Source organism: Heteronotia binoei, chromosome 6 (genome assembly GCF_032191835.1).
Source record: "Heteronotia binoei isolate CCM8104 ecotype False Entrance Well chromosome 6, APGP_CSIRO_Hbin_v1, whole genome shotgun sequence".
Taxonomy (NCBI): domain Eukaryota; kingdom Metazoa; phylum Chordata; class Lepidosauria; order Squamata; family Gekkonidae; genus Heteronotia; species Heteronotia binoei.
Window position 1 is genome coordinate 37,362,804 of NC_083228.1, and position 60,948 is coordinate 37,423,751.

The 60,948-nt window shown below is 42.8% G+C and overlaps 2 protein-coding genes across 2 annotated transcripts in view; both read left to right on the top strand.

The window, feature by feature from the left end:
* LOC132573657 (lysosomal acid lipase/cholesteryl ester hydrolase-like) overlaps positions 1–850 on the top strand; it is a 58,846-nt gene extending 57,996 nt beyond the window's left edge. The window contains exon 9 of the mRNA XM_060241281.1: positions 617–850. Within this exon, the coding sequence (XP_060097264.1) occupies positions 617–850 (234 nt within the window). The remainder of the gene's footprint in view (positions 1–616) is intronic.
* Positions 851–32,746: 31,896 nt separating this feature from the next.
* Positions 32,747–58,671, top strand: LOC132573655 (lipase member M-like). The gene is made up of 9 exons (XM_060241279.1): positions 32,747–32,842; positions 47,439–47,556; positions 48,221–48,419; positions 49,710–49,819; positions 50,648–50,784; positions 51,986–52,132; positions 53,195–53,266; positions 56,310–56,375; positions 58,438–58,671. Exons 1-9 carry the CDS (start codon positions 32,747–32,749, stop codon positions 58,669–58,671), a joined length of 1,179 nt encoding a protein of 392 aa, XP_060097262.1.
* Positions 58,672–60,948: the final 2,277 nt, after the last annotated feature.

Genomic DNA, 60,948 nt, shown 5'->3' on the forward strand with positions numbered 1-60,948 from the left:
GGGTTGGGAAGTTGCACTGGATTGTGCCAATGATCAAAGGAGGTCAGGGGAGGCAGCCACTGCCAGACATGACCAGCCTGATATAGCCATGCACCCCTGGAATGTGATACAGCATATGGCCACCTTCCTTCACTCTGACTGAGCCTACACTGCAAGAGCTAGGTAGAATATTACCCTCCTGCTCCCTGTCTATCAGCTAACCTCTGTAGCTCTTCTTGTCTGTTTGAAATTATCTGACTGGAAAGTAAATAGTTAAAATCATATTTCAATAATAAAATCCACTTATTTAATCAGGGGTTTCAGTGGTTTATCTCGGTATAAATTGACAGGCTTCCCACCTAACTCACCTCTGCAACGGCCTATCATTCTGAGCTATGACAATAATAATCCCCCAATAAAACTGTCTGAGGCCAGCCATCCCGTGATTGGCAAACTCTTCCTCACTGAGCCTGTATCCCTTCTCTCGTGATTCCATCTATAGGCCTTCCCCACCCTTGTGATTCCATCTGTTGCTTAATGGCCACCACCATTCTTTTGTTTTTTTCTCCAGGAAAAAAAATATAATGAATTGATCAGAAGTGCTCATTTAAATTTTTTAATTTTTTTTCATCAACAGACCACTCCTCCATTTTATAAAGTGGAAGATGTGACTGTGCCAACAGCTGTGTGGAGTGGCGAAAATGATGTTATTGCAAATTCAGAAGATGTTAAACTGCTGATCCCTCAAATCACGTCCTTAGTTTTCCATAAGAAAATTCCCGGTTGGCAACATGCAGATTTTGTTATAGGCCTTGATGCTACATACAAGCTATATCCAGATATGTTGGGGTTGATGGAGAAGTACAAATAAAGCCTTACTTAATATGAAGTATTAACTGCATATATGTGGAAATGCATAAAACATTTCCTTAAGTGTAGAGTAGCTATAGAGTTTTGATCCATTTTGATCCATTCTGTAAGTTATTTATATTTTTAGTCCTTATTGCTCAGTACAGTTGGTTGAAGCAGAACTATGGATAGAAGACCAAGGCCTATGAAGAAAGGCAGAAGGAGCTAGGTGGGTTTAGCCCGGAGAGGAGACGACTGAGAGGTGATATGATCACACTATCTTCAAGTACTTGAAGGGCAGTCATATAAAGGATAGTGTGGAGTTATTTTGCAAAAGGTATTTATTGATGGTGATTTCTATGTTCAGTGCTGTTCTGGGCCAACCATCCTCTTTATAGGTCTTGACAGCTATATTCTCTGTAGAGCTACAGTGCACTCTCTTTAGGTATTTGATTCTATGTTTGAAGCTTTCTGAATTAAGCTTTTCAAAACTCAATAAATAGTTTCGGAAGTGAAGCCACTGTCTTGTTTGTCTCTCTCTGGCCAGTCTCAATCCAGCCCATTGAACATCAGTGGGGGTCCCAGGCAATTTCCTGGACATTGGAATCACCCTATCATCTGATTTCCTGCAAAAGGGGCCGTATCTCCCAAGGCCATGGTTTGGTCATTTAACTGATCAATTTGTACTGAAGTGCAGATCAGTTGTGGTTTGTCCCTTCTTTGCATCTGCATTCATTAAATCTACATCAGGTAAATTGTATTGTCTGCTTTTTGTGAAGTGATCACAAAAACTGATTGCAAGATTTGCTGAATTCATGGACACTGGAGAGACACAGCAACTACCTTGAAACAAGCCTCAACTCAAAATCAAGATTTTTTTTTACTCTATGCCATCTGAAAATTGAAGGTGATGGTGGCAGACAGAGGGTGGAAGGTGCAGCTCTGAGGAAGCAGTCTAATCATGCAAACAAACCAAAAAAATCCAACAGTGTTGCAAATAGGCTGCATTCAAAGCCACACGGACACATCCAGACAGCTGGCTGAATGGGTGATTAGAGACTGGCACTTTGGGCCAACTCAGAGATGGTTCTGAAATCGACCCAAAAAATCCTTCCACACACAGTCCCAGTCCCTTACTCACCCTGTCCTCTGGCCTCCACAGACTGGCTCAAAAAACTACGACTTCTGAAGTGGTAGCACATCTCTGAGCCCACAGCCAGCTGCCCTGTCGGGGTCTGGAAGCAGCAGGGCAGATGCGAGGCGACTATACTGTGTGAAAGCGCCAAGCTGCCCTAAGCCACTTTCACCTTCCCCTCTCCCCACCTAAAAACTTAGGAGTGCTTGAGTGCATGAGCACTTGAGGGCTTAACTTGTTGGGGAAAGAAAGAGCGGTCCAGCTTCTGAGGTGCCTCTGTATCTGGAGGCGCCCAGCTGCCTGGCAGATGGGATACAGGCACTTTGCTGGAAGGCTTTGGGGCGGCTTTTTTTAAGCCAGCCCAATTCGGGAGGCCTCCCAACCACCCCAAACTGCCTGCCTGTTGTCACCCAATTACCACCACCATGACCATGAACCACACTGGCTAATTACTGATAGCAGATGGATCTGTAAGTCTTCATTCTAAAGTCTGCTTTTCTGCAGTGCCTTCATTTCAACAATGAGGCTAGGCCAAACAGGGAAGATGCACTGGCAGGAGATGCACTGCCCAAAGACACCAGCAGCTCCTAACATTCTTTGGAGAGGAGGACTATGCCATCAGTGATTCAATGTGGATGGAACATTCCTCCACTTCCACATCCCAACCCCCTGTTGCATCTTCCACCTTGAGTATCCCCCTTTAATATGCTGTCCTTATAAACATTTTTTCATTTTCCAAAGGACCATTAATTATTGTTGTGAAGAGAGATGGGCATGAACCAGGAAAATGCAGTTTGGTCTGTGGCATGCCCATTTTATGAACCACAAGTTGCCAAAAACTGTTTGACACTGAACAAATGGATTCAGTTTGTGAGGTTTGTGATGCGGTGGAACAACCCCCCAGTGTGCTAGAAACATCAATTTCATGAGGGATCTCCAGCTTATTGTCCTCTACATGGCCTCCATATTTGTTGGGAATTAGACTTAAGAAGTCTGAATTCTGGCCCCCAAAAAGAAGGTGGGCACAGGAAAATGCTTGGGAAATGACAAGCTCAGGTTCAGGAAGTTCACAAGGGTACAGAATGGACCCTGTGGAAAATAGAGGCATAAAACTGGGAGATCTCCCCATAATGCTTCTCTACACGACCTCTGAATTAGATGTAGATTGAACTTCAGGTGTCTGAGTTAGGGCCCCCACAAATAATATGCCCCCAGGAAAAATGTCTGGCACAGGTTCAAAAGTGTATAGAATGCAAGCTACACACACTAAATGCACAAGAGAACCAAACCCTCCTGCCCACTTCTCAACAATCTCTCCAAATTGGGGCTGGGTTACATTTCTGCAGTCCCAGTTATGCACCCCTCCCTAAAGGTCTCTCCAGTACACTCTCTGAAAAAGATGACAGCATTTACAGGGGTCTATGGAATGGCTCAGGAACAAGTCAGTGATAGCAAACTCAGGGAAATTTCACCTGGACAGCCCCCCACCCCAGTCAGACACTGGAAGCAAGTCAAGCATCTTCCCTACACTTGCAGCCCCTCCCCCCAAAGTCTCCAAAGGCAACTCTGAAGGACAGAAAGGCAGACATCCCCCAGAGTTCCAACAGAGACTCCCAAAGGTGACCCCACAACAATTTGGGAGGCACCTTAACTACACCAGATGAGTAAATAAGAAAATAAGAGAAGCCATGTTGGATCAGGCCAACGGCCCATCAAGTCCAACACTCTGTGTCACACAGTGGCAAAAAATTTTATATACACACATACACTGTGGCTAATAGCCACTGATGGACCTCTGCTCCATATTTTTATCTAAACCCCTCTTGAAGGTGGCTATACTTGTGGCCGCCACCACCTCCTGTGGCAGTGAATTCCACATGTTAATCACCCTTTGGGTGAAGAAGTACTTCCTTTTATCCGTTTTAACCTGTCTGCTCAGCAATTTCATCGAATGCCCACGAGTTCTTGTATTGTGAGAAAGGGAGAAAAGTACTTCTTTCTCTACTTTCTCCATCCCATGCATTATCTTGTAAACCTCTATCATGTCACGCCGCAGTCAACGTTTCTCCAAGCTAAAGAGTCCCAAGTGTTTCAGCCTTTCTTCATAGGGAAAGTGCTCCAGCCCTTTAATCATTCTAGTTGCCCTTCTCTGGACTTTCTTCAATGCTATAATATCCTTTTTGAGGTGCGGCGACCAGAACTGCACACAGTACTCCAAATGAGACCGCACCATCGATTTATACAGGGGCATTATGATACTGGCTGATTTGTTTTCAATTCTCTTCCTAATAATTCCCAGCATGGCGTTGGCCTTTTTTATTGCAAACGCACACTGTCTTGACATTTTCAGTGAGTTATCTACCATGACCCCAAGATCTCTCTCTTGGTCCGTCTCTGCCAGTTCACACCCCATCAACTTGTATTTGTAGCTGGGATTCTTGGCCCCAATGTGCATTACTTTGCACTTGGCCACACTGAACCGCATCTGCCACGTTGATGCCCACTCACCCAGCCTCAACAGATCCCTTTGGAGTTCCTCACAATCCTCTCTGGTTCTCACCACCCTGAACAATTTAGTGTCATCCGCAAACTTGGCCACTTCACTGCTCACTCCCAACTCTAAATCATTTATGAACAAGTTAAAGAGCATGGGACCCAGTACCGAGCCCTGCGGCACCCCACTGCTTACCGTCCTCCACTGCGAAGACTGTCCATTTATACTCACTCTCTGCTTCCTATTACTCAGCCAGTTTTTGATCCACAAGAGGACCTGTCGGAGGGATGGTGGCTCAGTGGTAGAGCATCTGCTTGGTAAGCAGAAGGTCCCAGGTTCAATCCCTGGCATCTCTAAAAAAAAAGGATCCAGGCAAATAGGCGTGAAGAGGACCTGTCCTTTTACTCCATGACTCTGAAGCTTTCTAAGGAGCCTTTGATGAGGAACTTTATCAAAAGCTTTCTGGAAGTCAAGGTAAACAACATCTATCGAGTCTCCTTTGTCCACATGTTTGTTCACCCCCTCAAAGAAATGTAACAGGTTAGTGAGGCAAGATCTTCCCTTGGAGAACCCATGCTGAGTCTTCCTCAATAACCTGTGTTCATCAATGTGCCTACTCATTCTGTCCTTGATAATGGTTTCTACCAACTTTCCCGGTATTGAAGTCAGACTGACTGGCCTGTAATTTCCCGGATCTCCTCTGGAACCCTTTTTAAAGATGGGGGTGACATTTGCTACCTTCCAGTCCTCAGGAACGGAGGCAGATTTCAATGAAAGATTACAGATTTTTGTTAGAAGATCCACAAGTTCATCTTTGAGTTCTTTCAGAACTCTCGGATGTATGCTATCCGGACCCAGTGACTTATTAGTTTTTAATTTGTCTATCAGTTGTAGGACCTCCTCTTTTGTCACCTCAATCTGACTCAGGTCTTTCAACACCCCTTCCAAAATTAGTGGTTCTGGGGCGGGCAAAAAGTTTTCGTCTTCCACAGTGAAGACAGAGGCAAAAAAATTCATTTAGCTTCTCAGCCATTTCCCTATCCTCCTTCAGTAATCCTTTTACCCCATGGTCATCCAAGGGCCCCACTGCCTCCCTGGCTGGTTTCCTACTTCTAATATATTTGAAGAAAGTTTTATTGTTGGTCTTTATGTTTTTTGCAATATGCTTCTCATATTCCTTTTTTGCCTGCCTGATCACAGTCTTGCATTTGATTTGCCACAGCCTGTCTTCCCTTTTACTAATCTCACTTGGACTGGTTTTCCACCGCTTAAAGGAGTCCTTCTTACCTTTTACAGCTTCCATTACTTTGTTTGTTAACCACGCAGGCCTTTTCTTATGCCTGTTTGTGCCTTTCCTAACTTGTGGTATGTATTTTATCTGAGCTTCTAGGATTATAGTTTTAAATAGCGTCCAAGCTTCCCCAAGGGTTTTGACCGTATGTACCTTTCCTTTCAGTTTCCTCCTCACATGCCTCCTCATCTCAGTGTATTTACCCCTTTTAAAGTTAAACGTGGTTGTGGCGGTCTTTTTGGACAGCTCCCTATTTATACAAACGGTGAAATCAATAACATTATGGTCACTGCTCCCAAGCGGCGCAATCACTTTTACATCTCTCACCAAGTCTTGGGCATTACTTAGGACCAAATCCAGGATCGCCCCACCCCTGGTAGGTTCTGAGACCATCTGCTCCATAGCACAGTCATTGAGAGCATCAAGAAACTCAATCTCTTTCTCTCGACCAGAACACATATTGACCCAATCAATCTGCGGGTAGTTAAAATCACCTATTACGACACAGTTTTTACGTTTAGCCGCTATCTTTAAGCCTTCCATAATATTATAATCGTCCTCTCTCTTTTGATTTGGTGGGCGATAACAAACTCCCATAGTTAAATTTCCTTTTGGGCCCTCTATTTCAACCCAAAGCATTTCTAAAAGTGAATCTAATTCTCTGACCTCAGTCTTACTGGACCGTATATCCTCTCTGACATACAGAGCCACCCCACCTCCAACCCTTCCCTCCCTATCCTTCCGATATAGCTTATATCCAGGAATCACCGTGTCCCACTGATTCTCCTCATTCCACCAAGTTTCTGAAATGCCCACAATGTCTATGTTTTCTCCCAACACTAAACATTCCAATTCACCAATTTTACTTTGAACACTTCTAGCATTTGCATACAAACATCTATAATTTCCCAGGCGAGCTAGGCCCGCCACCTTCCTCCTGCTGCCTCGAGACTCTGGCAGACAGTCCATATTGTTTGTCACCTTCACAGTGGACAACTAAGGTCCGTTACCCGGTAGAAAAATAGCAGCCAACCCTTCATCGCTTTGAGACGAGTCCTCCCGAACCAGAGACATTTCATCTCCTGTCGGCTTTCCCCCAAGATTTAGTTTAAAAACTGCTCTGCCACCTTTTTGATTTTAAGCGCCAGCAGCCTGGTTCCATCCGGGGACAAGTGGAGACCGTCTCTTTTGTACAGCTCCCGCTTGTTCCAGAAAGCATCCCAGTGCGTAACAAACTTAAACCCTTCCTCCTTACACCATCGTCTCATCCACACATTGAGACTTCTAATTTGTGCCTGTCTCTCCTGCCCTGCACGTGGAACAGGTAGCACTTCTGAGAAGGCTACCTTGGAGGTCCTGGCCTTAAGTCTCCCGCCTAGGAGCCTAAATTTTTCCTCCAGGACCTCACGACTGCATTTCCCCACATCGTTGGTGCCAACATGCACCACGACCACAGGCTCCTCCCCAGCACTGTCTATCAGTCTATCTACTACACGCGTAATGTCCGCTACCTTCGCACCAGGCAGGCAAGTCACCATACGGTCAGTAGGGGTTTCGCCACCCAGCTGTCTACTTGCCTAAGGATCGAATCACCAACTACCAACCCCCCCCCCTCTCCCCCTGTTCAGGGATGGTTCCTTGGCCCGGAGGATTCCCACTCACCAAGCGAAGAAGAGGTCCCTTCTGAGGGCGCATTCCCCTTATCCTCAGCACGGTGCCCTGTTCCCTCTCGACCCTCACGCTCTCTGGCAGCAACGGGGCTGCTACGTTCAGAGTGGGGCTCATCTAATACGCCCCTGAGAGTCTTCCCCAAGTGCCTAACTGACCATCTCTGCTTCTCCAGGGCAGTCACCTCGGCCTCAAGGGTACAAACTCATTCTCTGAGGACCAGGAGCTCCTTGCATCGAGCACACACCCAAGACTTCTGTCCTTTGGGCAGATAGTCATACATGTGACACAGTGCAAAACACTGGAAAGCCCCCAACCCCCTGCTGGCATTCTATCTTCATGTGTATATATATATATATATATATATATATATATATATATATATATATATATATATATATATACAGTCCTCTTTAAATGCTGTTTGTTTAAGTGGCTCCCCTTCTGGAGGGTCAACTTACCTTACCTTAACTTACCTTATTGGGAACTTATCTTATTTGGAGAACAAGGAAATCAGGGATCTGGGTTCCTGGTCCTTAGGGAGCCCACAGGCCAAGAGCCCTTTAGCTCTCGCCCTTCGGCTCGCGCCAAAGGCTCGCGCCTTTGGCAAGGCGCAGCTTAAAATGCAAAGAGGGTGGAGCAGAGGCACTCCTCAGTAATCAGCAGCAATCACTCTCAATCTCTTTCACCCTTAGCCCAGTCAACCAAACAAAGAGCAGTCAACCAAACAAAGAGCAGTTCCCCAGCTATCACACCTCAGAATTTTAGGCAGCCCCACAAACCTCAGAATGAAGTCCTTCAAAACTCAGAAATTCTCAGCAATTTCTCCAGCTGTCAGTCACTTCCGGGTTCCTGTCCTGCATCTCGACCTGTGTTATTAGTGACAGGCTGCTTCGGCGTGCCGCTGCGCCGGCCCCCTGGGTCCCACAATGATGGGACCAATGCCACAGGGACGGGCTCGAAACACTCTATAACCCTTCAAAAGAACAGCAGTCTAGCTCGCTTCCCCCGAGCCCTGCCGCCATAAGCCTCAAGGGGGCTCATTTTGCGGCATCTCCCGGTGGGAGGGTGGCACCCGCACGGGACACATATCAAATGAAAGAGGGGGTGCAGGGCTATCAGAAACAGCCGGCGGAGGGAGTCGGGAGACCACCCCACTGGGGGATCCACACCCCGAAAGTGATGAAGGTGGCGCAGATAGAGCCAACAGAGCAAACAGGACAAAATAAATAGGCTGCATTATGCAGCACAGTCTCACTGGAATCTCACTGGAATTTGACTGGCTTCTCAGCGTGGAACCCATTCTGTCTAGTCTTCTCACTTTGAAAAAAGTAAAAAAAGAGTTTTATTTAACTTTATTTCCCCCTTTCCCTCTCTATAAATAATCTTGGTGTTTCCGGCGGTGATATTTGGGGGATTTTTGGGGACGTCACAGGAAGTGCTGTGAAGTCACTTCCTGTTTCCGGCAGTGGCATTTGGGGGAAATGATGTCATTTGGGGGAAATGATGTCACAGGAAGTGATGTCACTTCCTGCTTCCGGCAGGTGGCGCGGGGGGAATGATGTCACAGGAAGTGGTGTCACTTCCTGTTTCCGGCAGTGGCATGACATCACCGGAAGTGACGTCACTTCCTGTTTCCGGCGGCGCACGCGCTTCGCGCGCGCACACCCCTACCTTCCCCCCCAAAAAGGTGTCCCTGGCTGGCCTTCAGACATTATGGCCACCCTAGTATAATCACCAATCTTTCTTTAAACATTGTGCAAATATTGAGGCAAAGATTTTATAATCTACATTTAACAAAGAAATTGGTTGAAAAATTTTTATATCTTTCAAATCTGTACCCTCTTTTGGGATTAGAGATATTGTAGCTTCTTGCCATGAATTTGGTATTTGAGCTTCCTTTTGAATCTTTTCCGTAAAAAGATTGAATGGTGCCAGTAAGCAGTCCTCAAAGGCTTTATAGGATTCTGCAGGAAGGCCATCTGGGCCTGGAGATTTGCCATTCTTCTGAGACGTCATTGCTTTTCCCACTTCTCTTATTGTTATTGGTTCATTTAGAATTTTCTTTTGTCCCTCTGTAAATTTACTGAAATTATTCTGTCTAATATATTCTTCTAGATCTTCCTTTTTAACTTGTTTGATTCCATATAATCTTTTATAAAATTGTTCCACGATTTGACATATCTCCTGTCTTTAAAATTTCTCTTTTTTATTTTTAGTTTTCAGGACCAATATTGCTCTTTTTGCACTCTCTTTTCTCAATCTGTATGCCAACCATCTTCCAGATTTATTAGCATGTTCAAAATAATTCTGTATGGCAAATCTTATTTTTTTCTCCGTTTCCTCTACAAGTAATAGGTTAAGTTGATGTTGTACTTTTTTATTTTGTTTTGAAACTCCAGTTTTGTAGGCTGCATTTTTAAGTTCTTTTAGCTTTTTCTGCCTGCAGCATTAGTTTTTGGAAGTTTTCAGTTCCATATACATGTGGCTGACTTTTTGACTATACATCAGAAGGATAGTTTCTTAAGGATGTTCTTAAATTTAAGACAGCGCTTTCTCAATGATGACATCTCATTTTTGATATGTAACCACCACCACCACCACCACCCCCCGAGGCTCTGCTGGTACTTGCTCTGTTGGCATTTAGGAGCCAGGTTAAAATATTTTTATTCACCAAAGTTCTTAACCAAATCTTCTCCTGTTTTTTGTAAGTAGGGATGGGCATGACTGTTGGCCAGTTTATGGTTTGCAAAGTAAAGCTTGTGGCAGGTCAACTGGCACAAATTTTTCATTAACTTTCTAGCGGTTCATGGCAGTTCATGAACTGATACATTTCCGGACACTGTCTGCACTCAGTCTAAACATTTACCAAACTTCTAAGTAGTGGGGGCAGAACTTGGAGGGCATGTAGAAGAGCATCTGAGGGAGGTCCTCTGTGACTTTGATATCTCTAGCTTGCCCAGGATCCAATCCATATGCTCCTGAACTTGTGCCTGTCAAAATGACCACCTGTCAATGACAGTCACATTGTATATAAAGCAGATGTGAATGTGTGGTTTCCTTCATGCGCAAAACACCTGAGGAATTATGAAAAACAAAACAAAACAATTTCTATAAAACCAGTGAAATTTTTGCCAAAACTATGCATGCACAAGCACACTGAAAAAACACCTGAGAAAAGGTGGTTGTTTTGTGTTTGTATATGGGGTTATATCAGTATTATTTTTGTAGTGTTTACAAGTGTGGTGTATATCAATATAAAACATTTTGTTACTGGAAATGCTTGAGGTCACCTCTTTTTATGGGGAAATTAGCAAGAGGGAGACTTAGGTAGAGCGAATTAAAGCAAGGATCTTATTCTCCAATGATACAGAGGTCTGGTTGCAGCAAGAAAAACTCCAGAAAATATATTTTGTAATGTTTACTGGAAAATATGTAAAAAGGTAAAGTCACACGCAGAAAATACAATACAGGCAGTCAAGAGGCTAGGAAAAATAGAGGTGATTTATAGGGATTTGTAGGGGTTGTTGCAGAGGGTGATGCTACCTGTTCTAGAAGTGCAGATGTCCGTTCAGCAGCAAAAAAATGGAGAGAAGGGCATACATGACCAGTGCGACATGCCCAATAGGCCTAATTACAAAATGTAATGGGGGTACAAAATGTATAACAGCACCCTACAGAATGCACACCGTAATGTGATTTTGATCCAGTTTTTATAGGGTTTTGAAGGGTAGAGACCCTTCTGTAACTATGGAGACTGTTGATGGGTTTTTCCTGAGCACCTGAATGGATTCCCAGGTTGAAACAATAAGTATGACTGACAAGTTAATGTCTATGATGAGGGGTCACAATAAGTTTAATGGTTTTTCATCTCTTTTAGTTTTGACACTATGGAATGGAGTCAGTGTAGAAGACAAAGAATTTGTGCAACATGGCAGACATTAGCATAGAGGTAAATAGAAAGAGCTGAGTTGGAATAATGGGCCCGGGAGATGAGCCATTAATCAGTACCTGAGAATTAAGTACTGAGTCATGTCTACCTGTAAACCCCATTGTTCTTATGCATTCCATGGGGGGGAGGGGAGGGGGGAAGAGGCCAGACCAGGAGGATGCCTATGTGATAATCAGAACAAGCTCACACCATGTCTCACTCCATTTTGCAAGGAGTATTTTCCCTTGGCCTGTTTCTGACCAGAATCCATTTTATTTTCTAGAGCTGGGAACCCCATTATTTCTGTGGGGTGCTCCCACAGAGGCAGGCAGTGCCTACTGGCCACCATTTCACCAAAAAAACCTTGATGGGATCATGTGTGTGTTTACATACATATACATATAAGTAGACATACAGGGCTTTTTAATAGCAGGAACTCCTTTGCATATTAGGCCACACACCCCTGATGTGGCCAGTCCTCCTGGAACTTACAGTAGGCCCTGTACTAAGAGTCCTGTAAGCTCTTGGAGGACTGGCTACATCAGAGGGGTGTGGCCTAATCAACTCTGTTTTGGAGGATGCTGCTAGATTGTGGGTGGGGAGGTGTACTTGAAATGAAAGAACCAAGAAATTCACCAAATTGTGCATGTTACAATTCCAAAAGGAACTGTAGGAATTTGAAGAAATTCTTCAAGTTAAACCTGAATTCTTTAATAGAACACAGGACAGAGCTAACACATGGAACAGTAAAGGAATGGAACTGCGTATTTCTTTGTAAACCAGCTGTTTTCTCTAATGATATCTGTTTCAAATGAATTCCAAATAAATACTGTCATTCCCCTTCAGGTTTACAAGTACTAGTCCATGAACTGACAGGTGATCAGGTTGTGTGTATTTGGGTTGGAGAAGTATGCCTTTTGGTTCCAAGGAATCCGACCTCCTCCATTCGTTTCTCATGTGTTGCAATGTATTGTATACATGACTGACATTGTTCTGAATGATTATCAACAACTTTTGATCATCCCTGAGGCCATTTTTGCATAGTGGTTTGTGTTCTATCTCTCTGGACAACATAGAGGGTTGTTTGTTTTTTTATATGCATTTATAATTGTACTTGCAAACGGTTCATATTGAGAACTAAAAACTGCAGAAATAAACCTCATATGAAGAAATGTTAATAGGTTCCAAATAGTGAGTAGATTTGGGATTTACTGAAATATATAGAGCAAGAAAGCAATGACATCACTGGAGTGCACACCCTGAAAGAATAATATGTTAGCAGTGTGGGAGGGAAGCAGATGCATGAGAGAGACACTGTAGGTATATAAAGGAGGCTTATCAGGGACACGATGGCAGTGAAGCTTTCAAAAGGTAGTTGTCTCTCTGTTTCTACTCCTGTTGACTGAGGATTGCCAAGTTTTCATTCCTTCCAGCACTTGGTCTCCTTCCAGAGCAGCCAGTGTACTCTGGTAGTTTCTTCTACTTCCCTGGTAGTTTCTTTGATTGATGCAACCTTTGGGCACACCATTTGCCACAGAAGACTAGTTCATTTTTTTGTCTCTGAACTACTATGTGTTCATCCCAAGGGGATCCTCTGATGGTTTCTCTGGGTGCCAATATTGTAAATGCCTGCTCCCCCCACCCCCCAAGCAGATTGAGTGATTGAGGGTTTGAGGAATAACACTTCATTTTACCAAAGATGAAAGCAATTGCATCTACCTTACAGGAGGAAGGATAATAAGATAATAACTTCATCCTACTCAGATAATTGCTTCATCCTATACAGAGTTATTTCTGATGAAGCCCGTTGATTTTAATTAGTTTAACCTGGGGTAACTCTGCAGTGGATCACACTGTGAAGTAGTTGAAAGCCTGGGATAATTCTGCACTGGATCATCCTGCAAAGCCATTGAAAGCCTTATGTCACCACAGCTGTCAAAGACAATGCATAGCTGCCAAGTCTATTCCTGACCCTGCCCAGGGTGACATGTATGCTGGAACTGAGGACTTTAGCAGCCAAGACAGTGGGTGTCCTTCCATCTCAGGGGTCAGTAAACACACACTGGGAGGCTTATGCCAATATTCTTTGTGTGTTCATCTATACAGCTCAGGTTGCATGCAGTGAAGTTCCTTCACTCCCTGCTTTTGGCTGCCTGGTTCCTTCACCTTTCTGCATGCTTGCAGAATCTCCTCTTCTGCTGCACTCCCCTGCAACCTTAATCCTGTTCCTCAAAGCATCTGGCCTTGAATATATCCCCAGGAGTTGCTTTCCATCTGGTAGTCAAGGGAGGAGTCCAGGTCAATACCTCTCCCTTTGTCTTCTCCAACGCACAGGAACACCCTCTCCATATAGGACTGCTCCTGTGCCTAATAACCATCCCTGGCCCAATCAATGGCTTTTGGGCAAGACCCACATAATGGGTTTCATTGGGTCTCCAGCATCCTCTGGCCACACCCCCTCCTGAGGCTAGGTTGTTTCACTCAGTCCCCTGTGTCACAGCCCTCCCCCCCTCAAGTTCACCAGTGCCACCTCCACCAATGCTGGTGCCTCCTTGTCTTCTGTTTTCCAAGAGAAGAAATCAGCAATCAGATGGGTTACTTCAGCTGTATGGCCTACAGTCAAGTGGCATGAATTAAACCTTTTTTGGATGTAGTGTGAGGCCAATGTTATAATGCCTCCACTTTTGTTTTCATGGGGCAGATGCAACCTTGCCTTAACTCAGACCCTAGATTCTTTACCTGTCCCTGACCAAAGCAGCATTTGTGGGAATTGTCTGTTAACACTGCAACCCATAGTTGAGACAAACCATAGATGTGACAAAACCTGGGCCAGGTGCCACAAATGCTCTTCCCATGACTGGCTATATAGTACCTACAGCTATATCTGTCCTTCTTGACCTGCCTCACCCACATTGAGCCCCAGATATTCCTCATCTTCTTCACTAAATATACTCCTCATCTTCTATTCTTGGTTAACTCTGTTTTACAAACTAGGAGCCTACTTTCATCTCATATTCCCTTGCATACCTGGAAAGAATGCTGAATAATGCTGTTTCAAGCCACTTCAGCAACCATTTGCAAGCAGTTTTTGCCACTTTACACAGTGAAATCCAGTTGTAAAGTGCATTGAAAGTGGATTGAAAGTGTGTTATTTAGTGTGTGTGTGAAAGCTGGTACTACAAGATTTTGTGCCTGCAGAAAAGCATATGGCGATACAGTAAGTTTGACTTAGCCCAAGTGATTTCCGGTGTCTTTTTCCCATGTTTCATCTGGTGCAAAATCTCTAGTACAAATGGAAATTTGTACTTGATCCAATCACATTTATTAGACATAACCATAACACATTTATTAAAGGTAAAAAGATAATTACACCTACTTAATTGAATTTTTGTAATGTAGGTATACCTTCTTTTTTATTTCTTTGAAGTTTCTGACATTAAGAGAGGTGGCAATCCTTGTGCTGGTAAACTCCCCTAATTAAATTGAAATAGCTAATTTTTGCCAATGTAGCTTCCACCCCCAAGCCATCACTTACAGGGCAGCTGCTTACTTTGCTCAAAAGTCTTCTTTCTAAACAGGCTATTCCATGGCTCTTCTGGATAACTGAAGATATTAGTATTTATAGAGTACTAGAGTTGGAAATGACTGGTGCTTGCACAAGGGACTACCTTTTTAGTTGACTTTTCAGATACAAAATATTGAAACACTTGTGCTATTTCTTTGGTCATGTTACAGTTAAATCATGTTACAGCTATTAGTCTGAAATCCCCAGTTCAGTGGGAATTCCACTACTTTCTCTGACATGATCTATTATATTCCTGGTCATAAGTAGATTTTATAACATAACAAACAAGTTTGGATCAAAAAAATCTATTACAGACCACCTCTCTGTTTCAAGCTTCTTGTTTCCAGGCCTGGATCCTTTTGTGCCCCTTCTCATAAAACAGTGAAGTGATTACAGTCTGTTTTCTTGCTGCCTCGCAGCACTGCAACGTTGCAGCAAAGCCACCAGGAAACACACTGAGAAGAAACACTATTAAACACTGTCACAAACCCTCCCTGGGTCTGTGTGTTCTCACTTGCGTGTTGTACTTTTGCCTGCATTTAAATGCATATTCCTCTTCAGGGCCACCACCCAAGACACAAAACCCAGCTTCTCAAGTAACCAGTGTCTTGGAAAACCCTGATAAGGCTGCCTCTGAGGAACTACAAAGGGCAGAGCTTCCAATTACTTTACTCTTCCCCCAGTGCCTGCACATCCTTAATGTGTATGAGCAGATTTCAGCATGTCAGTAGGATGTAAGTCATAGTGTGCTTTCTCAAATAGGAAAATATGAAACTAGAGCACACACATGGAAAAATTGCAATCTGGTCCAGTAGATAAAGATCTAAGGAAAAGAAGAATGAAATGCAAGTCTAGTTAAGTTATAACAGAAGACAGTTACCTTAGATAGATCAAACAAAGTACAAGCTCCCTACTGCCTCTTCGCAGAAGAGATCAGGTCCCAGCCAGTGTTCCCTCTAAGATGAGTTAGTGGGAGCTTACTCACAGACTTTTAGCCTCCAGTTTACACATTTTTGTCTTAGCTCAGGAAGGATGACCCCAGAGAACATTAATTTATGCAGTAGCTCACAATTTTAATGCCAGTAGCTCACAATTTTAATATCAGTAGCTCACAAAATAGAATTTTTGTTCGCAAGACTCTACAGCTTAGAGGGAACATTGGTCCCAGCATAGATCACTGCATCCAGGCAAAATATTTGATGAAAGACCAACAGACCCCACCTTTTAAACCCTCTGCTAACCCAGACTTAGAAATTCACACACCCACAACCATGGGATGCACTCCAAGACCTAAAAAACAAGTCATTTAGTATGTAGAACCTCATTTTAGGGTTTTAATGACCAACATCCAGGATTTGGCCTCAATTTTTGCTTCCTGTAGGCCAAATAAGCTTTGTCCAGCAGAAACCCAGTTCCTGTTTTCCGGACCCTTTCTTGTGGAAATAAACAGTTACCCTGGTTTCTGGGTCCCTAGTCATAAAAGACTTAAGTAGATTTTAAAAGAAAGTCTGTAATTAACCTCTGCAGAGATTCTGTCATTGTGCACATTGTATGCCTGAGTAATTAAAATATGAATTTAAACTTCTTTTTAAGGCTCAAGAAAGAGGTTCAAGTATTATTGTGGAAGAAAGAAAATAAACGGTCAAAGTAAAATTTCTAGAGCTGAGTGTCATACACAGCCAAGAATTTTTGCAGGTACTGAAAGTTAAACGGCTGTTTTGTATTCTGTGTTAAATTCCACTAATGGAAGGGAATGCCATCAGAAGAATTAGACTGTCTTGCTTCTGTGTCCTCCTGTAGTCCAAAAGAGGACCTCAAGAAACAGCATGAAAGGGGCTCAGCAATGGGAGAGGGGAATGGGCAAAATCACCACCTTTTCATTAGTGGAAATCTACCACTGAATGCAGCCTTACATGTTGGGAGAGAGGGGAAGGAATACATAGCACTGGTTAGTGAAACTTGTTTTCTTTCTTGCAGTCTTTTCATTAACAGACCATTCCTCTATTTTATAAATTAGAACACATCACAACACCAGCAGCTATGAGGAATGTTGGGATAAAGCTGAAACTAAAGAGGATATTGCCTGCCTCCCATCTCCAATCACTAGTCAGATTGGTTGAAGAGATTAACAGCAGCATCCTCTAATCTGGAGAACTGGGTTTGATTTCCCACTCCTTCTCCACATGAAGCCTGCTGGGTAACCTTGGGCCAGTCACAGTTTTGTCAGAACTCTCTTAGCCCCACCTACCTCACAAGGTATCTGTTGTGGAGAGAGAAGGAAAGGCAATTATAAGTCACTGTGATACTCCTTAAGGTAGAGAAAAGAGGGATATAAAGACCTACTCTTCTTTTTCTACTACTTTAATTTTCTATAAGAATAATCCTTCCTTCCTTCCTTCCTTCCTTCCTTCCTTCCTTCCTTCCTTCCTTCCTTCCTTCCTTCCTTCCTTCCTTCCTTCCTTCCTTCCTTTCTCTATCTATCTATCTATCTATCTATCTATCTATCTATCTATCTATCTATCTATCTATCTATCTATCTATCTATCTATCTATCTATCTATCTATCTATCTATCTATCTATCTATCTATCTATCTATCTATCTATCTATCTATCTATCTCTGTCTGTCTGCCTTTTTTCTATTTGCTTTGTTTCTCACTCCCACCCCCCTCTCTCTGAAGCTTCCTGGAATTGTGTCCTTACAAATCGAGCATTGATGCTCTGAGTCAGCTCTGTCTCTCTGCCCACACCCTCAGGATACATTACTTTTTACTGAATTTTTTTCATCACAAAGTCAAACATGCAGGCAATTGAAAAGATCTGCAGATAAGTCAGTATTTTGTCTTCTATGACCACTGTTTGTTTAGTGATGGTGGAAAAAGAGAGACTGACAACACACATTTTATTTTGCAAACTCAAGAATATATTCAAAGCCTGAGATCTGAGCTTCATAGACAGAGCAAATACTCTTGGCCTGTGGCTCTGTATGGTTTGTGGTCCCTGCAAGCAGCTAACAACTCTCCTTGGAAGGGTCTGCAACTCAGTGACAGTGCACATGTATAAAGCGCGCCTTTGGCGGGGGAGGGCGGGATATAAAAATAAAGTTGTTGTTGTTATTATTATGATTATTATTATTATAAAGCCCCAGTCTGGGTAACTAGCATCTCAGACTACAGGATATGGGGTACGAGGACTGGGAAAGGTTTCTGAGGCTCTGGAAAGGACATGAGGGCTAGTGCCTACTGAGTACTCTAACGTGGGAACCCACAAAGGGAGATATTACACTCGAGAGCCATTGGTAATCTTAGTAGATTGGGGTGGGGGAGGGAGAAGCTTGAAATGCCCTGCCATTTCATGTTTTTCCAGGTTGAGAGCATTTTATATTTTTAGTTTTCTGCTGTGTGATCCTTGTGCGTTTTCTTGTTGTTTTATTTTTAAAATTGCGTTGCAAAATCCCACTATTCTCCTACCTTTTCTAAACAAAATATTGCAAGAGCTATTTTAAACATGTTTGTATTTTAAGTTAAAAATAATATCTTTAATTGTGTTTACCTGTGTCCTTTATAAAGTCTATATCTTTTCTATCTGGCATTACATTTTAGGACACACATGGCTCAGTCCCACGAAGTCCCATTTATGTCAGATCTGGCCCTCCTAACATATACGTTTGACACCCCAGACCTAGAATGATGTATCATTTGTATGCTGATGAGACCCAGATCTGTTTCTCCTTTGCATCTAAATTAGGATGAGGCTTTGGATATTCTGAACAAGTATCTGATTCTGTAACTGGTTAGACAAGGGCCAATAAGGTGAAACTCAGTCCAAATAAGATGGAGGCTATATTAGTTGGTGAAAGAGCCACTTTGCCAAGGTCAAGTAGAAAGGGGTGGTGGTGAACTCTATTATACATTGTTTTTAAAAGTTTAAATAAAAAAAGAATGCAAAAAAAAGACTTATGTGGAAGTTAGCCTAATATGAATTCTGAGTCCAGTGGCATCTTTTAGACCAAACTGTGACTTGGGAGCTGCATGTGGCTATTTCACATGTATTAAGTGGCTCTCAAAGCCAAACACCCCTCCCCCCCCCCCCATTGACTGGCTTGGAGAAGGCATTTCTCTCTTTAAATCACTTCTCCAAGCAAAGCCAGCGGGCAGCTTGGAGAATGCATTTAAAGTTAGTTGCTTTCTTTCTACCTTTCCCTTCCTCCTCCCTTCCCCATCTATTTTCCTCCCTCCCTCCCTTTCTTGAGTGGTGGGCATTGTCTTCTGAAGGACTGCTGCTGGGGTATGTGGGCACCTTTAAAGGTCTGGTGGGAGCAGCTGCAGCTTCTGCATGGAGGGAGGGAGAGAGGGGTGGCAGGTGGGGGACAGGAGCTGGCTACCACCAGTTCCACACGCACTTGATTATCCCAGGTGGTGTGGCCTAATATGCTAATGAGCTAATATGCTGATATTAAGGCATTAAATACTGGGTTCGATACACGAGGAGGCTCTTGCACAGTGATTAAAGCTCTTTATTAGTGATTCGGCATGTCTACATAGTGCCTACATACTACTGCTAAACACTCAAAGCTGGTGGCAATATATACAGTTGGGACAGGGTGAACCCAGCCCCCAAGAAACAGAAAACACCTTGTGATTGTACCCTTTTTGGATCCTTTATTAGAATATACATCCTCATTGGCAGTTCCTAGGATTCTCTGATACTGCCTCCCAATTGCCCAGTTTGACTTATGTAGCCAATCGGGATGCAGATCTTTGGATCCTCTCAGTCTATTGTATTGTGCCTCAAGCTTAGGACACAATACCCAACATGTCCAGGCATGTCTTCACGGTACACAGATCTTATTGATGCTCACTGCAACTCATGGAGAGGATTTCTGTGGCTGCTACTTCTGTGGCTCCTACCACATATTTGGTCTCTACATTCCTTATTTCAGAGCTCCACCTCCTGGTTGCACAGAATCCACCCCAAACCTCACCAGGTACTGCCCTTAAAAATTCACAAGATTTTGCCTTCCAAGAACTAGATATCCTGGTTGGATGTTATTAATATCCTCATTGTCATTTCCAGGTAAAACAGTATTGCTAAAACCAACAAAATTATGAGAGTTGAATCATACTCTTTATCAATAAAATGTCATAACTAGAGAAGATTCGCTGTGTAAGAAGCAGAAGCTAAGGGCAGAATCCAACACCTGGAAGCACTGAGCACGATGTGTGAACTAAAACTTCAGGCAAACAGATGGATCTAGAAGACAAAATCAGGCCTCACTTTACAAGATGGAGCAAGTAAATACATATGCCCTTTGATCTTTAAAGAATTAAACTTTTATGCCTTTTAGGTGCTGGTCCCACTTTACAGCTGAGGAACAAAGCATTATTTCATTAGACCAATATAAACATTATTCTATTACAAAGAAAGAGTGATTACGTAGTCATAAAGAAGAGTGATGGCATATCACCTACACAGATTAAAAACCCAGAACTGAGCATATCCAGTTCCAATCTCGAAAATCAGCAACCTAATTACAGGAAAGCTACTGCTTTCCAGTTTAGTGAATTACAAGTTGCATAGTAGTGGTAAAAAACAGAAAAGAATGTTCCCTGACCAGGTGAGGGTTTCACATGGCAGCGAATAAGTAGTGTGGATGGCTTTGATTACAAAGCCCCTGGCTCTGGCAAACCCTCTGGTATGTGGCTAGGTCTCAAGATCCCATCCTTTCATCATATCCTTTAGTCTAGCATCATATTGTAGTGTTATTGGTGGGATCAGGATTTCCCAGGGGGACAGGTAAGAAGACTCATTCACTGTTGACTTAAAAGTCCATGCACGAACTGCACAGCTTAACTCCTCAGCCATAGTACCCTGATTTATGGTTTTTTGCTATAGTATCAAGGTATGCTATGGATTCATATTGGTCACCTGGGGGGTGTGTGTGTTGCATTTAAAAAAAACACTTCCCCCCAAAGATTCAGGTATATTGGAGCTGAGAAATACTGATATTCCTGATACAGTATTCAGATCAAGTTTTATTTAGGAATTCTATAATATTTTGCTCCATTATAGACTATGAAAAACTTATTTGGAGGGCTGAGAAGCTGTTTTAAAGCTAGATGCACCAAAATTGCTCCATCTGGGGACACAGAAGAACCTCTGTCTGAAAAAGATTGGGCCAAGGGGTCTAATTTTATTGACCCTCAAATAAAGTGCCCTCATCTATTCTTCATTGTTTCCAGTGGAAGGGGAGGTTTGCTTTCTCCAAGGCAAAAGCAAGAGGCATGTCTGCAGCAACCATTGTTTCAATGCCTCCCATGCAAGAACCAACAAGAAGCCCAACAGAAGCAATTAAGAACCCAAGAGTCTTCCCACAACCACAAGCCAATAAGACAAGCTAAATAGAACAAATGTCAAACCAGGGAATCCCAGCAGTTAAAATTCAAGCAAGGCAGGAACTTTGGAACCTCAGCAGAACCAGTTAAGCAGAGAAGCCCAGCAGAACTAAGGGCGAATTTGGCCGTGCAAGCCCAACAGAACCAATTTCAAACCAGATAATCCCAGCAGATCAAATTCAAGCAAAATGGCCACTTTAAAATCTCAAAATAACCAAATAAGGCCAATGTGATATTAATATTAGGTCATCAGAACTAATATAAAACCAAAGAATCCTGGGGAGGGGTGGCACATGAACACACACAGATAATCATAGAAACCCAGCAGAACAATCTTACGCAAAGAAGACCATGTTTGCAAGCAGTACCATTGTCAGCCTACAGAAGTCCAGCAGAACAAAGGGAAGCAAGGGAAGCCATTTTTGAAAATGCAACAGAACCTAAGGCAATCCACAGAAGTCCAGAAGAGCAATCTCAAAACAAGGAAGTAAAACAGGACCAGTAAAAATCCACAGGAGAACCATCTCTTAAAGGTAAAGGTAGTCCCCTGCGCAAGCACCAGTCATTTCTGACTCTGAGGTGACATCGCTTTCACAACGTTCTCATGGCAGACTTTTTATGGGGTGGTTTGCCATTGCCTTCTCCAGTCATCTACACTTCCCCTCCCCCCCCCCAGCAAGCTGGGTACTCATTTTACCTACCTTGGAAGGATGGAAGGCTGAGTCAACCTAAAGCTGGCTGCCTGAACCCAGCTTCTGCCAGGATCGAACTCAGGTCATGAGCAGAGCTTAGGACAACAGTACTGCAGATTTACCACTCTGTGCCATGGGTCTCTTTTAAAAGGTAGTCCCCTATGCAAGCACCGGTCGTTTCTGACGCTGGGGTAACGTTGCTTTCACAATGTTTTCACAGCAGACTTTTTACAGGCTGGTTTGCCATTGCCATCCCCAGTCCTCTACACTCCCCCCTCCCCCCCCCCGCTCCCAGCAAGCTGGGTACTCATTTTACCAACCTCGGGAGGATGGAAGCTTACGACTGCAGTACTGCAGCTTTACCACTCTACGTCATGGGGCTCTCACCAGCAGCTATTAAAAAATCCTGAATAAAACCTGATTTTCTTCAGATGTATTTGATTTCAGGATAACCGGCTTTGCTGCAAGATTCTCTAATGTGTATTTGGTTTTTTAAAAATACCTTAAAAATACTAGTAAGGTGTTCAGGGGATATTCCACTGGAATCTGACTACTGTCATTTTTTCTTACAGAACCAGCAATTAGCCTCAGCTGCTTTCCCAAGCTACATCAAAGCAGCTGGGCTTAGGATATTAACCCAAAGATCTTGCCTCACATTAATTAAAAAAAAAAAAACCAGGAAAGAATATTCAATAGAATTGTTACTGCTTATTCATCTAGTTGTGATAGCCAATGTAGTCCAGGATTTGATTGCGTACTGATGTTTCCAAAATTTTAAGTGAGCCTGATGGTAATGTCATCATCATCATCTATGAAAGCACTTAATGTATTCAGTGCATCACTACATACTGTACACCACTCCCTGAGCCTATTGCTGATGGAGAACAGCAGTAGGTAAGCAAAAAACCACTTGCCTATTGGTCTCCTTAATTTGATTTTAAAGATATAATAGCATTGCAATTGTAATAGTGGTTTGGAGGCTTTTAAGACATTTCAATTATAGTCTTAAATTGTTCATTTTATACAGTATAATACATATAATTGAGTTAGAAACAACTCAATTCACAAATGAGTGATTAAATTCTGTTGAAATGCTACAATTTAAGATCTTAAAAATGAAATATGGGCAGCCCAATCCAGAGAACCGCCATGTAGCTGCGCTCGAGTGCAGAACTAGCGTCAGCGGCCACAGTCAGCTCCCAAAGGGGAGACGGCACTTCTCGCTTGGAGGGGGAAGAGCAGCCCAACGAGTGAGAGAGAACCCGTTGTCGTGGTGATTCCGCCCAGGCGCACGCCATTCACCTGCTGCTGAGGCGGGGGTGGCACAGGCTCGCGCGGGACCATGGGATTGGCCAGCCCATTGCACATGACCAGGCAAGGGGGTGGAAAGCCCGCATCTGAGAGGCCATCAATCCCCCCACCCCCTCCTGCTGTCAGAGACTTTGCCTATGGCAGGCAGGCGAGCAGAGGCATGTGTGGACAAACAGGAAGTCCCAAGTGCAGGACTTTGCTGTCCTAGACAGTGGTTGAAATGTTTGCCAGACCAAGTACAAAAAACACCACCACCACCTGGAGCCCCCCCCCCCGGTGTTGCCCTGCTGCCACCCCCTGCTATATGCAAGGAATACCTCCTCTGGGGGCCGCAGAACTCAGAGGGGATGCAGCCGCCCCCTTAGTGCCCTGCGCACAACAGCCCTGTACTGACGGCACCCCCCTCTCCTGTCCAGCCAAGGGGGGGAGCGCGGTGGCTCATAGCCCATTCCCCCCCCCCCAAGAACCAAGTCTGCCCACCCTTTCAGGCATTCCCTTGGAGAGGTCATTGATGGGGGGGGGTGTTGCCCTGGGAACGTGCAGCAGATGCCAAGCAGGAGAGATAACAGAGGGCACAGATCAGACTTTATTTTTCTGGAACAGAGTGCATCAGTTTTCCTGGTGCACGCTGGGCAGTCTCGCCATGGGCGGGGCTCCATTCCAAGTGGCAGACAGAAACAGCTGAGGGAGTGGGGGGTGGGTGGAGCAACACACGCAGAAGCCTCTGTGTTGGAATCCCACCTGCAAAACAGAGACAGAGATCAAGACTACCTGCAGGGGCGGCAGCTGGAAAAGCAGGCTGCATTTCAGCCGGGCGCTCTCTTAAAGGGACAGTCTCTGACCCACCTCCCTGCATCGGGGCAGCTGCCACCCCCCTCCCCCCGTGCCCTTCCAGGGGTTGGGAATGTGGCAGACCAAGGGAAAGGGGCAGGCAGCAGCACAGGGGAGTGGGCTCAGCAAATGCCCCCTGCCGGAACCAACTGCCTGGTTCAAGTGCCAGGGACGCTCACACGCCAAGCAGCCAAGAGTGTGGGGAGGGGGAGGAAAGTGGGGGTGCAGAGTGAAACCCAGCCATGAGTGACACTCCTTGCTCACATGCAGAGCCTCCGTGAGCCCGGAACCTGTGGAGACCTGGAAACAAGAGCAGTTAGCCCCAGTGGAGAGACCTCGCTCTCCCCCACGCAAGTCAAAGATACTGTCAAAGCTATGGTGCAGTGCAAAACCCGTCACCAACGTGCCTGCCTGTCCCTCACTCTAAGTCTGTATGGCCGGGAGCTCACCGGCAGAACTTCCCACCATGCGCTCCTCTCCCTAACAACTGAGTTGAATGAGGCAGAGCGGAAGTATTTCTGGGGGGAGACCACGATTGGGCGCCGGGGAGAGGCCTCGCCAGGCTGAGGTATGAGGGGATTGGCGAGGCAATCACTCCACTCCCTAAGGGGTTTGTGAACTTCCACAGTGGTGAAGGCGACCTTTGTTTTTGGTTTCAACAAGTGCCTATGGGACATGCCGCTGTTTTTGCAGGCGTAACGTTGCGCCTCTCGGGGGGGGCGTGTCATGGCCCAAAGTGCTCAGGAAGCCACCTAAGCCTGGCCACGCCCCCAACTCCATCCCCCTCCTCCGTCTGAGCAGCCCGCTCTGCCTCATTTCCGCCCACTCTCGGGCATAGCCTTCAGGCGCCGCAGCTTTCAGGTGGAGCGGTGCTGGGGCGGCCCCCCGCCCACATAACTCTCCTCCACTGTGGTGGCACCGGTTGTACTTCAGCTCAAATGCTTCTGGCACCAGCAAGTCCGCTCCCAGAGCGCTTTCAGCCCCGCCCCCCACCTCTGGATTGTGCTGTAAGGCACTGTCTGTAGATTGCTCCCATCATAGCTACTTTTTCCAAGAGAAACTTTATGCAGAGAATTTCCTAATATTCATCCTACAGCATGAAAGAAGGCATTCCAGTAGTGCAAAATTCAGCAAAATTCAGGATACATTAACATGCTCCTCCCCTCCTCCGAATAAACCAATTAAACCATATTCCCAAAGGCATCTAACTTCCTTCCACTCCTCATCATATTATTTTTATTTGTAGCTGATTACTGACTCCATGGAAAAAATGTTGTGCTGACATGAATAAAATCATTGTTTGTCTAGGATGTGACATGAAAGTATTTTTCTGTGCTGTTTGATCCATAATGATTCATTCTAGTATGCAAACCACTATATTAAAGTGTAGTAATCAGGTGATAATATATGTCTGACTGCATTTACCATTGATGTTCTCATGATACTGAGGGGGCAAGGTTGGAATGGTGAGAAAATAGGTTGGAATTAGAATGCTGCTCATTCATGCACACATTTTCCCTTTTGATTCAATTTCAGAGACCATTATACTATCAGAAGCTGTTGCTTCTGATATTGACCACTACCTTAAAAACAGTTGCATACTGTAATCTAGACATCTGCTACATCTATTTTTCCTTAAAATAGGACCTCAGGTTGTTCCGTTCTCCATTTTATTCTCACAATCCTGTTGTCTGGGCTAGGCAGAGACACAATAACAGCCCAACATGATCCCATAACTGTCATGACTGAGTGGGATTTGTACTAGTCTGACATTTTTAACCACTATGCCATGCTGGTTAGCTCAGACAAATGATAAATATTCTTCCTCACTTAAAAAACAAAGATTCTGGCTAAAAAAGGCTATCACAATAATGCCAGTAATAATAAAAATTAAACAAACACTTATTGAGTCCCTACATGGTTCCCAGCAATATAATCTTGGAGTCCATAAGCTAATCAACATAATTCTACACTTAGTCTTTTATAAAAATGTTGCACACTTATATATGACAACGGACAGGTGTAACTTTCCCCTCAAAAACTCATAAAATTAGTGCTCTTTAATTCATTTGGGAATGACCTGAGGTTAGAATGAATTCTCCTGACCAAGCTTCTTCCCCCAGTTATCTCTGTTGTAATAAAAACCTTGCTGTCCCAGCCTCTCCCTTTTTGCATGTTGGTGAGGTCTCTCCATCCATGCACCTTGTGCTGAGATGTCATACAGCAAGAAATCAAGTGCAGTGCAATTGTTCCAGCACTTGGTTGGTTGGAGGCACTTTTACATTAAAGCCAAAAGGTTTGGAGTTCTTCTGGGATCAGAAATGCAAAAACTTTGCTTTGCATGATGAATTTGATATAAGCTGTTCTTTTCTCTTGCCCCACAAACACAGCTGGTAATCTGACTAGGCATGTGCTTTTAAATATTTCTGTTCTAATATATATGCCTTATTTATTTATAATATATATATAATACCTTATTTATATTTTTGGACATTTACAGGACGTTTTTGGACATTTATAGGTATCCAGATGGTTTTTGGGATTCCAATAAATGGAAAAGTTCTGGAAATATTCAGAAATATCTGGGGCCGGCATTTTAATGCTCTCAGGACTGTTTTGTTTTGTTTTTTTCATTTTTACAGTGTGTCTGTGTCAGTGTCTTTTTGCCAGGTCTTGGTATTGGCTCACCAGGTTCATTTGACTTGGATTCTCTGATTTGAAATCAGTTATGTTGGTCTTGCAATAGAGTTGCTGGCTTCAGTTGGCTTTCCCTGGCTCTATGATGGTTCTGGTGGTCTTACTACTGTGTACCATGCTTAAACTGGTTTGGCATGGATTCTCTTTTTTGACTCTGGTTCCATTGGTCTTGTTGGTTCTGTTTGATTTGGGAGGCTTTTGGCCAGTTGTTGCTTGTTCTTGTGTATTTGATTGTTGACCTTTTTTGCCATAGAAAAATCATGGAATTCCACCCACCCCCACCCCATAGGAAACAGTGGAGGATAGCTGGGGGGCAGCTTGTTCAGGGGGCTATAAAATTGGATCCATTGTTCCAATCTACTTGAAACTTGAGGGTCTTTACTGGGCAAATTGGGCTTGGTTTCTAGAAATTTTGGTGCCATTTGCTTGAAAACAGGCACTCCAGCCCTCTGGAAAGGTTTCCTGATAATGGAAAATATACCCAAATAATTTCAGAATTAAAACCCTCTGAATTTAAATAACTATGCCAGTATTGAGGATCCAAATAACTCATAATATTGGCTTTTATGTCCTTCCCAAAATCCAAATCTGAAAAGTTATGATTATTTTCAGGTGCACATCCATAATTCAGACATAACTGTACATGGAGCTTCATTATGCAGTATGACTAATAGGGACTAATTGTAGGATCCATTCTAGGATTTAGAATGGGTTTAAACATTCTGAGACCTTTAACATGAACATGATTGCAATGAATTTTCTTTGCAATTTCCCTTTTGATTACATGTGCAACAGGTTCCTGACCAGATCCCTTTGAAGTTCCCTGGATAACTTAGTTCTGAGACTAATACCAAGATGAATAAATCTATTCCTGCTCAGCACCTTCTTGTACTACAGGACCATATTGTTGTAGCTTGAGATATTTTTGCCAAGTCCAAAAAATAAGTAATCTTATTCAAGGCTGGCCGTAGACTGTCTCGAACTCTAGGTAAAGCTAATTTCTGCCCTCCCCCCCTCCCGCGCTCTGATAATGTCACTGAGTCACATGGGGTGCCCAGTTAATCACCCCAAGAAGGCTGGCACCCTAGGCAATCATCTAATTTGCCTAGTGGCAAGGCCAGCCATGATCTTATTTATTGGAAAGGAGGCAATATATTTTGAGATCATGCTTTGGTCATTAACTTGACTGTTTCATTATATTAAGTACTGATGTACTTGCAGTTCATTTCCTCATTGACCCTGCACAGTCAGAGTAATTCTTTAAATGTTAGATATCAGATAGATCGTATTGCCTATGGGTCCCCCCCCCTTTTGGGGGGGTAGGGTGGCACCTTCACAGTCAGCAGCATCTATTTATAAATGATCGGAAGAACTGATTGAAGTTAGGTTGGTTCATGGGTATTATTGTTGTTTTGATTTAATTAATCACCCCATCCTGGCCGAGGCTGAGCTCTAGGTGATGTACATCAGATAAAAATACATAAAATAAAACAATTTAATACAATAAAACAAAGGCAATAAGAATTCCAACCCCTGATGGTAGTTTGCTAATTATATTCATTCTCATCAGACTGCTGAAGAATATGGAGGGGGGGAGGAAACACTGTAATCTGTAATCTTTCATTGAAATCTGCCTCCGTTCCTGAGGACTGGAAGGTAGCAAATGTCACCCCCATCTTTAAAAAGGGTTCCAGAGGAGATCCGGAAAATTACAAGCCAGTCAGTCTGACTTCAATACCGGGAAAGTTGGTAGAAAGCATTATCACGGACAGAATGAGTAGGCACATTGATGAACACGGGTTATGGAAGAAGACTCAGCATGGGTTCTGTAAGGGAAGATCTTGCCTTACTAACCTGTTACATTTCTTTGAGGGGGTGAACAAACATGTGGACAAAGGAGACCCAATAGATGTTGTTTACCTTGACTTCCAGAAAGCTTTTGATAAAGTTCCTCATCAAAGGCTCCTTAGAAAGCTTGAGAGTCATGGAGTAAAAGGACAGGTCCTCTTGTGGATCAAAGACTGGCTGAGTAATAGGAAGCAGAGAGTGAGTATAAATGGTCAGTCTTCACAGTGGAGGACGGTAAGCAGTGGGGTGCCGCAGGGCTTGGTACCCCATGCTCTTTAACTTGTTCATAAATGATTTAGAGTTGGGAGTGAGCAGTGAAGTTGCCAAGTTTATGGATGACACTAAATTGTTCAGGGTGGTGAGAACCAGAGAGGATTGTGAGGCACTCCAAAGGGATCTGTTGAGGTTGGGTGAGTGGGCATCAACGTGGCAGATGCGGTTCAATGTGGCCAAGTGCAAAGTAATGCACATTGGGGCCAAGAATCCCAGCTACAAATACAAGTTGATGGGATGTGAACTGGCAGAGACTGACCAAGAGAGAGATCTTGGGGTCGTGGTAGATAACTCACTGAAAATGTCAAGACAGTGTGCATTTGCAATAAAAAAGGCCAACGCCATGCTGGGAATTATTAGGAAGGGAACTGAAAACAAATCAGCTAGTATCATAATGCCCCTGTATAAATCGATGGTGCGGTCTCATTTGGAGTACTGTGTGCAGTTCTGGTCGCCGCACCTCAAAAAGGATATTATAGCATTGGAGAAAGTCCAGAGAAGGGCAACTAGAATGATTAAAGGGCTGAAACACTTTCCCTATGAAGAAAGGTCGAAACGCTTGGGACTCTTTAGCTTGGAGAAACGTCGACTGCGGGGTGACATGATAGAGGTTTACAAGATAGTGCATGGGATGGAGAAAGTTGAGAAAGTACTTTTCTCTCTTTCTCACAATACAAGAATTCATGGGCATTCGATGAAATTGCTAAGCAAACAGGTTAAAACGGATAAAAGGAAGTACTTCTTAACCCAAAGGGTGATTAACATGTGGAATTCACTGCCACAGGTGGCTATGCTTGTGGTGGCAGCCACAAGCATAGCCACCTTCAAGAGGGGTTTAGATAAAAATATGGAGCAGTGGCTATCCATCAGTGGCTATTAGCCACAGTGTGTGTGTGTGTGTGTGTGTGTGTGTGTGTGTGTGTGTATATATATATATATATATATATATATATATATATATATATATATATATATATAATTTTTTTTGGCCACTGTGTGACACAGAGTCTTGGAATGGATGGGCCATTGGCCTGATCCAACATGGCTTCTCTTATGTTCTTACTGCTGGAGGGGGTCGACCAAAAATAGGTGTCAACTATCACTGCCTCAGTCAAGAGTCTCTATCAAAAGCCTGGTGGAATACAGGACCCAGACATCATCTGGCAGAGTTCCACCAGGTATAGGCCAGGACTGAAAAAGCTCTGACCTTAGTTGAGGACAGTTAAGCTTCTTTAGGGCCAGGGATTACCGACAAGTTGTTACTGGCAGATCACATTGCCCTACCAGGGACATAGCAGAGAAGATTGTCCCTTAGATACATTGGTCACAGACTGCTCAAAGCCTTAAAAGTCAACACCAAACCCTTGAAGTTGACTCAGTACTCAACCAGAAGCCAGTGTAGCTGGCACATCACAGGTTGTATATATGCTGTCCATGGCATTCCCGACAAGACTCCTGCCACTACATTCTGGACCTGTTGAAGTTTCTGGGTCAGTCTCAAGTGTAGGCTAGCATAGAGCAAAATACAGTACTCTAATCTGCAGGTGACCATTGCATGGAACACCATGGCTAGGTCTGAACAGGACAGGAGGGGAGCCAGTTGCTGGGCCTGACAAAGATGGAAAAAAGGCACTTTGGCAATCTGCATGACCTGGGCCTCTACTGAGAGGGCAGCATCCAGTGTCACACCCAGACTCTTGATGGATGATGCCAGTGACAATGGTGTCCCACCAAGTGTTGGTAATCTGCGCTCCAGCTCTAGTCCCAGTTTCCCCAGCCACAGGACCTCCATCTTTGATGGGTTCAGCTTCCCTGGCCCTAAAGCCGCCCTGAGTCCGCTTGCGGAGAGGGCGGGATACAAATGTAAAGTAATAAATAAATAATAATAAATAAATTCAACCTGCTCTTTCTTAGCCAGCCCTCCGCAACCTCTAATCTCTGAGCCACATTTTGTGAAGCTGCATATGACTGGCCACCCAATAACAGATATAGCTGTGTGTCATCCACATATTGGTGATACCCAGGTCTTTTTTTTTTTTTTTGCATATTAGGCTACACCCTCCTTGATGTAGCCAATTCTCCAAGAGCTTACAGTAGGCCCTGTACTAAGAGCCCTGTAAGCTCTTGGAGGATTGGCTAAGTCAGGGGTGTGTGGCCTAATATGCAAAGGAGTTCCTGCTACAAAAATAGCCAATCTCAAAAGTACACAGGCTGTTGTGGATTTTCCGGACTGTGTGGACATGGTCTTGGCATTGTGAGACCTGATGTTTCACCAGCAACTGTGACTGGCATCCTCAGAGACTCAGAGAGAACTCCAGTTTTCTGGGTTACACCTCTGAGAATGCCAGTCACAGTTGCTGGCAAAACGTCAGGACTCTGTAATGCCATGACCAAGGCCACACAGCCCGGAAAATTTTCAACAGCCAATGAATTCCAGCCATGAAAGTCTTCGACAACATATTGTTGACACCAAATCTGGAAACTCCATGCTAGCTGGGCAAGGAGGTACATGTAGATGTTAAACAACATTGGGGAGAGGAGTGCCCCCTGGGGAACTCCACACACTAGGGGGCACAGTGTGTACCCCAAATGCATAAGAAGACATCTAAATAGCAATTCTTACCTCAAAATATCAAACTGATCAGTTGGGGGGGGGGGGGTTTGCTTTAAAAACCAGAAGCAATGGTGGACAATTTATTGCAGCAGCAGTAAAAAAAAAAAAAAATCAGTGTAATTGTGCAACTGGATGCACCTGAATTCACTTGAAAGTGTCCAGACTGGTTACCCTGCTTGTGACTAGCTAGCAGAACATGAGCTGAAACAGCAGGGGATCAAGCCTGATCATATAACAGGGAACTAGATGGATACAGGGAAGTCAGAGAAGTCTAGGATGATACATCTGTAAAGGTAAATTGCTTTTTCTCTTATTGTACTTTTTAAAGTAAAAAATGTGTATGAGGATACACGTACATATATGCACGTGTGCACACACACACACACATATACTTACTTGAAGTTTTCTTGGCAATAGAAATAGATGATAAGCAAACTGCATCCATTTCAAAAATTAATCAAAATAAATTGTTTTGGAATTGATAGATCTTCACAGATGCATTTGCTTTTGCAATGTAAATATCCTTAAACGCTGCAGTTTCATTCAGTAGTTTGGTTTCCTGTTACTACATAGATCTTGAGCCACTTGTTGGGAAGGGTGGGATAGAAGTCATTAAATAAACAAACAAACAAACAAACAAACAAATAAATAAATAAATAAATAAATAAATAAAATCTTCCATCCTAAAGATGGAAATACTAATTTGATAACAGTTTTCAGATGCTAAGATGCATTGCTTTTTCATCCTAAAGATTAATATTTTCAGAATTTAGAATTTTTAAAGTCACAAATATAATAACAATAATGGTAGATCTATACATGTTTCTGTAAGAGGTTTCAAAATATCTAAAAATAGGTCCAAAAGGAATTGATATCTATATGCCATGTTTTCAAATATTCATAGAATTCTTAGGTCCTCAGTCTACTGATTTACCAGAGGGGGGCATTTATCTTTCCAGTGTTGTGATACAAGTCTTTACCTGTAGTAAGGGCATGGATGATGCATTTTCATTGACCATCAATTAGCCTCCAAGAGACAGGCAGATATTTTAAAGGTACACAAGTATCTTCTAAAATCAATCAACATTCAAATACAAATTTGATAACAGTTTTCAGATGCTAAGGGCATTGCATTGCATTTTCAAACTACCTATGTGTTTCACACAGGACTATAATGTGGCTGGTTGTGGCAGTAACATGTTTAATCCAACAGACTATACACTCAGAAGGACTGGGGAGACATTTGAATCCTCAAGCGTTAATGACAATAGTAAGTAATTCATTCATATGCACATTGAAACTGGACATTTGTATTGCTGTGAGAATAAATTGTATAACTTCCTTTTCAAATGGGTTTCAAGAACAAGTACCTCCCAGAATATCTGCAGTGAGGGCCCCCTAAAATGTACACTGTGGAGAGGGCATCGTAAACAAGCTTGAAACAACAGCACTGATTAGGGCATTGGAGTAGAAGCTGGGAGACCTGTATTCCAGTCCCTATTGTGACATACAATACACTGAGCAGCCATAGATCTTTCACCTTCTTTTAGACTGGTCTACTTTACAGGGTCATGTAAGGCTAAGATGGTGGGTAGAACCATGCATGTTACTCTACACTCCTCAGAGGAAGGATGGGATAAAATGTAATAGGTACGTCTGATATGCCATGACCTGGGTAGCCCAAGCTAGTCCAATCTCATCAGATCTCAGAAACTAAGTAGGGTCAGCTTGGTCAGTATTTGAATGGGAGACCACCAAGGAATACCAGGGTTGCTATGCAGAGGCAGGCAATGGCAAACCATTTCTGAATGTCTCTTGCCTTAAAGAACCTATGGATTAGCCATAAATCATCTGTGATTTAATGACAAAAAAAGAGCTTATGCTTAAAATTACTTAGGGCGTTTTCGCACTGACCTTAATCGGTAGCAACGTCCCTCTTCACCGCGCAGGATCTGTGCGGATTTCTCACGAATTGCTGCGGAGCACCCGGAAGAGCCGCAAAGTCCCGCGGCTTTTGCGGCGCAAATGTAAACCGCAAAAAACCAGTTTACATTTGTGCCGCAAAAGCTGCGGGACTTTGCGGCTTTTCCGGGTGCTCCGCAGCAATTGGTGCGAAATCCGCGCAGATCCTGCGCGGTGAAGAGGGACGTTGCTGCCAATTAAGGTCAGTGCGAAAACGCCCTTACTTTATTCATTTGAATTGAATTTAATGAAACTCTCTGTCTGGGGCAGTGATGCTCTGTATTCTTGGTGCTGGAGGGGGCAACAGTGGGAGGGTTTCTAGTGTCCTGGCCTTAGTAAACCTCCTGATGGCACCTGGGGTTTTTTTGCCATTGTGTGACAGAGTGTTGGACTGGATGGGCTATTGGCCTGATTCAATATGGCTTCTCTTATGTTCTTAATGTTCAGCACCAGATGATCCAGTACTCATCTAAAACCTAGATTCTAGAATAAGGAGGAATCTTGTGGCACCTTAAAAATCAGCAAACAATTTTTTTTCAAAATATTATAATTTTTCTTGAGAAGTAGGTTTAGTCAATGCAAATTTATACCAGAATAAAATGTTGTTCATCTTTAAGGTGCTCTAAGGTTCCTCTTAATTTTTGCTGCAACTGCTGTTCTTCTGGAACTAGATTATGTGGTGATAGCCCAGTTCAAAGAATATTTGTTTGTGAGACACAGAATTATCTGGTTTCAAATCTTATGGACTTTGCAAAAAATAGAACCTCATTCTCATTAATGGTATTAATAATGTTTCATTTGAGACTGTGGTATGTAACTGAGAGGCCTCTAAACAGCTGCTGTAAGAGAATAATGTGGACGTGGAAATGTACCTTTCTCAGGGCTTTTTTAAAACAGGAACACACAGGAACACCGTTCTGGCTGGCTTGCTGTCAGCAATATGCAAATGAGTCCCTATTGTGCTTTTTCTACAAAAAAGTCCTGTGTGAAACAATGGTGACATCAGGAGTGTGGCCTAATATTCAAATGAGATCATGCTGGGCTTTTTCTATAATCCCCCCCCCCCCTATCTTTATTAGTGTGTTCTCCAAAGTAGGACCTGAGAAGAGCTTTGGGAAAGAGAGAAGGAAGAAAATGGAGTCAGAGGGGTGTTGCCTGTTCAGATGACCACTAGGACACTCAGGTTCACTGTGAGGAAAAGCCCCCTACTTTTCATACACATGGACATCATGATCGCCAGTGTGGTTGCCAGGGTGCCTGGAGATTTGACTCTCACACATCTGCTCTAAGAAGTGGACTTTGCTTACAGTTTCTAAGGCTTATATGGCAGCTTTGCATTCTACATCTCTGAAGGGTGTTAGCCAGAACTACAGGCATGCTCCAGCTGCTCCTTGTGTGCCCAGTCTTGGCCACTGCAGTGGAAAAAGCCAGGCCACCATGTTTCCAGCCTGGCTCCATGGACCTAAAGCTAACAACAGCAGAATCCATCTTGCTTTCCTGACCCAAGCATACCCCACCAGGCTGAACTCATTCCTTCTTAGTGGGAAAGTCACACGTACACACCCTGAGCCTGCAAGCAACCCATCCGTTTTATGAATGGATTAATAGCTCCACTGTTGATCCTAATTGCTCAGCAATACCAGAACAATAAATCTTGCCCAGCAGAAGATGAGATAAGAGGAAGGACATCTCCTGTCTTCATCAAGTCTTTTGTCTTACCCGGGTGGTACCTAGGCCATGTATTTGATTCCCTATTGTCACCTTCCCAGCTAATCCCATTTAACCTTAAGTATCCAGCCATTCCCATTCTCACCCCAGTCTAATACCTTGGAGCCGCCCCAGGCAGCATTGCAGCTTGGAAATTTCCAGCTTCACCAGACTAAGGTGAAGTTCATTGGTCAAAACTGGCATCCAATTAGGTGTCAGCAAGGGATGTCCAGCCTCCTTGGTCATCACAGAGCCTCCCCCTGCTCCTCCCCAAGACCTCCCAGCCCCTAAGGGTCTAAGGGAGTCTATTTAACCTCTGACCCAACTCCACTCGTGTGTGCTCTCTATTCAGCAACCCCCTTATCCGCTGTCTAGATCCATCCCCAATTCTGGCCACAGTGTTGGGTCCATTTCCCCTGTCCTCTTAAGTCGCCATTGGAAACCTTCCCTGAAGTCTACGATGGTAAGTATGACCCTGTTTGTCTACCCATATATGTTCCCCTATCAATCTATCTGTGTTTCCTAGACCTGTGTGAGTGTTTTGTATTTTTACCTTGTATGAAAGAAACATTATTCTAAATAAATTACAATTGGTTTTCATTAAATTAGAGTCCATGTTTATTGAGCATTGACTATCTGAATGGTTGAGCCTGGTATACACAGATAACAAAGATTCCTATTGGGCCAGCTGTCTCTCAATCTAATTCCCCAATCTCATTTTGAGAGCAGTTACCCTAACAGAAATTGGTGGAGAAAGCGTTGGCATTATCCTGTTTGTGTGAATGCACGCGAGTCGACACGCATGTCTTCATACAGACAGACGTAAGGTTGCACCGTTCAGAAAGTCTTGCTAGCGAGGCTATTGCGTGAGTGATTGAGTGAATGAGTTCTGTGTGAAAGGCTCTAGCGAGCATCTCTATCATTGTGGGTTGGGCTGCCCCCATTTCTATCATTCAACTGGACTTCTCAGCCGCACCTAGGAGGCCAGACACCTCGAAAGAGGACTGAGCCCGATAGAACGCAAGGGGGAAGTCCCGTGAAGTCTGGCCGCCGTCCCGAGGCCTTCTAAACGCGTCTATCGTGGGAGGGAATGTAAGGACAGGCTAGGATTGTTTAAGACCTGGAAAGAGCGCCCTTCCCTTCTCCCTTTTCTTTAGAGCTTAGTGCACACACACTACATACACACTCAGACACTTGCACACACACACCCAAGTCCTTACACGAGTCTAGGCCAAGGCTAGTCTAAGGCACCCAACAGGCACGAAGGCAGGCGGATCAGTGGACCGCTGCAATCTGACTGCTGGGCAACATTTCCTTCTGTGGCCGAGACGCAACCGGTGGTTGGCTCGCTGCCACAAAACTTTGCCCGAGGCGCGGTCACTGGATCGGCTCGTGGCCCCCTAAACTTAGGCCGAGGCGCGGTCACTGGATCGGCTCGTGGCCCCCTAAACTTTGCCCGAGGCGCGGTCACTGGATCGGCTCGTGGCCCCCAAACCATTGGCCGAGACGCAATCCAGGGATTGGCTCGCTGCCTTAAACTTTTAGCCGAAGCGCAATCAGAGATTGGCAGTAGGCAAAACAAAAGAAGGGAACATAAGTAAAGTTGCCAGTAGCACATAGGAGCCAGAAAGCATCTGGAAATATGCTGCTAGTTCTTTCACTTGGCTGTGCCTTTAAGAGGATTTAGTGAGAGGAGCAAGAAGCTCTCCCTTAGGGTTAATAATTTGTCCCGGGTCTGAGGAGAGAGGCACTCTTCCCAGCCGAAAAATTTCCCTTTTGCTTAGGGCTAACTGAGGAAAAACTCAGGCTCTGAGACTTTTAAAACTTTGTGGTAAACTCAGAACTGCCCCACTAAGGAAAGGTGCAGGGCCAGTGACTTTTTGATTTGTTTGGAGGCAGAGGCTAGAGAAAAGCCCCTCCTGAGGAGCTCAACAATGTGTGCAAGGCCATAAGCCCATGCCACAAGCATTTGTTAGTATTGCAGAGAACTAAGGAAGGTCCTGCAACTCCCTCCTTTACTTGTGAGACACACGGAGGTGTCCTGCAAGTTCTTTGCTCCCCAATAAGCAGGAAAAGTGCCAGGGAAAGCTCCTGCATCAGTTAATTTTGGTGGCCTGTGGTTAGGCACCTAACAGTGCAGGAAAACCAGCCCTGCAAGTAAAGTTAGAACTTAAGAAAGAATCCAACCCTTGTAATACCATGGACCTCTTGGCCACGAAGGAAGAGCTCCCCAAGCTAGAGAAGTGTTTGGTGAAAAAAGGAGATAACCCTTGGAAGAGGGGAGCCTTTAGCCAAGGCCCTGACCCCCTCCAGATCTTCCGAGAGACCCTAGAAGAACTATGTAAAGACAAAAAGATAAGCTCAGGCAAAAGAGACCTTTTTGTAATGTGGGGCTTGTTTGAAGCCCTACGGGATAGCTCGGCCCTGAATACACAACTCAGGGAACAGCTAACCCAGAAAGATCAGCAGATAGAGGAAAAGGAACAAGAATTAGAGGAAGTTCTCAAAAAGCATACTGCGGAAAAGGAACTCTTACTCCAGACCCATGCAGCAGAGATAGATACAATTCGGCAAAACCATGAGGTAGAAAAAGCAGAATTGCATAGGAAACACGCCGCAGAGATAAATAGACTGGCGGCGGAAAACAATAGCTTGGACCTCGACTGGCAACATGCAAGTCGAACCATAGAGCAGATTAAGGCAGAGAAACACACCTTAAATTTAGCACACCAAGACATCATGTCCGCTCTAAAAAAGGCCCAATCGCAGGTAAAGGCGTTGGGAAAGGAGCTGGAACAAACAAAAGACCGAAATAATAAGTTGCAATATGCCGTTGAGATCGCCACAGAAACGGTGAGAAAAAACAAAGAAGCAGCCAATCATGAGGCATGCAAAAAGGAGATCGCTCTCCTGCAGAATAAGATAGACCGCAAAAATGCTCTCATAGCGGCTGTCTCTCCATCCAGCCTCTATGTTTTTTCATCAGATGAGGAAAGTGAGGATGAGGAGGTAACCAAAGTTAGTGGAACTGCCCCCGCCCCGGTATGTCCGGTAATCACTCGACAGACCACCACCAGACATGGGAACGGCAAAGAGACAGTACAGGTGGTAGAAGGAAATAAAAACAGCTCAGCCCCAGTCCGTCCTGTGGTCACTAAAAAGACCACAGCCAGAAAACAGAATGAAGCTGAATCTGTAAAAGTAGTGAAGGAAACCAGATCTTGGGGAGCAGAGGACATTAAAATGACTGCCAGCTTCCTTGGCCCCTATAACATAGACACCTCAGTGTTGTGGATGGCCAGCGCTAGAATTAACTACAAAGAAGCCTCCCTAACTGAATTAAACCATGTGCTGAGATTATGCGCCTCAGGCCCTGAACTAGACAAAGTAAGAAATGTAATGTATTGCCTGAACCCTTCTAATGCCACCATCTTAGAATGGATGGCTGAGGTACTATCTTACACGTGGGTGGAGATGATATAAAAGATCTCTACCATCAGACCGTACAAGGTCATGATGAGCATCCAGTGAACTATCTAATAAGGAAGAAATTCCTAGCAGAAGCAGCTAAAGTAGTATTACCCAAAGACAGTGGGGAACCAGATTATGAGAATCAAAATTTCATATCTGATGTGATCAGAGGTCTCAATATACCCACCGTGAAGTGCTATGGCATAACAGCCATGGTAAACACCACCTGGAAAGATCTAGAGGCTAATCTCTACAAAGTTGGCAAATTTATGGTAAGAGAGAGTAGAATGAAAGCTGACTATGCAAAAAGGGAAATAGTTCATGAAGACTACACAGCTAGATTAAGTGATTATGAGAAACGTGAGCTCCTGAAAGACAAACAAAATCTAACCCACGCTCTCCATGAGGTCAAATGCAGACTGGAGAATGCTTTAAAGCATGCCCAAGTCTCTGAACAAAAAGTTGCTGTTTTAGAAACACAGCTCACTCAGGCACAATTTAATAGCAGAAGCCAGTACCCTGCTTACTGGAATCAGGAACAAGATGGGCATGGAAAAGAAAGCCAGAACTGGAAGTTCCAAAACAGTGGCTTTGGTTCCAGCTCTTCCTGCCATCCCCAACTTGCCCCAAAGGTTCCCCTCAACAAGCAGGCTGGTGCTCTTAGGCAGACATAGTCAGCCTCTGGGCAACCCTGGCCTCAGCGGACCCTTCGAGACAAAGACAGAATGGCAGCTTGGTCCCAGCTTAGAGCCACTGGAGCAGACATGAGGCAGTTTGATAAGCAGCCCACACATGTGCTACTTGCTGCACTTTCAGAAGCCATGAAGCCACCAGGGCACATGGCTCCCAATGCCACAGGGTTTGCAGAAAATGGAGATAGCCTCCCCAAGGCTACTGCTGTGGAAGACTTCCCTAATAAGGAAAGGGTAGGGAAACTTACAAATCCTACTCATGAAAAGGATTTAGAAATCCAAAAGCTTGCTGAGAAAAATCAGGAACTTCAGCAAAAGTTAGAAGCTGGTAGGAAAGAAAAGGAAACTGCCAGTCTCCTGCAACATGTCCTGGAATCTTGCAGGGCCACAGAGAGGAGACTGGAAATTCTGGAAGTGCAGGATAAAAGGAAATATGGCGGGGCAAACCCAGCTGTGCAGCCCCAGACTTCTTTCCCCCATGAAAATGAGAGAACAGTCCCTATTTCAGTTCTCTTACCCCAGAATCATGAAGGAAATGTGGCTTCTGAGCCTATGCAGAGTTCCCCACTTATGGCACAAGGTATTCCTTTTTGCAAGGACTTGCTCCAGACACTCCTACATGAGCAAGCCTCAGCCCTTTACGCCAGAAATTTTCTGTCTTTAGCTCATCCCATTTGGGGAATTTGAAAGCCAGAATTCTGTGGAACTTCAGAGAATGGTAGTCCCACATGGGCAGGCAAGGTTCCTTTGTCTCTGAACCTCCCCCTACCCAAAGGAAAATCTAACATCTAGACTTGAGTGTCTCTTAAAACAGAGAGATCTGGCTTTATTAGGTTCAAAGGTAACAAGGGCACCTTTTCCCTTGACTAAATAAGAAAACATACAAGCAATGACTTGGACTACAATTAGACCAGGCCATTTCTCCAGGTGAGGCCTGGAGATCTCCTGGAATCCCAGCAAGGGTTCCAGCCTGCAGAGTTAGTTTTCTCTGCAGGGTAATGGGAGCTTGATGTAGTATGTATTTAGTTTAACCCTTTAAAGATGCCAGCATCAAGTACCTGGGAAAGAGAGACTGAACTAGTTTTTGTTAATTCAAAGCTTTCAGAGCAAGATGTAAGAAACTGTTTTAACTTTCAAATTGGCTGGAAGAAAATCTGTGAGACTCCCAAGTTCATCTTTCTCTCTCTTGCTTATAAGGTCAGAAAATATTTATTTCCTCAGTTCTGTGAATTTAAATGGTATAGCCTCTGAGCTTGTACAGAGTGCCTGCAGATTAGCCCAAATAGAACTGGCTAAAGTAGTGCAAATGCTTAGCACTCTTGCCATCAGGAAGAAATGCTAATTGTTCTCCCTCTTGCTCAATGGAAATCTGTAGCAGTAAAGATTTGATAAGCAACTAAGGCAAAGGAATAGAATTTTAAATGCATTGCCCTGAGAAATTAAATTTTTGTTTATCTCAGGTCTCCTTAAGGTACAAGCAACTCAGTGTCTTTGAGAGAAAGCCTCATTTTCTTATAGACCTATAACTAGCCAGTGGCAAGAGGAACCACAGTTTTTGTTTGCCACCATTCTTGTAAAGAACTTTTTGTCCCAATATCTTCCAGTGGATGGCTGGCTAGGAAAGTTTTCTTGCAGAGCCTCAGAAGAGATCAAATTCAGTGTTTGTAATATAAGAGGTGTTGCCTCTCCTTCTCAAAGGTCACAGCAACACAAGACAGCTAACCTCAAATGGGCAAGTCTGTCATTTAAATTTGAAAGTACAGAAAGTAGAACCTCCAGCTGCAGGAGCAGCAACAACTAATGTAGTACTGATTGGCAAATCTCATGCAGACCCTCTTGAAATAAACTCAGCCAAATCCAGCTTGAGTTAAAGAAACTGGAAAGAGTTACAATTTTGAGCCCCACCCAGGCAGAAAGCTCATCATTTTCCTCTTCTTCACCTTTCTTTGTAAAAACTTATCAGGATTAGATAAAGAGTACTGGCCAAATCCATTGTGTCTGTTTTAGCCTTTTGTTAAGGTAAGCATTCACTTAATCCAAGAGGGAAGGAATTTTGGTCTGTTAAAACCCTCCCCACCTTCTTCATCTAGGGTGGGGGGGGAGGGTGGAAATACAGTTGAGGTATTTTTGTGCTATTTTGAATTCTCATCTTCTGATTTTGGGTCTAAAAATATATAATTTCAAAAGTTTTTCATTACCAAACTTTTTTTATATTGCAGTCTCTCACAGAGACAGCCTCTTCCCAGCCAGAGAGATACCTGAGTGGAAGATGTGCATACTACTGTGTTTTTGTAAGGTTGCCAGTCTCCAGGTGGGACCTGGAGGTCTCTCCCAAAATCATAGCCTTTTCCCCAGTACATTGAGGCTAAGCCTCTGGAGGAAATAAGTGTCCAAAGAAATGGACTGCATGCCTTGTGATTTTCAAATTTAATTCAAAATTTCAGGAATCTCCAGCCTGGAGCTGGCATCCCAAAGCTCTACTTACAGCCAATCCTTCTCTGCTAGAGGAAATCCTCTGCCTGTAAACTGCCCTAATACTAAGAGTTCTCCTAGATTAGAAGCTTTCTTTCTGTTATTTATTTTTGCTGCACCTTTTAAGTCTTAAAATTTTTTTTTCTTCTAGTGACTGGTACCAATCTCTCCTATACTTAGATTTTGTAGCTTTGATTTTAAGGGAAACACTTTTAAGAAATTGCTCCTCAAAGTCTATTGGGCATTCCCAGTGCTTTGTAGTAAAAGGAAAATGCTTAGCAATCTATAGGCTCTTTGCTAACATTAGAGCTAAGAAAATTTTATCTCACAAATTTTGGTTCCTACAAGAAGTATAGGACATCTGTACACTTCCTTGGGGTAAAATTACCCTCTCCCTGTGCTTTTTCTCTCTTAAGCCTCAAGAACTAATACTCTTGTTTTGGCAGAATTCCTGAAAGCTCTTGGTTTCCATTAGAAATCTGGATTCCTCAAATGTACTTCAACTATTGATATCTTCATTTTCTCTCTGAATGCCATTTGCATCATCAATCTTCTCTTTTAGCTATTTGGTGAATCTTGAGTTTTAATTTTAGTTTAATCCAGTCTGCCTGTGGAAAGAGGTATCCACATGTTCTTAAGAGGCCCCAACTTGTGGGCTCAGTATCTTTGTTTGGTCTTAAGCCATATAATGACCACTGAATGGTTCTGCCTCCACCTACTGTATATTTTGTTAGAACTAGACTCTTTCTGAGTGAAAACCCTTTTCTATTTTCCATGTTCTCAAGGAAATGAGCAATAACCTGTTAGATTCTTAATGCAGATTCCTCAGGGTTCATTTCTGATCATGATTTTCTTCTTGCTACTAAATATCCGTTTGTGTTATTTGTGCATCTATAACCAGTTGGCTGAGCCTATCAAGGCTCCCCAATTCAAGTCTTGTTGTATCATGTTCAAATGTTGGTCTATTTGGCATTTCTGACAGCATGTTGCCTTCCAGCAACACATTCCTTGCACTCTGTGTATGCACAGAGGAAAATCGTTTTCTAGCACAAGCCTTAAACCTGGAGCATTGTGCCATCATCCTAGTTTTGCCTTTTACTCCATAAAAAGTTTCTTCTTCAAGGGATATGCTTTCGTGCTTCAAGTCTTTCTTTTGACTTGCTCTTGCAACAACTCAGCATTTTCTCTTGGTACTACAGATGCCCTGCCCCCATCTTTTCTCTTTTTATGAATTGCTTAATTTGTTTGTCAAGGTGAATTAACCATAATTTGATTTCTAGGATGTTGTAACTGTTTTGTTAAGTTTGTTCATCTTTTCTTTCAATATAGATGTGCAGGGAATCTGGACCTGCAAGTCAAGTCTAATGCATGCTCAGTAGTTCTAAGAGTTGTTGATAGTCCTGTTAAGAATTGTTTTATGTATGTGTAACCATTATGTTGCTTTTCAGAATTCTGGTTTTGTTAAGTTTTTGGTGAAATCTATGCTCACATGTGAGACCCCCATACCAAGATCGTTTTAGCTGAACTAGCCCAGAGAAAAACTGGATTTAGTGGGACCTGATCAGCTCACTAATGTCCAGGTTTTTAATTTCTCTGCTCTAGCTCACCTGTCATTTTGGGTATGATCCCTCTCATATAAAGCTAGCTAGCATTGTTCTATTGAGGCCTCAGTTTTTGTTTTTGAAGTTTTTATATTGTTTTGACAATTTATTATATTCTAAGGCTATAGCAAAAGTTTTCTTTTGTCTCTTCTTTGTGGAACTATTTTCATTATGGGGGACGCCCCAACTATGGTCAGTTTCCTGGAGCTCCAACCTTGTGCACAATGTTTTATTTTAAGTTTTATGTTGCAACAAAGTATATTTGGGGTTGTGTTTTCTGAATTGTGTATGTTACTTCCCTTCCTTGACAAGGAAAAGGCCTCCTAAGGTCTTGAATGCTTAATGTGATAGGCAAACCTGCCCAATGCAGGCCCCTAACATGACATATGTAAGCTTGTGACGTAAAAGCTCACTGGTCACCATACTCTGGACAGGAGGACACTTCACTAATAGCTTTTTAAGACTCCTTCTTCATGGTTGAATGTATGCATTTTTGATCTGCTGTCACTGCTCCCTACTCTGGTACAGAATCATCCCCCATGTTGTCATGTGTGAATGTTTATGGTTCCTTTTTGGTTCTTTCCTCAAAGCCCACCGTTGCTCTATGGACCATCGGTGATACAGGCAGAAAAGCACCATTGCCAAGTCCATGCTGGGTTACAGGAAGAATTCCCTTTTAGCAACAATAAAGACAGATTTTGCTGGGTGCTAGGGGGGGTGGGAAGACTCTTTAGTTCACCCTCCACTAGGACTTTCACATACCCAATAGGTACATGGAAGAAGATCCTCTTCAAACCCCAGTATAAGAAGCTTATCAAGGGGGGGAGAAGAAGAAAAGAAGACTCAAGATTAAGATATGGATTCACTTGTAACCATGAACTCTAATGTACCTGTGTGTTTTCCTAATCAATTATTGTCATGATTGTGTGTGATTTATAGATCAATTCTTGTTATTTATCTGGTTTAAATGGCAGTAATGATTTTATGAACTCAACTTTTATTTCAATGATTGTAACCCTGTGTTTTAATACTGTATGCCCTACAATGTTGCCAATGCCTGTTACCCCTGCATCGTAGTATTCAAAGGAAGGAACCTTTGGCCTATTGGGATATTTTTCCAAATTGATTTTTGAGTAGTTGAGATAGTGGCTCCAATCTTTTTAGATAGACGGTACACCCCGATAGACACCTGAAGCCACGTGGACTCGCCGCCTGTCAACTACAGATATGGACATTGTGACGTAGGTCTTGAGGGGGGGAACTGTGAGGAAAAGCCCCCTACTTTTCATACACATGGACATCATGATCGCCAGTGTGGTTGCCAGGGTGCCTGGAGATTTGACTCTCACACATCTGCTCTAAGAAGTGGACTTTGCTTACAGTTTCTAAGGCTTATATGGCAGCTTTGCATTCTACATCTCTGAAGGGTGTTAGCCAGAACTACAGGCATGCTCCAGCTGCTCCTTGTGTGCCCAGTCTTGGCCACTGCAGTGGAAGAAGCCAGGCCACCATGTTTCCAGCCTGGCTCCATGGACCTAAAGCTAACAACAGCAGAATCCATCTTGCTTTCCTGACCCAAGCATACCCCACCAGGCTGAACTCATTCCTTCTTAGTGGGAAAGTCACACGTACACACCCTGAGCCTGCAAGCAACCCATCCGTTTTATGAATGGATTAATAGCTCCACTGTTGATCCTAATTGCTCAGCAATACCAGAACAATAAATCTTGCCCAGCAGAAGATGAGATAAGAGGAAGGACATCTCCTGTCTTCATCAAGTCTTTTGTCTTACCCGGGTGGTACCTAGGCCATGTATTTGATTCCCTATTGTCACCTTCCCAGCTAATCCCATTTAACCTTAAGTATCCAGCCATTCCCATTCTCACCCCAGTCTAATACCTTGGAGCCGCCCCAGGCAGCATTGCAGCTTGGAAATTTCCAGCTTCACCAGACTAAGGTGAAGTTCATTGGTCAAAACTGGCATCCAATTAGGTGTCAGCAAGGGATGTCCAGCCTCCTTGGTCATCACAGAGCCTCCCCCTGCTCCTCCCCAAGACCTCCCAGCCCCTAAGGGTCTAAGGGAGTCTATTTAACCTCTGACCCAACTCCACTCGTGTGTGCTCTCTATTCAGCAACCCCCTTATCCGCTGTCTAGATCCATCCCCAATTCTGGCCACAGTGTTGGGTCCATTTCCCCTGTCCTCTTAAGTCGCCATTGGAAACCTTCCCTGAAGTCTACGATGGTAAATATGACCCTGTTTGTCTACCCATATATGTTCCCCTATCAATCTATCTGTGTTTCCTAGACCTGTGTGAGTGTTTTGTATTTTTACCTTGTATGAAAGAAACATTATTCTAAATAAATTACAATTGGTTTTCATTAAATTAGAGTCCATGTTTATTGAGCATTGACTATCTGATTGGTTGAGCCTGGTATACACAGATAACAAAGATTCCTATTGGGCCAGCTGTCTCTCAATCTAATTCCCCAATCTCATTTTGAGAGCAGTTACCCTAACATCACCTAATGTCATGTTTAGATCTTCACTTTGCTTTGCAGCTCACTGGATGACCTTGGGCAATTCACACTCTCTCAGCCCATTTAAACTTATAGGGTTATTGAGAGGACAAAATGGAGAAGAACTAGATGAGCTTGAAAATGTTGTATGCTGTGCCTGTGAGCTTCTTGTTTTTGTAGTGATTGTCAAGCATGGTGAAATTCCATTGATAATTGATTGTTTTAGGGTCCTGCCTAACCTGGTCTGTGAAGTATCATGGAGGATCCAACTTTGCTAGCTTGCTATTCTTTCCCTTCCCCTGTCTTGCTTTATGTCTTATAATTAGAAATAGTGAGAACTGAAACCTTCCCATACATTCCTGTAAGGGAGTACGAGCCATCTGGGGAAAGCAAGGACGCAGTCCTGATAACGCTAGGGGAACGTAGACATTTATGATAGTTTATGTGTGAATGCTACCCCTCAACCCCATCCCTTGGAATCCCTTTGAAGTAGGCCTTAAAAGTATTGTATCAATGTATTGTCAGTATTACTCTCAAGAACCTGTTACCAAAGTATCAGTCTATCAATAAACGTAGTCTTTGTATCAACTTCGACTCGTCATTGAACCTGCATGCTTGACAGTGATGATACAAGGTTTATTGTCTGTGGCCAAAGGCCATGACAATTTGACACATAAAGCATAATTACAAATAGCATCTAACCAAAAGTACTAATCAAATAAAAACATTGCCCCCTTTGGATGTGACTGTAGCTCATATTTTCTTGGCTGCTAAAGCAAAGGAGACATCTGAGGGAAGAAAAAGTAGTTTCTACCTCAAGAAAAAGCACCTCAGGACCCTCCCCTCCCCCCAATACCCCTGGAAAGATTCATTGGCTATGGTCCCCATATGCTATAATAAGGCTGGGAGATTTTGGGATTCCCCAAAAAATCCCACATCCAAATAACATACTGGTATTGAAATTCAGAAATATCAGTAGTATTGATATTTTTCAGGTCCAATCAGGGCTTTTTTTTGTAGTGGGAACTCCTTTGCATATTAGGCCATACCCCCCTAATGTTGCCAATCCTCCTGAAGCTTTCAAAAGACCCTGTGCTAAAAACCCGTAAGCTCTTGGCACAATGTGAAAATCTGTAGGACATTTACTGCTGAGGTGGCCTGGACATTAATTATAATTTCCATTATTTTTGCATCACCCATGAATTTGTGAGTTATTTGATCTTAATATGAAGAGGAATTTGATCCTAGAATGGTTTATTTATTCATGTAAAGATTCAGCCTATAAGATTATGAGGGCTTAGGCTCATTAAAGACCTTTAACAGTTTTCTTGGTCCTGGATATTTTGAGATCACAAAAATTTGAACCAGCTAGTTCTGGCAATTGCCCAAACAAGATAACAGTACAGATCTGATTTTCTTCCAAGTTGTCTTTTTCCTTTGCAGCCTGAAACCATCCAGTCCTGGGGATATCCCAGTGAACAATATGACGTAAAGACTGATGATGGCTATTTCCTGCAATTAAACAGAATTCCTTATGGATTACACAGTCCTGGGAAGAAAGGTATTGCTTTAATGTAATTCTAGTGTTTCAAACTTGGTTAAGGGTATGGCTCAGTATTCTCCTTGCTGCTTTAGCCAAGAGAAAGAGCACCAGCAGGTTTCACATGCCCACCATCTCTGGTGTTGTATGTCTACCAAGAAAAAGTAAAGGGAGTGTGGAATGAACAAAGCTGAAAAACTAGCTGGGATAATTTGGAAAAGGGCATAATCTTTTGCATTTGGCTTCACTTTGGCTGAGTCCGGACTGCCATTTTGAACTGGCACAGGGATGGGACACGGGTGGACCAAAAAAGCATGACCAAACAAACACATCTGCCTCCCATCCCACTCTTGCACTCACCCCATCTGTAGGTGTTCCAGTCATGCCCCAAAGAGCTACTACTTCGGAAGTGGTAGCAAATCGGAAGAGCACGTTTGAGGCACCTTCCTGGCCATCTAAATGGCCTGAGAGTGCCAGAAATGTGGCTGTTCAAGCACTTGAGTGCTGTGTATAATTTACTTCTTAATTACTGTTTTCATAACCAGAAAAAAAATCAAAGCATATATTAAAGAAATAATAATAAAGAAATAAGCTCAACATCTTAGTTATGCAAGAGAAACTCTGCAAGAATTAGCAGAGACTCTTGTTGTCAGATTGTATGATGTTCCCATTCTGTCTTTTCCAGGAAACAACCCAGTTGTGCTACTGGTACATGGTTTTGTTGCTGACAGTAAGACTTGGATACTAAATCTTCCCAGCAACAGTCTAGGATTTGTCCTAGCAGATGCTGGCTATGATGTTTGGATGCTAAATTTCAGAGGGACCACCTGGTCTAGAAGACACCAGAACTTGTCAATTGAGCAAGAAGAATTTTGGGATTTCAGGTGAGTTTGGAGAACAGTCTGCAGGTTGGATAGACTGCAATCTTCTTCTGACAGTTATGGAAACCTTACATTGTATTATTTTGTGATGGAAATACTTTGATCCAGAATTTGAATAAGTATTGTAGATGTTTTCTTTTGACTCCAAATCACTTCCATTTCATATCATTTGATGTTCAGTTTAGAATCTTCCGCTGTCTTTTGACAAGAGGGAGATAATGAACAAGCTCAATCAAAACTCTGTGGATTAAATTGACTTTCTAACATTCAACATGGCTGTATTAAAGTATTCAGCAAAGCTTAAGGGGTGGTGGTGGTGGTAAGTAAGACCAGGAACACCCGTTTTTCCACTCCAGTCCAATATATGTCAAAAAAAGGCTAACTGAACTGAACTGAATAAAAACTCAAGTCCAAAAACCCCCAAAACAGGAGGTGATAATTTACCACATCTTTCCAACAGTTCACTTCTCTTAGATCTTGATCTGGGAACCTCCTGTGCAGCCACAAGTATTTTTTTTTTTTTTTTTAATGACACAAAGCACAGCACTTTGAGTAACAGAGCCACCACTAGCCTCTGGACACTTCTCTGGTGCAAAAATGTTATAAAGTGTCTAATTTAAAGGAAGAAAGCCAAAGGATGGTTAGACATTTCTGTATTTGTCAGACCAAGTTCTGTATTTTCCAGGAACCTCATTGCCTGCCAGTCTGCAACCAAAGGTTGGTGAATACACTGAATAATTGGTCATAAGGCATCAAAGAATTGTGATAGAACAAACAGGAGATCTGCTAACACTCACAGGGAAGGAAATTCCACATCTCTGCCTGCCCTCTGTATCCCCCATTTCCCTGTTTTCCCACTCTTGGTACCCCTGTTCCATCAGCACTTTCTCTCCCCCAGGGAAATTCCTGGATATTTGAGGGTGGAGTTGGGACAGTAAGGGACTTCAGCAGGGCATAGTGTCTATATTCTTTCCTCCAAAGCACCCTTTCGCCCTCCTCCCAGAAAACTGACCTATGCAGTCTGGAGATCAGTTGTCATTCCAGATCTCCAGGCATTACCTTGAGGTTGGAAACCCAAACCCACCCATTACAAATTTCTCCCCTTCTCCACCCTACATTTGTTCTTATCGGCACTTTCTCCATTCCAATTGACAAGTCACTAGAGTGGGTTAGAAACTTTTGATTTCCCTTTTCAATTTAATTTTTAATTTTAAAATACTATTGAAGTGTTAGTGGAAAGACTAAAATATTAGAAGTCATTTCAACTATGATTTCTGTATATATGTGTTGCAGTTTTCATGAAATGGGGATTTATGATATTCCAGCAGTGATGAAATTTATCTTGAAGAAAACTGAACAAGATTCATTATATTATATTAGCCATTCTCAGGGTTGTGCAGCAGGTAAGTTGAGAGCAATATGATGAAATGGATTTTTTTTTCTTTTATAATTGACATCCTGACATGTTAAACGCTGCCATTAACAAAATTATTGAAAAGAAAACAAATCGTATGTTCAAAGAGAGATGAGGGGTCTAGGACAGGTCAAACATAGGACAGTGTACACTTGCCAACCTTCAGGTAGGGCTCAGAAATCTCTCTGAAATGCAGCTGCTCTCTGGATTGACAGAAATCAGTTTCCCTAGAACAAATGGCTGCTTTGGAGGGTGGAGTCCATGGCATTATATCCTTCAAGGCATTATACACTTTTTTGAGGAGAAGCACCAGCAGCTATGCTGAAAATTTGGTGCCTTTACTTCAAAAAAATAGCCCCACCAGAGTCCCAAATACCCACAGATCAATTATTCATTATAGCCTATGAGGAATGGTCCCCATAGGCTATAATGTAGCTAAATAAATTTGAGTTTTCCAATTATTTAATGAATCTCAATACCATACCAATATTGGGATTTTGGCATACCAAGAAATACTGTTATTTTTCAGGTTCAGTATACCTGAACCGGAAAAATACTGATTTTTGTTTTGCATACCCCCTAGTTACTAGTCTCAAACACTTCTGTCCAAAGAAGCCACAACACACAAAAACTGAATTCATAGAGAAAAGAGCAAATGGACTGATAATTGTTATTCTATCACTAATAGCAAAAATGGGTGAAATGGGTAGAGATGTGTCCAAGTAATGGTTCCCGTTAATGGCCTTAAATGTTGCAGAGTGGTAATTGTAAAATATCATTTAAAAAAAAAACACATTGAAATCTTTCTCTTTTGCAGGTCTGGTTGCCTTTTCACTCATGCCAGAACTTGCTCAAAAGATCAAGCTGTTAATGTTCTTCTCTCCTGTCTACATGCTGGTGGGCACTAGCGGCCCTAGTGAATTAGGTTTATTACTTCCTGATGAATTCTTATGGGTAAATGTTTCTCATTTCCCCCTACTCTTTCTCATTCTACTTTATTTTTATACAGAAGTCCAATCTTCTTCTGCTGACAATACCTAAGTATAGAAGGGCATTTATATTAGCACGATTGAATGTGTTGCCATCTGTACTTTTAATGGGAAGATACAAAGTGTAAAGTACTGGGGTCGACGCAGTAAGAGACCAGAGTCGGAGAGTGATTTCAGCAAGCTTTAATTCAGGAACACCAACACAGACTGAGCTCTATTCAAACCTCCCGCTCCTTTATACAATTCTTGCCCCCTTCTGATTGGTCCTTAACTATGTACATGGATTGGCTATTTACAGTGGCCTAAGGGCCTATCAGGGTACAGTATGAGCCTAGATGTTAATTGGCTACTTATGTTTCAATCCTTCCCCTGATTGGGCACGCTTAGGCCTTCTCCGGAACCCTGGTGTGGAGTACAAGCTTTGGCTTGTTCAGCTTCCCTCCAAAAGTAACAGTTCCCTCCAAAAGTAACAGTTCTCCCATTTGAGCCTAGGACACAACACAAAGGTATACCATTTTCTGATAGATTATGTACCTGGGCTTTAGATTGAAAATACTCTATTGTCATATAGTATTCAGTTATCCAATTTAAGATCAAACTTAATTCTCTCATTACTTGGAGGTGCTTAGTAAGAGATGTAGAAAACTGAATTACTGTACAGGTGGCCAAATATAGCACAGTGTAGTTAAACCTGCCTCTCTTTTTTTAACCTGAATGTACGCTCCTGTCATTGACAATGGTCAAAGAAAAAGTAATCGAATTGGATTGGATTGGACTCCACAAATGTAAAAATTCTCAAGGAGGTCAGAAATGTGGAAGAACCCTGCCAAACTGATTCCAGTGTTTATAGATCAATTCTCAAGTAAATTAGGAGTAACTACAGCATGCATATATCATTGTGCACAAGGATCTTATAGAATCAAAAGATCTTGAGCAGATCTGGAATTTCTCTTCTACCAATACCTCTTCCATGTTACTTATGACAGGCGGGAGACAGCAGAAAGCATTGGTATGGGACTGTTTGGAATCACAGAGTTTAATGTGGCCCTGGAGTCCTCAATTTAGTATAACATCATCAGCATAACAGGAAAAGTCCCTTTGCTAATAAACATGTTTAGATAAGCATTTAAAGAGAGTAATATTTTATGGATTTTTTTATTTTACAGATTATATTTGGCAAGAAAGAATTCTGTCTTATCTCTAGGAAGGTGAAACGTGTGAATACTGAGCTATGTAGCTTTGAAATAATAGACAAATATTGTGTTCACATACTTTCAATAATTATAGGATGGAATGAGAAGAATCTAAATACGGTAAATGGATATATTCTGTATATTTAATTGACGACGATATTTATACCCTACCTTTTCTTGTGCTTTAAGTGAGATTCAAGTGAGAGTGAGATTCGAAAGAAATGTCCATTTCAGCTCTATTACAGTAACTATGCAAATTCCAGTAATGATAAATGGAAGCTTCTGCACATCACTGGACATTGCAGCATTGTTGTGCTATAGCACTTATTCACAAGTGGATTGTTTCATGCAGAAAAGATAATCCAGTTGCAAATAATTACTAACCACAATGAGAGCACAATGATGGGTGGATGCTGTGTTAGATACAACTGTGGCTAGGGAAGGAGATGTATATATTGAACTATAAGAAATGTAAGCCACCAAATGGGTCCCAAATGAGCACTGCAATGAGAATGGAGGAATATACAGCTGGACATGCATCTGTATCCAGACCTCAGATTCAGCAGTAGTTCACAAGAACACAGTTCTTGAACTTTCTGAGGGTTCCCCCTCTTCTTCCCCACTTACCTTGTCCATTGAATAGTAGGTGCAGCTGAATAACAATCCCTGGATTAGGAGAGCGGGCAGCCAGCCAATCACCAGGGACTTTGCCACACCCCCAGCAGCCCTCATTAACCCCTGAGAAGCCCACACCACCCTTTCTCCACTTCTTATGTGATTTTGAGCAGTACATGGCTTGCTGGCCTCTTGACTGGGGGTGGCAGTCCAGGAGAGCCCCAGGTGAGCAAGGCCTGCTTGGGCTGGCTGGATCTCTAGCCAGCTCAAGCAGGCTTTGCTCACCCAGGGCTTTCCTTCTTGCATCAGGTTGCTTTTGACTGGGGAATGGCAAAGGCTAATGAATTATGCTAATGAGCTCCACCACCTATTTTTCTACAAAATGACCCTTGTCTGTATCCATATCTGCATACTTCCATTTGCAGATATCTGGTGCCGGATCCAGGGATTTGTATGTTTTCGTTGTTACAAGCTATACAACAAATATTATTTCATTCATTTCAACCTTGACAGCTGTCAGAGAAACAGAATCAAACCACATTTAACATTCCCACTTTTCTTACCCAGAGTCGAATAGATGTCTATGCTGGACTTTTTCCTGAATATACTTCAATAAAAACAGTGGTTCATTTGGGCCAGGTAGAGTTAACCCATTTCTTTCTATAATTTCAAATACAACCATTATTCAGTATCTGTCTATGGGTTCAATGCCGCAGAGCATCTCCATGAATTGATTTCCATAAGCCAAGTGTCTCCCTCCTCTTGCTGCAACCCAACCCCCCCCCCCCCCCCCGCCCAAATGTTGTGCTTAGGAGTCTCCAGTCTCCCAAGAACAGCACTGGGAAAGCGTTATGGGCTGCAGTGGGAAAAGTCCTGCTCTACCAAAAGTCCTGTTCTGCCACAGAAAACAGGTCATGGGATCCAGGCCAATGTGTACGAATGTTCATTGTTTGATGCCAAGATTTTTATTTTATCTGTTCAAAAGTTTTCAAAACTCAAATACATATTTTCCTTAATTTTTTGAAATGAATGTCTAGGTGGTCCAATATTCCCAAAAGTGCTGTAACAAATTTCATTGGGGGGGGGGGGTACATTAATATTACACATATCTATTTTTCGTTAGCATGCTGTTGTTTCAGATGTACAATTCTTCCAGATCTCACTATTAGTTATCACAAAAAGACCTGCTGCCTACCACAATAAGCATAAAGATACTGCAAGCCAGGGGATGGAGTAGAAAAAACTACTTTAGGACTATACATGAGGCATCAGAGGATCTCACATTATCAGAAATGGCCAGTCAGGTTAAAGTCAGCTTGTTATATTTCATAGAACTCGCTAGTTTTCATATACATTTATTAAATGGTATGACAGGGTGCACATTTAAAAGTTTAGAAATCCTGTCTAAACAAATAAAGAGCCAGAGAGCTTTGAGTGACAGGCTGTTCCAAGAGATCTGATTGGTTAGCATCAGCTGAGAAGAGAAAAACTTCTGAACTGGATGCAGAGGAGAGATGCAGTCTGATTTCAGCACTAGCTGAGAAGAGTCGAGTACCAACAGTTTTGGAATTCAGCCCTGGCTGAGAGCAGTTTAACATGGACAAGAGAACTAGGGGAATATTGGCAAGAAAGTTTGGGAGGTAGAAGACTCTCATTTGGGCCAAAGAAAGGAGATAGATCTTCTAGAGAGAGAAGAAAATTTCTTACACAAACAGGGAGTTAGCTCTGAAGAGTGCAGAGATTCCTGATCTGGTGTGGTTAGAAACTCCCTTAGTAGTCAATTAAAAACTCAAGACAAGTACTGGCATTTCAAGAGAAGTTTGGGTACTGGAAAGAATGTACCAGCCTTCTGGAAACTAAGAGAGTTAGAGAAAGTGTATTGGAATGTTTGGGAAAACACTGGAACATAAGCCTCTCAACATAAATATTTTAAGTAATTGTGAATAGCTTAAGGAATTCTCATTAGCCTGAAATAAAGAAGAAAAAGAAGAGGAAGAAGATATTGGATTTATACCCTGCCCTTTTCTGTGAATCAGAGTCTCAGAGTGGTTTACAATCTCCTTTACCTTCTTCCGTCACAACAGTCACCCTGTGAGGTAGGTGGGGCTGAGGAAGCTCTCCCAGTAGCTTCCCTTTCAAGGACAGCTTTGCGAGAGCTATGGCTGACCCAAGGCCATTCTAGCAGCTGCAAGTGGAGGAGAGGGGAATCAAACTCAGTTCTCCCAGATAAGAGTCTGCACACTTAACTACTACACCAAACTAACATATGTGCATGTACTAATTTTACCTCAGGGTTATCTATATTGAGTTACCCCTAGAATTTTACCCTTTCCTTTCTATGTTGAATAAAATATTTTGTTAATTTGGAATATAAAAACTTCTTGGGTACCAGTTAAGTTGCATAAGTTAAGTGGGGCTCCCATTCCTTCTCTCAGGTTCCTGGGCCAAGCAAATAGCCAAAATATTACACTGTGACAGGGTAGGACAGCCAGAATTCTTCAGGAAGGAAGAAAACAGATAATTAGGGTGGCTCAGTCACAAAAAGGAAAGGAAAACAGGGGAAATCTTGCCTCTGATGGAGGAGAAGTGGAACATAAATGGCATGAACAATGGCTATATCCTAGAAAAGAACAAGCTCTCAACTGTATGAGGCACAGGAAGCCTTCATATCACCAAAATTTCAAAAATTATCATTGAGGCAGCAGTGAACATAACCAAATAGAAGAGGGATCAGCTGGGAGATGTGGGTAAATACAAACTCTACTGAATCTGTAATGATCCCCCTTGTGAGCACAGAAGAGGAAGAACTGTGTTCATAGATTTCAAACCTCAAATACCAAAGGTCTCAGATTAGATATTCCCGAAAACTATATAGCTATAATAACTATTTAGAGTTATTGCTTAGAGTTCCAGTGTTTTATCTTGAGGTTTCATAGATGTTACAGGGCACATTGTTTTATAGTTGTAATTCTTATTCTATGATGGGGTTGCCAGGTCTGACTCAAGAAATATCTGAGGAATTTTGAGGGTGGGGCCATGAGCAAGAATGTGGCAAGCATGATTGAACTCCAAAGGGAGTTCTGGCCATCACATTTAAAGAGACCACAGACCTTTTAAATGCCTTCCCTCCATTTGGAAATTGGGGCACCATCTTTTGGGGCTCATAGAATTGGACCCTCTGGTCCAGTCTTTTTGAAACTTGTGGGAGGTGTTTTAAGGAGAGGCACTAGATGCTATGCTGAAAATCTGGTGCTTCTACATAAAAAAACAGCCCCCCTCAGAGCCCCAGATACCCCCTATGGAAATCAGTCTGCCCAGCAGACATTACCCTCCGCCCACCCCCACTTTCTGATAACCTTGAAGCTGGGGGAGGGCCTCCAAACTGGGAGATCCCCAGCCCCAACTAGGGATTGGCAACCCTATTCTATGGATATATGTTGTCAACCTCTAGGTGAATCTCTCAAGTCTACAACTGATCTACAGACTGTGGAGAAAATGGCTGCTTTGGAGAGTGGACTCTATGCCATTATAGCCCACGGAGGTCCCCTCCATATTCCACCACCACCCAGGCTTTACTTCCCAATATCCAGGAATTCCCCAACCTGAAGTTGGCAAATCTAACTATCAGTCTTCCACAATTTACCAGATTTCAAACTGCTATTCTTTCTCTTTCTTCTTTTAGATTGCTAAATCAGGAGAATTTAAATATTTTGACTATGGCAATAAGAACAAAGCTGTATATAATAGGGTAAGCAAAAGGGTGATAGTGATGAGGACTTGGAGAAAAAAAGTGTGAATTATTTTATGAATGATATGGTTTGCTGGTTAAAATGCCATATGAACATTGGGGTAACTTTGGGTTTCTTATATGATAACTTGGGAACTATCACAGAAACCACATACTTTGTTGATAATTTCTTTGTAAGTGCACACATTCCTATCCATCCCATTTTTATCTGGTTCCTGATCTTTGCTTCTCTTTTGTTAACTTTTAGCTATTTCTCCTGTTCTTTTGTAAAATGGTCGTATTGCTGCATCCCTAATTCTTTTTTCACTGTAATATTTCCTTTGCCTTTTTCTTGAACTGTTAATCATGGTCATTGTTCTCATTATTGTATTGTATCTGAAATCCTTTCTTCTTTAGCAAACAAGAAAGAAACTACACAGTAACTACATGGTAATGAACTCTACATGGCATAAACACATTGATAACCATGCATATATATATATATGATGCAACATCACCCCAGAGTCAGAAACGACTGGTGCTTGTACAGGGGACTACCTTTACCTTTCTTCTTCTGAAGAGCAGGCATAGTTTATTTATTTATTACTGTAAATTTATATCCCACCCTCTTCGCAAGCAGACTCATCAAGTTGCATTGAGTTGGAGTCTATCAAAGTTCAATATGTTGTGGGGTTTTTTGGAGGGCTAATAAGCCTGTATGTATCACAAAAAGGCATCACAGCAGCTTCAGCAGACACTGTTGTAAACATGTGTATGCTGAAACTGGTGTAGAATCAACCCCCCCTCCCCCCCCAAAAAAGGATAGAGAGTACATTGTTACCTGGATACAATCAAAACACATCTGGGAAGAGCAGATGGTCATGAGTGAGCCTGGCACAGGGGCCATTCCCTGGAGAGAGTTGCTTCAATCATTGCAAGGACCTGTCTTTCCTCAGACAGGCCTACATGTCAAGCATGTAGTTTCAATGATGAGTCAAGTGGATACAAAACTACATTTATTGATAGACTGATATGCTCTCAATACAGGTTCTTGAGAGTAATGCCAAAAATACATTGCTACATTATTTTTAAGCCATACTTTAAAGGATTCCCAAGGGTGGGGGCAAGCGGGGCACTCTAACACATAAACTATCATAAATGTCTACATTCTCACAATGTTATCAGTATCTCGTCCTTGCTTTCCCCCAGATGTTTCACACTCCCAAGGAGGAATGTATGGGAAGGTGCCGATTGTCTCTTCTCAAGTCAGTTTCGTTTCTCTCTAGTCTACTTTCACATGCAATAAAGCAAGAGGGGGGAAGGGGAAAGAATAACAGAACCAACATACCTTGGTCCCCCTGATATTTCACAGACCAGCTTAATGGGGGACCCTAAAACAATTAATTACCAGTGGAATTCTACCATGCTTGACACTACACTTCCTTATCTGAAGTAGGAGAGTGTTCTGGAATCTAAAAGAGACCAGAACTGGAACACTTTATCGGCACTTTGCTTTATATACAAGCAATCAGAAAAGGAAAGAAAAAGAAACACTGACATTGATTAGATAAAAGTTATGTTATGATTGGAATTGATCTTTGATGGCTGGGTTGCTTGATAGAAGACATCTAATTACTACCTCTGAATCCTGAAGGTTATATATTTCTCTTTCTCCTCTATTGGCCTTAAGCTTTTTTAGACTTGACACATCAGTATTTATTAGATTATTAATAGATATAATTCTCTTTTAGTGATTTTTGTCTCCTCTATAATTCCACTGCTCTGGCACAGAGTCAGCCATCCTGAAGTAACTCTTAGAATTATGCAATACAGGGAACAGCCTAGTAGGGATGAATCCCTATTTTTCTGTTTATTGCTGACCTGCGAAAGATTCAGGTATTGAAAGAGATATAGATAAACCAAAATGGCAAACAATATTTTTCAAGCACAAGATGTCCTGCATCCAAGAGATTTTTCAGATGCTAGGAGATTAGCTCCCCCCCCCCCTTTTTTAAAAAAGAAAATATTAAAAAAATTGCTCAGCAGTCACTCATTTTCATTTCTCTGATCTTTTCATCAACAGACCATTCCTCCATTTTATAACATAGAAGATATGACTGTGCCAACAGCTGTGTGGAGCGCTGGAAGAGATAAGGTTATAAATACAAAAGCTGTTAAACTGCTGCTCCCTCGAATCACTCACTTAACTTTCTATAAGAATATGCCTGATTGGAACCACGCAGACTATTTTTTGGGCCTTGATGCTACGAAGTACCTATACCCAGATATTTTTTCATTGATGGAACATTACAAATAAAGTCTCACTTAATATAAAGCATAAACTGTATATATTCCATATTAAACATGGAAATATTTTAAATATTTTATTAGGCACACCGTGTCCATAGTGTTTGTTTCTGATCCCTTCTGTAAATTACATACATGTTGCAGAATAGTCCTGCTCTGACATGCAGGCCCTATTCCACCACGCCCTACAAGGGTTTTCCAACACCTGAAGATTTTTTTTCTCTTTCTCTGTTCAACTACTGCCACAACCTTGGAATTGCTCACTGCGAGTTGCCAGGATTCTCCGCTTCCCTTTAAAGTTCCAAGGCCTTGCCTCTGTGCCTCCTGCTATCGAGCATCTGATTATTATGGGGACAGCTTACTGCCTTGCACACCACTGGGAGTTAGCCACTTGCCAACTGACTGCCCCTCCTCTTCCTCCTGGCACTCCTGTTAAAAGATCTTGTCTAAGATGATGGAGGCACAGAGGACTACTAACAGTATCAGTCTCAAAATTTATAAAGCATTATAAAGCATTTTAAAAAGAAAATGTTCATAAGCATACTCTCTGTGCAGCACCAGATTGAGCAAAGGCTTCAAACGAAAACAATAAAACACAAGTCCTCCACCCCTCCGTCTCTACAGGCCCTAGAGGCTGTTAAATATAAGGCAATCTCCTTAGCTTAGAAAGTTACAGATGTTTGACAAGGTCCCATCATCTTCAAGCCTCTTTCAGGTGTGCAGACCAACACATGGTAATACCTGCATCCTACAGATCTCAGTTAAGAATTCTGTTTGCCTCAGTGGATCAGCACAAAAAAGCCCCTCTTCCTTGCTCCCAGGAGTTCTATCATGTCTCTTTTTCTTCTCACTGACCAGTTCAGGCCAGGGGAGAGTTTGGAGAGGGGAAAGAGCTCAATGGAACTATGATATTACTCCTGTTTTTCATAGAGTACCATCTGAAGCTTCCTTTCTTGCATTGGAAAATAAAAGTCCTGCTGGATCAGACCAATGGTCCATTTAGTCCAGCATCCTGTCTCACACACTGGCTAACCAGCTCCTCTGGACATCCAACAACAGGTCTTAGAGGTCAAGGTTTAGTGCCTCTGAAAGTGGAGGTTCCCCTCAGTTGTGATTAATAGCTACTGATAGACTTATCCTTGATGAATCTGTTTGTTCCTGTGGCCATCACTACATCCTCTGGCAGCAAATTCCACATTTTAATCACTCTGTGTAAAGTAGTATTTCCTTTTGTCTGTCCTGAACCTACAGCCCATCAGCTTCATTGGATGCCCTTTATAGCATTTTGAGAGAGGGAGAAAAACTTCTCTTTTGTCAACTCTTTCTACCCTATGCATAATTTTATAAACCTTTATCATGTCCCCCCCTTAGTTGTCTCTTTTCTAAACAGAAGAATCCCAGACTCCTTTTCTTATACGGCAGATGCTCCAGCCTCCTAATAATCTTGGTTGCCCTTCTGTGTACTTTTCCAGTTCTGCGTTTTTTTTAAAATATGGTGACTAGGGTGTGCATTTGGTTCTGCCAAACCGAACACAATCTAAAAAACCAGCTATTTATGATCTGATCTAGCTGCTGAATACAGCAGCCACGAATACCTGCCGAAATTCGGCGGCTATTCAGCTCTGTTATACTGAAATCAATTGCAAAATAGGATATAAGGAATGGCAGTTGGAGGGAGGGCATTTGAGGGAGAGATTTCAAATTTGCGGGGCAGCTGCAGGAACCTCTCCCCCAGAGAACCTCCAAGTTTCAAAAAGATTGGACCAGGGGTTCCCATTCTATAGGATGTGAAGTTGGTTGCTCCCATTCCTCATTGTTTCCTATGAAAAACTTGCAAACACAGGCAGCGGCAAAGCTAAAAGTGACCAACCCAGAGATACAACCCTATCAACTACTGCCCAGGAGATTTCAGGGGCTCCATTGCCCTGAGTTTTGTAATGAGTGTAAAAATTGTAATTCATCAGTCTTTTCTTTTTATAAATTTGGAAAAGGTGCATAAATGGGAAAACCAAAATGATTAAGGGGATGAAACACCTTCCCTATGTAGCAAAGTTATAAAGGTTGGGGCTCTTTAGCTTTGAGAAACAATGATGGAGAGGTGCCATGATAGAGATTTACCAAATTATGCATGAGTTAGAGAAGATAGAGAAAGAAGTACTCCCCCCCCCTTCTCACAATACAAGAAATCACGTGCATACAATGAAATCAATAAGCAGTAGATTTAGAATGGATAAACAAAATACTTCTTCACCCAAAGAGTAATTAACACATGGAATTCACTGCCTCA

What these genes read in the sequence shown, in the direction of transcription:
- LOC132573655 (XM_060241279.1), top strand. Translation starts at nt 32,747, where the DNA reads ATGTGGCTGGTTGTGGCAGTAACATGTTTAATCCAACAGACTATACAC. An exon ending in TTCCTGATGAATTCTTATGG is followed by an intron (nt 50,785 to 51,985) that starts GTAAATGTTTCT and finishes TTTATTTTACAG; the next exon opens with ATTATATTTGGCAAGAAAGA. An exon ending in ACAAAGCTGTATATAATAGG is followed by an intron (nt 56,376 to 58,437) that starts GTAAGCAAAAGG and finishes TTTCATCAACAG; the next exon opens with ACCATTCCTCCATTTTATAA.